Genomic DNA, 72089 nt, shown 5'->3' with positions numbered 1-72089 from the left:
ATGATGTGATTTGTCAAGGTGACACCAGAGTAATGGTAATGCTAATGACTGACTAAGTTTATTATTTCACACTCAGAGTCTACTTTAGTATCATACCTCAAATGCCTCAGGCAAAGAAAGGGAGACAAGGTTAAGAGTTCAATTGGCAAAAGCACCACTGAAAAGCAGGTTTGGCAAACCCCCATGCAGGTCTGGACATGAGACATCCAGGGCTCATAGGTGGTGAGGTGGGTAGTGCAGATGTCTGAGGCTGCAGTTGACCTCAATGAAGGCAGAGGTACAGTTATGATTGAGTGTTTCTGGCTGTCTGTGTGCCCAGGCTGCACCTACGCTGAGGGGCATCTATTTAGCCAACTGAGCAGCTCAGCCAGCTGAGCAGAGTCTGTCTGAAATGACCACTCAGATGTAGCCTTGACCTAATACAATGATTTAATGGATTTTTTTCTCCTTGATCAGATGGTTTCAGGCCCAGTTTAGGATGACTGATCACATTCCCTGCTGGTCCCTCATCCTCCCTTCCCTAGAGCTTGTTAGATTCCCTATTGGCAAGATCTGAATGATGTTGCCTTATGGTTTAACTTGGATAAATATTGCGGGACTTACATAAATTGTTTAACATACCAAAATAGAACCACAGGCATGGAGACATGGAACAGACTGACAGTGACCAGGGTTCTGAGCAGGGAATAGTAGTGGAAAGAAGGGGGAGGGACTAGACAAAGAACTTGTATGAATGAACCATGAATGGACATGGACAACAGTGTGGGAATTGGCCGTGAGAGCAGGGAGTGGGATGGACAGAGGAGGGCAAAGAGGGAAAACTGGGACAACTGTAATAGAATAACAATAAAAAAGGATTTAATAGAAAAAATAATAAATGGATTTCTATACCTTTTCTCTCTGTTGAGAGAATGGTAAGAGAATAATGGAGTTCATTTTACAGAAAATCAGATAAATTGATCTTTTCATTTGTTTGGATACTGGGAGCTTTAATACTTTGGAAAGATGAGCAAAACTCATAACCAACTAAATGCCTTAAGCCCCAGAGAATTCTCCTCTTTAGAAAAGTACTCCTACAAGATATCTGAACCCCACTTTTTTATGCTGTGAAGACTGTGATATTTCCTCACATTTAAAGTGGTACATTTATACAGCAATTACTACAAAGGCTCTAATATAGAAAAATAAGTCCATGTTTGTGAAAACAGGACATACATATTTAGTGCTGACTCTGATGCCTGACTCTCTGGGATCAAATTCAGCCCTGCCCCTTACCATCTCTGTGCCTGTGGGAAAGTTATTCAACCTTCCTTCACCTCAGTTTTCTCATCTATAAAACAGAATCACCTTATTCCCATCATGCTTGAAAATATTAGTTAATTCATTATATCAAGTATTAGAGGCCCTAGCACATGGGAAACACTCAACAGAAGTAAGCTTTATTATTATTGTTAAATTATAATTCTCTCATCCTGGATTATTTTAGTGGTCTTCTCTATCTTGTTTCTGTTTAGTCTTTTTTTTCCCAGCTCAGATTCATTCTACATACAGTTACTAGCATATTATTCCAGTTGAACAGCATACATCATTTCCCTATCCAAGATTTCACATTGGGAAGGTCCTAATACAAAATAGAGTAGGAAAAAACACTTTCACATATTGTATTTTTCACATATAGTAGTTACCTGACCACTATATATGCCTATGCACGTATAAATGGTCTAGATCACTGGTGGATGGGGGCAGAGAGGACAGAAAAGCTCGTGCAATGTTAGGGAACTTGTTAGCAGGTATTCAGAATGAGATTAGAGCTGAACAGGGTAACAGACTTCCACTTCATAAAATAATTAATTAACAATTTGCAGTGGACTGAGCGTGGGCCTGCGAACCACATGACTGTGGTTCGATTCCCAGTCAGGGCACATGCCTGGGTTGCAGGCCAGTTCCCAGGGGGGGACTCACAAGAGGCAACCATACACTGATATTTCTCTCCTTCTCTCCTTCCCTTCCTCTCTAAAGATAAATAAATAACATCTTAAAAGAAAACAATTTGATGGGTATTTTTCTACTCAAAACTTGTTGGTCATACTGACCTGGGCCTTAGAACCATCAAAGAATGAGAAGGCTACATGTAGTCATTTTGAGTAAGTATATATACATACCACCCCCACTCCCACAGTCAGTCCCCACCCCGTTGTCCACGTCCACAGGGCATTCATACATGCTCTCTGACTAGTCCCTTCCAGTTCTTTCCACCATTCTCCCTCTCTCCTCCGGTCACTTTTAGCTTGTTCCATGTTTCTTTGTCTGTGGTTCTATTTTGTTCATGTATTTTGTTCATTAGATTCCTCTTATAGGTGAAATCATATAATAAATAAGTAAGTAAGTAAATAAATAAAAGACGTTAAAGACAATAATTTTAATAAAAAATATTATGGAAGCATACAACAATACCAGGAAGGGTTGTTAAAAGCAGAATAACATTCTCTTCACATAACATGTATTTGTCAACCTGAATTTATATATTTAAAATGTCAAAGTAAAACCCTCAATGTAATTATAATTTGGGATGTTTATAAAATAAGAATTTCTGCCAAAAATTTAATAAGCTTGTAGGCACCACTATTTCCTTTGTCATATATATATATATATATATATATACTATATATATATATATATATTATATATATTTACAGAGACAGTGAGACAAAGAGACAGAGACAGAGACAGTGAAAGACAGAGAGGCAGAGAAAGTTATCAGTTATATTTTTAGGATAAGAAATGATGAGAAATTCTGGACATGGTTACTAACAGCCATGTCTGCAATTAGCTCATTTTTCTCATTAGGAAATGCTGCTTTTAAAAAGTAACAGATTACCAAGAATAATAGCTTATCTAATTGAAGATCATTATAAACAAATTAGAAAGTATTTGCGAGTTGTGCTAATGATGCATGTTAAATGTATGAAGTGATATCATGATGTAGAAATGTGGTGAATTATCTGTCTTCCACATTCTTAGTAATTGTTTTTTTCTATTATGTATATGTTGTTTCCATTTTTTACATGTATGTGTCATTTGGGGGTTAAGGAAGTTGCAAAATTTTCGCTGTGCTTTGGGGAAATTAATCTAGTAAGCAGGTATGAGTTGGTTGGAGAAGCAGGAAGATCTTGATGGAAGATCCTTTGATGAAGGGAAGTGAAGAGACTGTAGAGAGAGTGCTTAGCTTTATTAACATCTGATTTTAAATGTCATGTGTCAGGCGTTTATTTAGCAGAATTATATTACTATGAAAAAGATAAAATGTCAAAGGAAAAAAGATATATGCTAACAAAAGTATATTAAACCTTAAAACTGGCATTGCAATTAATAAAACTTTTGAAGATGTCTTCTATGTAGGGAATTTAAAGCACCTTATCATGTATATATTTGCAAAGTGATGCAGAGTTCTGGAGAAATAATCCAGAAGAAATTTAAAAGAAAAAAATAGCCCTGGCTGGTGTAGCTCAGGGGATTGAGTGCAGGCCTGCAAACCAAAGGATCATGGTTCGATTCCCAGTCAGGGCACATGCCTGGGTTGCAGGCCAGTTCCCAGCAGGGGACCCACGAGAAGCAACCATACATTGATATTTCTCTCCTTCTCTCCTTCCCTTTCCCTCTAAAGATAAATAAACAAAATCTTTAAAAATAAATAAAAGAAAAAATAATATGAACTCATCATGAGTTATTTTCATGCCAATGTGTCCACCTGTGTGAATTTATGGCTCTGATCCAGTGACACTCCTCCTGTCCTTTCCAGTGGTTGTCCTTTCTTGGGAGCAGATGGCCAACCTGCCCCATTCCCCTAGTGGAAAAGACTCACCTTCCTCTCAGCCTTCACACTGGCCCCAAAGTGCACCCCCATGAAGATGTATGTGGTTATATCCTCCCCAAACCAAAGACAACAGCAGCCCCAGAGGGCAACCTCGCATGGTGTGAAGGTGTCAGAAGGCATTCAGGAAACAAAGGTGGCCTTTGGGCTCTTTTTCTTCTCTGGCTTTTGAGAGCAAAGAATAGAGGAGTACTTGTACTCAACATGAGTGATTGTAGAAAGTTATAAATTTAGTTTTGCCTCATAATAGATGAGCTGACTTATATTTTTTAAAAGTTAATGGTTTGGGATGGTTGTAATAGCTCCTTGTAATAGGCAGTAAAGGGGTTTTGTGGGTTGAAGCCAAACTTACCTTGAGTGCAAAGCACATGAAGGTAATTGCTCAGAGGACTTGTCCACTGAAGAACAGTTCACAACATTTTAGCACAATAAATGATGGTGAAATGTCATTTTGGGATTAATCTCTAATCCATATGAGCTAGAAAGCTGAGAGATAGAAAACTATTTTTTAAAATTTAGCTTTGGAGTAAAACAGCAAAATCCAGGGGGTAGGGCTGCATTTTCCCTGAAAAGTGTAGCACTTTCCTGAGACTGTGATCTGATGAAAAGAAAAGCTTTTGAAAAATGCACTTTAACACCTATCTTTATGTTGCTTCTTTGTTTTTATACCTTTTTGCTATTTTTGTAAGCATGTTATTCATCATTGTTGTAAACTTTAGCATCTAAAATTACACATATACTTGACAATTCAAAGGGGATAATTGAAAGTTTCTCCTCTCCTTTTTTATTATGCAAAATATATTGAAGACACATTTACTGTTTTCGTAAACACATTACTCAGTCCTGCTTACTGTTCCTGCAGTTACTGTGTTACAAGTCTCACGCTTCAGGTTGTTGTTGTCGCAGGTACTTGGTCTCCATGGCTCAGTGGTGACTTTAAAATAGTGGGATCAAAGCTCAATGATTTAATTGCAGCCATTTTAAGGTTATGGCCCAGAAAATACTAATCAAAAAAGTCAATAAAATGAACAAAATGAACATTGAAAGGAGAACTTTTTATTGTTGCTCTTTCCGGCTCTTTGCTCAAAATGCAAGAAGTGTTGGGTAGAGTTTGTCTAAGGGGCTGGAGATACATGAATATGAACAGCATAGTCCTTGCTTGAAGAAGTCTTCACACAACCAAGTGCAGTCGTTTGACATCTGAATAAGTTACTATAGTACTATATGAAAAGTGCTCTATGACAAAGAAAGATGTGATAAGGCTATAACAAATAGGAATATTTCAAAGTAAAACTAAAGTGGCTCAAACTGCAAAACTAATTTATTTACTTATGTAACTAAAACAGATTTTTCAGATCCAAGGTGAGACTGGACCCAACAACCCAAAGTATGACAAATTTCCTGGTTCCTTTTTATCTTTATGTTCTGCCTTCCACAATATGGGTATATTATGGGCTTAATTGTGCCCCCCTCCAATTTATGTGTTGAAGTCCAACCCCTAATACCTAAAATATGACTGTATTTGGAGGTAGGGTGTTTAAAGCAGTGATTAAGTTAAATGAGATCATATGGGTGAATCATAATACAATCTCACTGGTGTTCTTAGAAGAGGAAACTAAGACACAGGCGTATATCAAGAGAAGACCATGTGAAGACACAGTGTGAAGACAGCCATCTGCAAGCCAACAAGAGAGACTGCAGAGGAAACTGATCCCACCAAAAATTGTGATCTCAGACTTCTAGCCCCCAGGTTATGATAAAGTACATTTCTGTTGCTTACAACTCTAGCAACAGACTGACACAAGGTGCCGTCTCAGGCTCCTCATCAACTCTTGGCACCACCACTGAGGCTACAAAATATGACTATCAATTTCAGACTTTAGAGCTTCTCACTGTATCATCCAAGCCCAGGAAGAGACAGCCTCTAGTGGCCCTGTACAAGCTTTGGGATTCTCATTCTGCCCTGTGTCTTTGTCTGAACAGTTGTTCTGCATGGGATCCATGGATTGACTTACACCAACCAGCACCCAAGGGTGAGTGTGGTCAATTCCATTCAAACCACATAAGATGAAGTCCTCCGAGGAAGATCAAGTTATATTTATGAGGTGCAGCTATAGAGATAACCAACAAAGCTTCAAGGAAAGTGATCAAGTAAGGTCACCTTGGAAAGCTAAACAAAAGTAATCCAAGGGGTTTTGGAGTGAGTCTTGGAGAACGAAAAGGGTTCAACTGATAGAACACCCAAGGTCAGTCTAGACAGGAGAAACCACGGATGTGAGGGCACAGAAGGGCCTGTTGTGTTTGCCAGGGTGATCAGCTTGTCCCCGTTTGCTCAAGACTTTCAGCTTTAAGTACTACAAGCCTCACATCCTGGGACCCCATTAGTCCCAGACACACAGATACAGGAAGTCCCTCATGCCAGGATCCCCTCAGTCCTATACAAACCTGGATGGTCACCCTATGTTTGGGGAGTTACAAGCAAGGTTGATGGGACAAAGTGGCTGGAGGAAGGATTGGAAAGATTGGTTGAGACTAACTGGGCCTTTCATATGCACCAGTTTGGACTAGAGAAAAAAATCTGTAGTGTTCCTCTACCATGTTGAAGAGTGAATTAGGACATTATTCCCTGCAGGCTAAAGGAACTCTGCAATAATCTGAATTCCATGAACACTTTGCAATTTGACCCATTTCAGGAAGTTTATGGAATTTGGGGAGTGTATAGCATTTGGGAGCCACAGAAAGTTTCAGGCTAGCTCTTCTGATTCAGAGGCACTGATCCCTGGGGTCAAAGGTCAGAAATGCACTTACAAGATAAAAAAAATAGATCTTTTTCTTTTCCTATTTCAGAATTTCAAAACATTTTAACTGTTGCAAGAGAATCTGATCTAGGAACCAGCTGTTGGACACTTTTGTGGCTTTGTTTCCCACTTATCACCTCCCCAGGCATTGGCAGTATCTGGCATTGTGCTACTGTCAAGCTCACTGGGTTTTGCGTTGACTAAGCTCTGGTGAATTCTTGGCCACCAAATGGCTGTGTGTCCCTGAGCAATAAATGATGCTTCTGATGACTTGCATTTCTTTGTCTGTAAATAAGATTCTTCTAGCTCTAACACACAGTATTTTTTAACTTTATAGAAAAGTAATATTTGCTATTCTGACTTCTTAGATTTTGAAAAATAATATACACACCATGAAGGGTTACTTTGCCTCCTTGAGAGTTCACATGGTATGGTGATAAGACTATATTAAGAGTATTTATAAATGTCTATGGTAAAGAGTTCATTATGGTTCATTAAATCTCTTCATGCTTTTATCCACTTACTGTATTTCCTGTAAGTGGGATTTATGCCAGGGCCACGGTTAACACCATTTCACATTCTGCTATGCTATTACCCACTGAGCTTGAATCAATTGAATGAAAGAGGCCTTTTCTAGTGTATTGATTTTCATTTATCCAAACTCAACTGTTTGTTTTGCTGTATGTTTATATATGGGAATAGAGCACAACTAAACTTCTCCATGGTGTTGCTTTTTGCCCTGAAGCATTTGTTTAATACTAGAATGTACATAAACAAACATTGGTGTAGGAATAGCAGAAAATTCCCTGTAAGTAGAATTTCATATGGGTGATACAAGAGCCTGAATCTCTTTCTCGTGACAGAAAATGCTCCCTAAAACTATAACCTCTTACCCCGCCCCACAGGAGCCAACTCCTACCCTCATAGCTGCTAAAGAACTAAGTCCAGGGGTCTTGCCTTCCTCCCCTGAAACAAGGAGAGAGATGTTGTCAAGAGGGTGATTCTTCTAAGTGTAAAGTTCTCTCATTGTCAGGAAGCTGTGTATTCTACTGATGCTCTGCAAAGAAACATTCATGTTTCTTTAGCTAGAACTCAAACTGAAATCTGAACAAAAGGATATGTGTAATAGAGAAACAAATGCTTTAATTGTACATTTTAATGCCCTTTCTCTACACTCCTGCCTTGATGTGTTTGAATGTGTGTGTGTGTGTGTGTGTGTGTGCGTGTGTGAGAGAGAGAGAGAGAGAGAGAGAGAGGGACTATTCATTTTGACCCATAGTTACCATTTGAGATAGAAAGCATTTTAATGAGTTGTATTAAATTGTTGTGTTATTCACTAGATATTATGTGACCATGTGATATAGATTAAATAAGATGTTCTAGATGTTTAGTAAATGGATCTTGACTGCCACTCAGCTAAATACTGAAATTTACTTACCTGGGAGAATAAATACTGGCTAAGGCAAAACCAAGGTCAATATTTCCTTTGAGTTGCTATAAATATTCCTATATGATGAAATAAGATTTTATGTTATAGTTAATGATTAAACTTGATTAAACTTTTTAAAACATTTTTTATTGTTGTTCAAGTACAGTTGTATCCATTTCCCCCCACTACTTCCCCCCACCCCAGCCATCCCCACCTCCCTCAAGGCTACTCCTCTTTGGCTTTGTCCATATGTCCTTTATACATGTTCTTTGACAGCATAATTCTCTTCTACCTCCGTCCTGGTTACTGTCATTTTGTTCTTAATTTCAGTGTCTCTGGTTATATTTTGCTTACTTGTTTGTTTTGTTGATTAAGTTTCACTTATAGGTGAGCTCATATGGTATTTGTCTTTCACTGCCTGGCTTATTTCACTTAGCATAATGCTCTCCAGTTCCATCCATGCTGTCACAAAGGGTAGGAGCTCCTTCTTTCTTTCTTCTGCATAGTATTCCGCCATGTAAATGTACCACAGTTTTTTGATCTCCTCATTTACTGATGGACACTTAGGTTACTTCCAACACTTGGCTATTGTAAATTGTGCTGCTATGAACACAGGGATACATAGATTCTTTTGAATTGGTGTTTCAGAATTCTTAGAGTGTAGTCCCAGCAGTGGAATTGCCAGGTAAAGAAGGAAGTTCCACTTTTAGTTTTCTGAGGAAATTCCATACTGTTTTCTACAGTGGCTGCACCAGCCTGCATTCCTACCAATAGGGTTTCCCTTGTTGGTTTCCCTTTTCTCCACAACCTTGCCAGCACTTGTTTGTTGATTTGTTTATGATGGCCATTCTCATGGGTGTGAGGTGGTATCTCATTGTGGTTTTAATTTGCATCTCTCTGATGGCTAGTGATGCTGAGCATCCTTTCATATGTCACTGGGCCCTCTGCATGTCCTCCTTAAAGAAATGTCTGTTCAGGTCCTTTGCCCATTTTTTAATTGGATGGTTTGTCTTCCTGGGGTGGAGTTGTGTAAGTTCTTTATGTATTTTGGAGATCAAACCCTTTTCCAATGTATCATTTGCAAATATATTTTCCCATACAGTTGGTTCCCTTTTCACTTTAATGCTGTTTTACTTAGCTGTGCAGAAGCTTTTTATTTTGATGATTAAACTTAATCCAAAGCCACAGCAGAACACAAAATTATGAAGCTAATTCTGAGGCATCTTTCTTTTATGCTTAATGCCACAAAGGATGATCACTGTTGGTTTAAGCAAGATCTGATGGTAGATGTTGGCATAAAGATTGGCTAAGCCTGAATCTATTGTGAAAAAGAAGATGAATGAAATTCATTATGAAAAGTTCAAGTTACTTAAATAAGCCAATGATCAGGCATTATTGACTTAAATAAAATAATTAACTTTAACAAAAGTTTAGATATGACAGTAATTAATAATTGAGGTAATTACTTTCCATATGCATCTCCATATTATATGCATTGTTAGTCAACTTTTATGAGATAATTTATAAAATAATTTTTAAAAAATATTTTTCCTTCAAAAATAAGTGCATCATAATAAGTAAAAAATATTTGAATGTCTCATGGCTAGGCACTAAGAACAATATAAAGATATATCTTCAAGAAGATTACAGTCTAGAGAGAACAGAAGATACATGCAAATACAATGCTTTGCGGTTGTTATGAACATAAGATTTGGAACATTAATGAGTTTGAATTCCAGCTCTGGTACGATGACCTCTCACAAGATTTTCTGAGCCTTAGTTTACTAGTCTATAAAAATGGGATAATGGCCCTGGCTGGTGTAGCTCAGTGGATTGAGCACGGGCCTGCGAACCACACGATCGAAGTTCGATTCCCAGTCAGGGCACATGCCTGGGTCTCAGGCCAGTTCCCAGTGGAAGACTCACAAGAGGCAACCATACATTGATATTTCTCTCCTTCTCTCCTTCCCTTCCTCTCTAAATTTAAATAAATAAAATATTTTAAAAATGGGATAATGAAATTTACCTCACAGGGTCATAGTATGAGTCAGATATCTGTAAAGTGCTGTCACGGTGCCTGACAAAGGGAGAACCCTCCAGATGTGGTAACTATTTAATGATGTGCTATTTAAGTGACAGCTGAAAACACTTGTGGAGGCCATTTGAGGAGGTTTACGTTACTGGATTTGGAATGAAACTAGTGATTTTTGCCTTGATTTTGTAGAAGAGAGCCCTTATAGCTGATCTGCATGACCAGTCAACTCTTCAAGAAAGAGGTAGGATCTGAACTGGAGGTTGAAATACGAATAGGATTTTACTAGTTGGTAGATAAAACTAGAGGTAATATAAGCATTACAACTGCCAGGAAAATAGCAGTCATCTACTTAGCCATGGCCCTCAGCAAATCCTCTTTATATAATATGTGATTCCATTTATATGACTTTCTGGAAAGGGCAACACTACAGGGAAAGAGTTTTAAACCAGTGGTTGCCTGGGGCTAGGAGTGGAGGGAGGAAATTGGCTATAAAAGGGCACAGAAAAGCTTTTGGGTTGATGTGAATTATATGATTATCTGAGTTTATCCAAATTTATAGTACTCTATACTTAGAAAGGCTCAATTTTACCGTATGTGAGTTTTATCTAAATACTGGTAAACCACATACACACACATACACATAGTTAAACAAAAGTGGACCACCTGAAGTTCCTCCTGGAAAAAAGTTGTTTGCCTCTAGTTCTATGAGATATTAGAATGTATTTGAAAGCAAAGGAATTAAAGCAGAGACTTAATTACAGGAGGACAGATCACTAGTAGAAAAGATATGAACACAAAGTCAACCTCACTGTACATGTTAATGAAATATATGGTAAGAAGAGGTCTCACCAAAATAATGGGACCAGAAAGAGTCTTCAGGAAATTTATTTCAGAATACTAACTGGTGAACACTTTTTCAATTTAGATTTTTACCTCATATACAATAGAATAAGTTTCACATAGATTTTTACATAATCAGTCTCAAATCTTAAGAAATAAAATCATGTTCTAAAACTCTAAAAAATTAAAAATGTTATAAATAAATGACAAAAATAGATTCACTGTCTAGAACATACATTCTCATATAAATAAAACTAAAGAAAATAAAAACAATGAGTGAGTAGAAGTTATTTTCAGCAAATACAGCCAAAAGAGTTATGTTTGCTTTCCTATAATACACTATAATTAATAAAAAATATTAAAACTGCAATAGATAATTGGTCAAAATGCTTCACCATATCACCCATAAAGAGTAAGTACAACTATCAAATCAAACTTAGGTATTGTAGTATAGTTGTGCATGTAAAAATGCATGTTAATTTGACAATAGCACACATTGTTACATGTGCAGTAACACTGGTGAGCTCTTCCCTTTCCACCAATGCTAGAAATTTGCACATCTCATTCAGAAAGACACTTCTGAAATACAAAATGTCTCCTCTTCTGGTCATTTTTTTAAAGATTTTATTTATTTATCTTTAGAGAGGAAGGGAAGGAGAGACGGAGAGAAACATCAATGTATGGTTGCCTCTTGTGAGTCCCCCGCTGGGAACTGGCCTGCAACCCAGGCATGTGCCCTGACTGGGAATCGAACTGTGATCGTGTGGTTTGCAGGTCCACACTCAATCCACTGAGCTACACCAGCCAGGGCCTCTTCTGGTCATTTTTTTACCTTATTAGTATTTCAAATAAAGAAAAACAATATTTACATAAATCTATTCATCGCAGCATTATTTATAACAATGTGAAAGTGAAATCAATTGAATGTTAACTCATGCTAGACAGAATAGTATGCAGTCATTACAATTTTAATTATGCAGACTGTAAAACAGCATGGGAAGCAATTGCTATGGTTTCAAATGAAACGAACATAATACAACATTGCATGAATATTATCTTTTCATCCAGGTTTTTAAAGAGTCATATAGTAGAGAAAAAAGACAGAAAACACTGCATAAGGATAACAGCAAATGCTTATACAGTTCACACTGTGCCAGGTAGTATTTTGAAGTCTTTATTTGTATCAGCTCATTGAGTTCTCACAACTTCATGACCTCCATCTTGTCAGGTAGGAATTCATGCTACAGAGAGGTTAAGTAATTTGAGCGAAGTCACATAGCGATTGCGTGCAATTGCCAGTATTTGAACATCGGCAATTTCTTCACTATTATCCTGTAACTGCATCATTGTGCTGCATTTCCTAAAACATACAAGTGGATGCAGTTAAGTTAAACTGTCGTTGTACCATTGACTTTTATTTGTAATCTTTCTGTCATAGTCTTAATTAAACATGCATTTCAAAAACGTTTGTATGGGAAGCATTGAAGGGGTTCAGGGGAAGGGATGAAAAGTGTGAAGGAAAATGAAAGAATCATAACCACCAGTCTGGGCCAAAGGAAACCGCCCCCAGGCTACAATACCGAAGCTCCGCCTGTCCTTCTGACCTGACCAGCCAGAAAGCCACTGTGTGTGCTGCATGCGTATATGGGGGGAAGGGCAGCAGGGAAGACTGCCCTGCATTTTGATTGGGTTTCCCTCTGAGGAGTAAATCTCGGGGGATCACACAGTGGGTTGAGATGCAGATGAGTCAAATGTTTGGTCCTCTCTGATTCACCTGTATTAACACAATAGGTAGCAGGAATTCTAAATTACGCATCCCAGTACATGATTACTATTTTGTACCACACGGCAAAATGGAAAGGCCACTAGATGTGGTCCTTTTTTCTCAATGAACTCAATAAAAAAACACATTGCCCCAGGCCCATTTGGAACAGTTACACATACAGCTTTAAGCTAAGTTACACATTAAAGTCCATGAAAACAGTATTGACTAAAATTGTGTAATTTATTGCCACTTATTGAAAAAGATGAGACAATTTGTAGTCAATGCTCTAGGCTGCAATTGGGGGAAAATCAGAATTATAAAAATTGCCCATATACTTTAAAATACCACTAGAAAAGAAAAACCATTGACTTTTATTTTGTCATCTAAATATAAAACATGCCTCTTTCTTTTGGGCAGAAAAACCGGCAATTCCTGTAATAAAACATACCCTGGAGGATATGTAAGAATAAGCTTAAGAAAACGTGAATAAAAGAAATCATAAAGGATTACTTGGAGCTATAGTTGTTGATCATGAGGATTAGGTTTGACAGGAAAATATATCCTTTGGGAAATCCTATTAATTCTTAAAAGTAAGTTTTACTATACCCTGTGCAATTTTTGCCCTGTGTCTGATGCTGAAAACCGATTTTTATTGTATTTGGGAACAGAGGTCTCTGATGCCCTGAAATCTACCCTATAGGAAATGTGACTACAAGATTCTAAACATTCAGACAAAAAAAAAAAACACATCAAAAATCTAAAAGCTCAGAAACATTAAATGAATAAAGCATCTGAATTTTTAGATATTTTACTTTGGACTCATCCACATATAGAATTTCAAAGAAAGACTTGCTGAAATCAAGAAGAAACTAGTGTGGCTAAATACTAGGATGGGCTAGTATGGCTAAATATTTCAAGTGCTAAGTATTTTATATAACATGTTTTGAAAAGATTATTTTCTTTGTAAATAATGTAATTACCTTCTCTCCCACCCCATTGTCTTTCGATCTTCAGTACAGATAGCCTCTTATTCTGGAACAGGTGAAAATGGTCTCCAAGTAAAAAGTCTCTGGTTTCTGATGGACACTGATTCACTCTGAAAATAGGCTATTTCTTATCTCGTATTAAGTGTATTGATCTCGTTTGAAGATTTTTTTTTGTAATCATTAGTCTCCACTATATTTTGTGTCCTAGAATCCTGTTATTACAGGTACAAAATCAAAATGCCCAACTCATAAAGAACCTCTAATTCCACATCGATTTGCTTTTATAAATGTAATTTCAGCTTTGCATTTTTTTTCTGATCATTCCTTAGAATTAGAAAACATCAAGATTTCCAAAAGGAAAGACAGACTGATTCTGGAAGTGTGTTTCTGGTGGTCTTCAGTCAGTGGGCTTCCATACCCCCCCAAGATGATGTGCCATCATTCTGCAACTGGAGAAGAAACTTTAACAACCTATCCTATGAATGAAAAATATTGTTTCATTTAAGTTTTGCATTTCAGAAAGCTTAATCTCTAAAACTTAGTGTTTCAAAATCTTTCTAAACCATATCCAATTTCAGTGTTAGAACAGTAATAGAATAAAGATGTCCAGCTACAGAAATTGAAAGTGTAGGGAGGGTCCCACATTCATATGCACAGGAGCCAGGCAGGTAATATGAAAGGTGAATCCAGCCAGACATTGGATGAGTAGGGGGAAGCTCTAGTGCGTGTGAAGAACTGGAGAACCCATGCCCTTCCTAATGGCTGAAGGAAACCCATCCACTGGCCAAATGTGGCTCCTGAGGGGCACCTGTCAGAGAGCTGCAGTGCAGATCATCACATTGAATGTGCCCGGTACCCGTCCTGGGATGTCTTTGGACCATTACTTTTAAAATTAAACCTTAACAACAATGACCTACCATTTCATACCACTAGAATAGCTATAATGAAAAAGATGGACAGTAAGTGTTCATGAGGATGCAGAAAAAGTGGAACCCTCATACTGGTGGGAGGATAAAATGATGCTTTGGAAAACAGTTTGGCAGTTCCTTGAGGAGTTAAACAAAGCTACCATGTGGCCCAGAAATTTCACTACTAAGTAAATATCCAAGGGAACAGAAAACGTACATCCATATAAAATCATATACAATAATCTTCATGGTAACATTATTCACAGATGAAATGTAGAAACAACCCAAATCCCATCAACTGATAAACTGACAAATGAGATGTAAGATATCAGACAATGAAATATTAGTCATAAAACAGGAACAAAGCACTGATATGTGGTACAGCATGGATGAACCTTGAAAACTTTGCGGTAAGTGAAAGAAAACAGACACAGAAAGCCACATATTGTGTGATTCCATTTATATGAAATGTCCACAATAGGCAAACCATAAACACAGAAAGTAGCTCAGTGGTTGCCAGGTGCGGGTCATAGGAAATGACTTGTAATGGGTACAGAGTTTGGGGGGTAGTGAAGAAAATATTTTGGAATTACTGGTGATGGTTACACAACTCTATGACTATACTAAACTATACTACACTTCTGAATTGTATACTTTAAAAGAGTGAAATTTATAGTATTTAAATTAAATCTCAATAAACATAACTAAGCCGTGACCGGAGTTTATTTACTCCCTGGTTTTGTTTTCTCTTAAAAGCTTCATGTTGCCAAATATAGAACACCCCCGTCTTTGAATTTCTTGTTCTTAAATGTTTTATGTACATGGTCTCACTTCTGTATCTCCTTTTGGCAACTTCAAAAATGCTGAATGGAATGAAGTGTCTCCATTCTCTGGGAGATCCTTCAGTAGGAGGTAATTAGGAAAAAAAGAAAAATTTGAGAGCTGGAAATAGAAACAGGGAGTAAGACAAAAGTTGTAGCCGAAGTTGAAACTTTTATGGTGAAGTCTTAGAGGAAATAGAGGAAGCTTTGGGCAAGTAAACCCAGGCAAGACCCACACTCTGCATCTGTAGGAAGGCAGATGCTTAGCCGAATGAGCCAGAGACCCAGGGACTGTGTCTTGAAGCTGCTACTTGGGACCTAAGAGGATATACAGGCCACCAGGTCAGAGCTGGGAAACCTCAGAACTATCTTGGGTTGAAGGTCTAGTCAAAGAACAAGCATGTCTCTTGGTTGACTGACCACCTATAAGAATTCAAAATGACTTTACAGGCATTTTAATGAGACTTTATGTGAGAATCCAAGATGTTTCAAGGCAGTCAAGGGCTGGTAAATCAAAATTGGTTGTATGGTACTCACTGGCATTAATTTACGATGTGTAGCATGCCGCTGATATGATCTTGAAATCATAGAGACTTGAGTTGATTGTCCTCAATATGTGTAATGTCTTTAATCTCCATACCTCAGGCCTATTTTCTTCTATAATTCCTTAAATTCTTCAACTGAAGATTCTATTACAGAGGACTTTTCAGCTGTGGTTGGGAGGTATCTGCTTTTGGTTGACAGGGGAAGTTCTAAATAGCTGGGTACAGCAAGGTTGTACGAGAGCAGATTCAGGAGTTTAAATTTTTATTTAAGCTGCCACTATGCACTATGGAGACTACCAAGAACAGAACAAAACAAAACAAACTAGACCTCTTTATGAATAAATGGCTATTTCTAAAAGTCCCAACATAAATTATCACACATTATCATAAATACATAAAATGGATTATTATTCAGCAATTCATAAAGTTGTATTTACAAAAGTTTTTAAAGCATGGGGAAATCCATACACATTAATATTATATTAAGCCAGAAAAACAGATTGCCAAATTGTATATATTACACTGTGCTAACGCCAGAAAAAGTTGAAGACAAAGTCTAGAATGTAATGTGAAAGTTTTAACAGTGTCTAACTCTAGAGAGTGGGATTATAAATGATTAGTACAGGGTGGGGCAAAGGTAGATTTATAGTTGTTCACTTGGAAAATAATACAATAATTAATAGATAATAATATAAGAATAAACCCCATGTTTCACATACAACAATAAACCTACTTTTGCCATACCTTGTATGTTCCCTTTTATATTTTTCTGATTTTTTCCAATTTTCTCATGTATTACTTTTTTAACTCAGAAGAAGACCACATGTTTGATAAAATATAGTTCAGAAAATCTAAATGCTGAATTTCTCAGGTTCACAGACATAGTTGTAGCTCAATGACAAGAAGACTCAGACAGCAAGATTGTCCCTTCGGGTGCAGGATGGCCTCTGCGGCAGCCTCCCTGTCATAAATGTGGCAGTACTCCAAGAAGGAGCTTCCTTTTCTCCTACCTAGGGTCAGATTGAATCTGTATGTGGTTAGACAAGCTGCTTAGCTTTTAACTAGTTAAGTCATTTATTTTTCATGAGAATACGCAACCGGATGGTGAGTTTATATTTGGTTCAATGATATTTGACACTAGATACCTAGGCATGTGAGCGGTAACTTAAAAGAGGATTTCCCTGAATGTCAGTTCAACTCTCCACCCGCGTTTTACAGATGAGGAAACCAGAGTCCAAGGAGGGTGATCCGCTGGCGGCAGGATGAAGTGTGATTAGTGAGGGAAGGAAGACTAGACTCCAGTCATCCTGACTGGGCAGTGACAAGATCTATGAAGCAAAAAAAATGACACTTAAAAATGATCAACATAATTTAAAAGTTAGTTTCCCTATTCATCAAAGATTGCTTGAAATAACTTGCCATTGTCTAGTCATTAAAACAAATGCCTGCAAAAAAAGGGAGGTATTTTTGGTCAGAGGAAAAGCTAGGGAAGATAAGACTCAGCAACCATGTGTGCAGGACATAAAAAGTATCCCAAGCCTCTATAATTCAGATTCAAACTGCACCTGATAGATTGGGTTTTGTGGTCCAAGCTCTTGCATTCTGTAAGATTGGATCATGATGACCCAGGCAAATGAAGTTCACCTTGATCTCGAAAATGACCAGCAGCATCAGCATAACCTGGGATCTTATTAGAAATGCAAATTCCCAGGCTCCACCCCAGACCTACTGGGTCAGAAATTCTGAAGATGGGGGCCCAGCAAAATGTATTTTAAGAAACCCTGCAGATGATCCTTATGCACCCTAAGTGTGAGGGTCACCTCCATACAAATTAGTTCCTTTTAAAAACTGTTTTGGGGTTATATAGGCCAGAGCTCTTAAAAGAGCACTGGAACAGAGTGAACCTAGTAATCTAGTTTTTGCATATTCAGTAATTAAGTTTAACAGATAATATAAAAATGCCCAGTTAAATATGAATTTCAGATAAAGAAGAAATTCTTTTTAGTATAAGTATGTCCCATACAAAGCTTTGTATATATGTGCATGTGTATATGAGAAATAAATATAAATTTGTCATTAATCTGAAATTCAACTGAGAGTTCTGTCTCTACTTGCTATATCTGACAACCTTGTCATCTACCTATCCATCTACAAGTGCACTCTGGGAGGTAGGAATGAGTAGCTGCCGTTTTGGCGGTACTGGATAGCCTCTCTTACTGTGATTCTGCAGCAAGTCAAGCTGGGAAGAAAGCACCCAGTAATTCACGCCTGTGCCTTTTATAAGCACTTGGCTGCATGCTGTGATTTGAGAAAACAGTAATTACTAGACTTAACATTACTTGTTTATTTTGTATCACAGAAAAAGATAATGCCTTTTTCTTCCTTTTAACCTAATAGCCTATTAGGAAAGCACAAGGTGTCCTCCCCATTAGTCCCTCCAGGGAATGTGAGAAAATCAGGCCCTAGTGAAACAAGATAAGATGAAGGTTGGGGAGGATGATTTGTAAAAAAGCATAATGGCAACCAGCAGGCCTTGAGTGAGTGGAGGCTAAGTTTGTGATCAAGTTGTGTGTGTACAGGTATGTGTGTGTGTACAGGTAAGTGCATGCTTGGATGGGAGGTGGAGGGATCCATAAAAGACAGGAAACTAACACTTACTGGGTTCCTGCTGGTGTCAGGCATTATGCATGAGTCTTCACATAAATTACATTTCATCTAGATGCTGTTACAGAAACATTCTTTGAGAAAGGGAAGTTGGAGACAGGAGAGCTCAGCACCGATGTTGCCGTTACCCCTCCTAATGGTACTTATGCTTCTTCACAAAGCCATCCTCTCTGTCTTGCCCACTTACTTACTTAAAGAATGCAATTTACCTGTATATACTGTGTGTGCCTTCCCCTCAAGAAAAAGACATGAAAAGACATTTTCTCTCTTTTAAGAAGAGAGAAAATTTGTTCCAAGCCATTAGAAGTTTAGAATTAAATTCTGAGGTGAGTGGGAATCCTCCAACAATGAGCTACTGAAGCCTTAAATGATTCTGCGATGAGCAGTAGGAGTCAAGAGAAACCCAGCTGAATGTGGCTCAGGACTTAACCATCCTGTGAGCACCCTGACCTGCGGCTGCTAATTGCAAAGCAGGTCAGGGTGCTTTGCAAATTATTTTCTTATTAGCTAGTTTACACAGATACCTATTGCTTACACAGGAATGGAAATAGTGTACATTTGAAATGTTTTTTTCCTGGTATATGCATGCTTTTGTTGTTAAGGTTTAAGGATAGAAACATGAACAGCCAAAAGCATGTCCCCTCCCCTACCTCTGAAATGCCAGAGAATTCTGATGGGAGAGTGATTCATGTACGCGTGGGTGAACGAGGAGACCAAATGGCCTCTGCCGCCCTCCAGCCCCCACCTCAGGGCAGGAATAAATGACAGTGGAAAAGGACTTGCAGCCACATTCCTGGCAGTGCCCAACAGTGAGTAATGCATTTGTATTGAACGACAAATGAACAAATGGCCAGGCAGTGAGATCAAGGGCAGTGGGTGAACAGAAAAGGGAGAAGGAAAGGGGGCCTTGGCAGTTGGGTCTACCTTGTGTTGATTTAAGGAGGAGCGGATCAGGACTCTGACACCATTGGTAACTTTCCATAGAACTTAGCTAATATATTGTAGTGTCTTCAAGGCAGCCTCCCAAGCAATTAGTTCAGCTGTAATCTGGGGATCGCTGACATAGCTCTCAGTTTTTCACTAGCCATTAACCAAGCAGCTGTTTGGGGGGAATTTTTTTCTAAACTAATGCAAATTTAGGAATCACTTTTATGGGCACTCAAAGTGTTTTTATTTCCCCTTCCCTATCAGATGCTGTTTTTGTAATTTCTAACTGAAAGACAAAGGATTGCCTTACATAATGATTTTATTTGCTTAACTGGATCTAAGTATAATTTACTTTGATCTGCAAAAAAAGCAGTGAGAGAAGTAAGAACAGTCAAAAGTTTCCAGAAAGCTTATAAAATATATAGTACTTTTTTAACTTCTCATAGTCTACTTCTAATAAATAAACACATTGGTATTTGGAATTCATTGGAAGTGAATTTTGTGACAAAGTTGATGTTTTTCAGATATATATACTTGCCTTCTATACCAATAATGGACTGAATGTATTGTATATGCCTGACTGCATATGGGTTTATATATGTAAATAATTCCAGGAAATATGTCCACATAAATGTTTCTATGTTATATATGTATGAATGTATATGTGTCTATACATATATACGTTTGTGTTATATGTTGTATGTTTGTAATGTTCTCACACTGTAGTTGCTCAATACACAGTAATCATTATTATTACTGAGTATAGCAAAACTCCATCGTGATATGGAAGATGAAGTGAAAAAATTAAAATGTGGGGTCACTTTGTTGTACAGCGAATTAAAAAAACAACAGTATTCTCAGCTGGCCTATAATGTCTCCCCAAAGCCCACAAAATAAGAGTGAAGCTTCTATTGCACTTACAGTGCATACTGCGAACTCAGGCAGTCCCCAAGAGGCATCACTTCCTCCTGCACTTAAACATGAGGGCTGGGGGGGGAGGGGGAGGAGCCAGAGCCTGTCACTACTCACATTAAACATTAGCAGGCATGGTCAAAGGGGTTTGGGTTGTATTCCAATTCGTTGAAAATTATGATTCATGCATATTGTATGTTAGCTGGTAAATCAGATCATTCACTGAACGAGTTGTCCCATTTCTTTAACATTTAAGATAAGTGAAATATTTATTGTAATTTTATTAAAAGTATATTCTGCCCTGGCTGGTGCAGCTCAGTGGATTGAGCTCGGGCCTGCGAACCAAAGGATCACAGCTCGATTCCCAGTCAGGGCACATGCCTGGGTTGCAGGCCCGTTCCCAGCAGGGGACTCACGAGAGGCAACCATACATTGATATTTCTCTCCCTATCTCCTTCCCTTTCCCTCTAAAGATAAATAAATAAAATCTTTTTTTAAAAGTATATTCTAATTCTTACCCTTAGGCTATATCAATGTGACATAATCAAAACTGGCTGAAAAGTGAAAATTCAGTTAAAGAGGCAATTGCTGTCGTTAGACAATGATGACCAGTTAAATTTCTCACGGTAGTCAGGATCTTCCAAACGCAGACAAAAATCTCAGTGGCATAAATGGGAGTAGCCAGTTGATGCAAGAAGTTTTTCTAACTCAGAATTGAGTGGGTATGTCATCGTGTGGTCTGAAGGGGACCTCATTTGTACTTTGTTGCTATACCCAAACAGCAGTTCTTGTTTTCTTAAATACAGACATTTATCTTTGAAAAATCAAGAGGGGCTCTTCTTAAATATTGCTCATGTTGCAGGTTCTGTGGATAAAAAACTGCATAAACAGTTGCCTAGGCTGATTAAAATCGTGTATTATGTACAAATTAAAACTATTGACCATTCGGGGGAACAATTACAAAGCTCTGCGATGCATTTGCACAGAATTCCATCAGTGTTTTCTGCCTGAGCCAAAGCAAAATGGCTCTTTTGGTTCCTACAGCTCATTAATTTCCAAGTTGGATTATTAAGGATGATCATGTTTAGTTTCTCATTGTGTTGGGTTCTCTCCCTTTCAGTTTTTAAAGAGTAAATGAATGTTTTACATCCTGGTCACGGATAGCAATTTCACAGCTCTGTCTTTAGTGCCACGTGCACATGTGTGCATGTGTGTGTGTGTGTCTGTGGGTGTGACCATAAGGAACAAATCCCAGCTTTCCTTCTCAGCCAAACAGGAACAGAGCTATCAAATTTGATTTTTCATTCCAAGGAAGTTTCAGGAAATCCTTTGTCCCCTACTACTTCTCACTTTCTGGGTAACCGGGCTTTCTCCCCATTGTCTCAAAATGGTGTGAGAATGTCTGAGAGGCATGGAGATGGTGAGAAAGTCTGAGGAGTCCCCACCTGGGTGCAGATCCCCAGCCCCGCACTCACTCCTTTGGGTGACTTTGAATAATGACTTCATCTCTGAGGGTCAGTGTCTGCATCTGTAGATAGGAATAGCACCCTTAGTACCAGGCACCTAGTAAGCACTGAATAAATACTAGTGGGGGAAGAACACTCCAGAAATCACTGAGGAGCTACATTTTGATGGAGTAAAAAAAGTGGTGCTTTTGGAACCTAAAGAGATTGTGGGATTTGGGGCCTTGTTACTACACTTCTCTGTGCCCTTCTTTCTCTTAGGTAAAATGGGAGATATAATTACCTTACAGACTTATTATAAGGAGAAAATAAAGTAACATACTTATGGGCTACTTTGCCAAGAAAGCTTGGGTTCTGGCATCCAATGGAGGGTTTGAATACCAGCTCTTCCATTTATTAGCTCTGTGGTTTTGACCAAGTTACTCCCCTTCTGTCCCCTTATTTATAAAACAGGCACCATAACACTTCCATTGTCATGTGGATTTAGAATTAATTTCTTTAAAGTGCCCAGTGCCTAGTAGGGAATTGATAAATGGCAGAATCATTGTTTTGCAAAATATTCTGTAATCTCTGTAGCACTACACGGATAGAGCTTCCAACCTCATTACTACTATGTCTTATCTCTGGAAGATGGATGGATGAGTAAATTCTTTCCCCCAAGTGCCCATTGCAGCCTGTAGAAACCTTTAAGAGTTACTATTTCCCAGCAACGCCAGGTGACAATGCTATGTAACATGAATTTTGAAACTTAAATTTCTTGTTACCTTTGAAATCTCAGAAACACAAAGAAGGCATTGTCTTAGGAAAATGGCCCTGTTGATGATTTGTTTTCTGCAATATGAGAAATCCAGACTAAACACATGAGGAATTATTTATCTCACATAGAAGACTCAGGAAAGGCAGTCCAGAGCTGGTTCAGCCACTCAAATGCACCATCACAGGCACAGGCTCCTTCTGTCTACCTGCCATTTCTTCCTTAGTAGCTTCTGTCTTTATGGCTCCTATGAAAGTACATTCCAGGAAGGAAGACGGGGGTAATGGGACAGCAACATCCACTTGTGTCTCAGAGGCCTGAGACGGATTATCTAGTTACCTCTAGCTGCAAGGGAGTCTGGAGGGAATATTTAATTGGACACATTTTTGCCCCAGATGAAAATGGGATTCTAATAGGAAGAAGGGGAGATATCATTTGGCAGCTAACATTGTCTGTCACACTGGTCCAGGCTCCTGAAAGATGTCCCAGTGAAAAGGAACTAGTGACACCTCTAGCAAAGCAGAGGTCCGTTTGGGTTGCTTCCAGAGATGACTTTGCACTAAAAATTCTAGTAATTGTAATATTCAGGCTATCTTCCTTTTTAAAATTTTATTATTGTGTGTGTCAGTGCTAAGAACAGATAACATGAAATCTACCTTCTTAATTCTTAAGTGTACAGTACAGTGTTATTACCTGTGAAGTAAACTATAAGGTACTCTTTGCTTTCCTTGCTTTACTCACCAGAAGTGGGGATGTGAGTCTGTGATTGAGAAAAGCAGTTTATATCTATGGTGATTGGTTTGGCTTGGTTTGAATATTTTTGTTTTTCTGAGGTTTGCAATGGCCTTGGATGTTCAGCTGACACACTGTCTCAGCAGGTCTGTCCCACAGTCTATAGCTGGAGGTCTGTCTTCCCAAAGTATTTAGTGGACCTTTCCCATACCAGCATAGACCCATGCTGGGGCTCTGTGCCCGGCAGAGCCCAGCAGGCAGTGCAAGAGCAGCAGCCCTGCATTTTATAGTTGGACCTGCTTTCTTCACCGTGAAGAGGGGAGCACTTGACTGAAATGTAAATCCCACTCAAATATGTTGGGTCTAACTTCACTCAGTTCATAGGTATTGCTATGACTTCTTGGTCTTGGGAAGGGAAAATAAATCAAATACGTAAAACGAAGATTGGCACCGTAAACACAGAAAATATAAGCCCACCTAAGAAAAGTGTCTATTCTTGTTTGCTAAAGGGGAGTCTCAAAGGGAGGTGGAGTCACCTTCTTGATTTGAAAGTGGCTTTCAACACGAGAGAAAATACAAAGTGTATTCTGCTGACCTTGACCCTGTGGCTTAAGTTTTTATGTTACTTAGTCTTTTAAGGTCCCTATTAAATCATGGATATCATATATAACATGTGACTTATCTTCCATAACACTGAATCTTAAACAAGCTTATCAAATTCACTCTAGCATGAAGTGGGCATGAAGTGGGCTTTCTTGCTGCTTCCAAGTACCTGGCATGGTGCAGGCAGCTGAGCACAGAGCAGGTGTCAGTGAATGTTGGCTCAAGTTAAGGGAGAGAATGGGATGTGGCAATGAAGGAGGGAGGGTCTGAGGAGGGCAGAGTTAACAAGGCAGATGGCTCTCTAGGGGCGAGCACTGGCAGCCATGAGAAAACTAGGCATCTGAGAAGAAAGGGCACAGCAAGAGGGCTGTCGTAGTCCCAAGAAAAGGGCATCCTATTGTGTGCATTTGGCAAGAATGATGCTGCCGCTTCATTCCATCAGAGTGGAGATCAGGAAACAACTGCGCAGTGCCACGGGAAAATTAAAAGCACCACGAAGAGGATAAAAGCTTGTCACCAGGTCCAGTTCTGGCACCTGCTTTGGGTTTGTTTTAAAATAAAGGAGTCTTACTAAAGTGATTAGCCTAGCTATGAGAGTGTTGCCACAGAGGCTGGACTTCCCGAGATAATAGAGCACATGTTGAATAAAAAGATAATTGTAAGCCTCCAGGTTTCTCTGGGGCCCCTTTTTAAGGATATGCTTCTTGCCAAAATTTGTAAGTGTTGAGCTAATGCAACATTTTAATTGCTCTTGCTCCTCTGTATGCAGCAATAAAATGCAAGCCATAACTCTGATCACTTTTATACTTTGGTTGAATGATATAAAGCTCCTTTCAATCTTTTATTCATGTACTACTTTTAGAATACATTCTTTTGAAACTTTGTTTAAGAATGAGGTGTTGATACTGATCTTGATGAATAGTGAAACATTTGCCCTACATTTTCCTTCTGCCTGTGTCCATTCCCTCTCTCTCTATGAACTTGCATTCCTACAAAAGTAGACCCCTGAATCAGAAACATTTATTTAAGGATATTTTTAATATAAGTCTGATATAAAGAGCCAACATCCTGTCTAACTCACTGCATTGCGCACACACGCATACACACTTACCGACACATTTCATTCAACTTCATTCAATCATTTACCCAAGTGACATTTATTACGTGCTTAGAACTTGTCAGTGTTAAGATAAACGTACAAGTGCATACATACAAAAATAGAAGCACTGGGGAAGTAATGAACCTAAGACTGAATTAATGTTCTGTTAAGGTTTCTCAAAGTTGCAGATACAGAATGGCATCCTCATGTACAGAGAGGGAATTAATTCTGTCTAAGATATATACTTCAGTCTCCAAAAGAGGAAAGTTTGGGAGTTGTGGAGTGGAGTGAAAGAATTTATTCTTTAGGTTTTTACCTGTCAGATAACCTGCAAAATGACCAGGTATTTGGAGAGATGCCAAGAAAGGAAGGAGAGTTGATTCAGTGCGTGGGTGTGGCTCTACAGTAGGAAGAAGTTTAGAATCTGATTTTTAAGTTACTTCTCAATGTAACCAAATAAGATCCAGGCTTAAACTTTACTTTCAAAGGAGTCATTCAATGATAAGAAATCCTGTTTAACTTACAGGTTTTCAAACTTACTAAAATTAGTGATGATTTGGAAGTAGACATTTTGCAAGTTCCAGCAGGCAGAAAGAGGTCAGTGTCAGGGCTGAGCCCTGGGCACTGCACATTCAAGAGAGTCAGACGGATCAAGACGAACTAGGGGTTGACTCCTTCCACATTTCAAGTTTGCGTTGCTCTTTACATGGAGAAAGGGCTTTCATAAGTGTTCTGTTAAATGCTCTTCACATTCATATTATGAGGTAACAGCGTATGAGGTATATTGAGGGTCTAATCTGTGCCTATGTCATGCCAGCTGCTTACATAGACTCTCTCACTTAATCTTCAAAAGCACCTTGCAAGTATGTGTTATTACCATGTCACAGTGGAGAGAATGAGGCCCAGAGGGGTTAGACAAGCTGCCAGGGTCATCACAGCAGAATCAAGATGCCAAACAATGATTGCCTCATTTCAAAGCTTTTGTGCTGTCTCCTAAAAGAAGAACATGAGAAAGAGGAAGACCATAAAGATGGGAGGGAAGGAGAGGGCAGAGAAGGTGGGAGGGAGGAAGAGAGAGAGAAAGAAAACAGAAGGAAGGGAGGGAGGGAGGAAGGAAGGAAACACTCTTATCAATTACGTTGTTTTACATGTAAACTGAGGACTGGAGAGGTTGGTTGACTTTGCCAAGCTTTCCACTAGCAAGTGGCAACCCCCAGAACAAAGCCCACATCCCAGAAGTATTCTTTCCACTACACCACTGTTGACTCTCCAACGTCAGGAAATAATGAAACCGTGATAAATCTGAGAATTCATTATGCACTCATTGTACATCTGTTTATTTTCTCTAAACAAACACTGGATGGGTAGAAAACTGATTCAAAATATTTAATCCATCCCCAATAGAAATCATTTTTCTCGATCCAGCTAATGCAAAAGTGAACAAACTATGTATTATATATTCAAATTACACAGAGCAATAAATAATTCTCAAAGGAACTAAGCAATGAGTTTCAAAAATTCAATTGACATCCCAAATTAGATCTACATAAGGAGATCAGCCAATTAACTCTGCCAACAACTCTTTCTATTCTGTTATTCTCACTTGCATTCTAAAATTTTGTTTATATAATTATTTCAGAATCATAGGGGTAGTAAACTCATTTCTATTTTTTAGGGAATAATTGTCTTTTCAAAGGGCAGCAGCAGTTCAATCCATGAATATTAAAAAAGATGCAAAAGAAGAATAACCGATAACTCCTTGTACTATGAGAGAAAATTGCTTCAGGTTGCAAAAGAAAGAATAGATGATGAAGATAACTAAAATAATCTAATCATTTTACTCAGATAAATGTCAGAGGAAAAGGAAATAGAATGGTCTCTGGTTTCTCCTTTTTAAAGCAATAACCACAGACCTGCATAGAAGAATAGCAGTATGATGGAAATTTAAGAATGTTCGCCCTTCAACATTGGGCAAAGGGACAATGTTGTAGTCCTTTGTACACATCTTCACAAGCCCGTTTCCTCAAGCCTAAGTCACATTTTGCCTAGAGAAATAATCAGTTACAGAAGAATACTTCAGTACCAATATGCTCATAGCAAGTCCTATTTGTAATAACAATAATTGAAAATCTCTATGACAGGAGTGTAACTAAATAAATTATGGTGCAAATTTATGTCATATATCTTTGATCCTTAATGCATCAGTTGCAAGGTGCAACCTTATTTTACAGGTTTCCTTGGGGACAAGAGACACTGTACTGCATGTTCACCAAATAACCAACACTGCAATTTACCTGTATACTTTCACACTCTTACAACTGATTTTAGAGTCTTTATAATCTACCATATTTTGCTGTGTATAATGCATGCTTTTTTGCCCAAATCTTTTGGGGAAAAATAAGGGTGTGCATTATACATAGGTAGTACTAGTTCTGTATCTATGTAAACATTTTTAATTCTTTTATTTATGCTTATGTGTTAAAAGTGTTACTCTAGAAAGTAATAATAATATCTGTATGCAAAATAATACCCTGGAATATAATAATCAGTTTTGTTTCTAAATACAAAATTGAATTAAAAAATTAAAACTAAAGATTTTTCTCCTGAAAGTTTGAGCCAAAAATGTGGGTATGCATTGTACATGGCAAAATACATTACTCTTTCAGGAAAAAGTTGCATCTGAGTCCTGTGGTTCTGGGCAGGTCCTGCGGTTCAGTGGGGACCCGTGGCTCATCTAACTTAGGCCCTAATCTCATTGCCACCCCATTAATAGCTCTGTGACTGATCATATAATTCCTGGGCATCTGAAAATGTGTCCAAGTTTTGTCTGCATTTTCTATATGGTTTGAACTTATAGTTCCTCTTTTGGGAGAGTTCCTCTCCCAAATTACTCACACCATATATGAAATAGCTTTTCTTCAAAACAATTTGGGACTTTTTTTTTGTGAGAGAGAGAGAGAGAGGTGTGGGAGAGAGAGAGGGAGACATCATATGAGAGAGAAACATTGACTGGTTGCCTCCGGCATGCCTCTGACCAGGGTCCAAACATGCCAACCTCGTAATGCTGGTTACTTCTGGGTAGAGGGGGGACAGATAAGAAGTAAAATTTAGGTGTGTCTTTAGTTAGTTGCATGTGGGACGCAGGGGATGTGGAAGGATGACTTCCAAATGGCATTTGTTGTATTGTTTATGTATGGATGGACCGAAGGGGTGACTAGAGTGTTGGGAAAGGGAGTGGGGTGAAGGACCACAAAGGACATTTCTTATTCTCCTCCCCAATTTCTAACCAATTGGGTTATAGGGAGGTGCACATATAGTATCAAATCAGCTCCTATTGACAAGGTCTTGATAGGTGCATGCACCTTAAATGGGTGGCCAGGAGGACTTTTCTAACATTTACCTCTGATTGGATTGACCTTCCCAGGCACAGGGGTACTTGGACAACTGCAGGCTCCCCACATGGGCAGACCAGTCTCGGCAAGCTTACATGTGGAAAGGCAGAAAACACAAGGATATAGACTGACTCTCAGAAAAGAAACTATTTTTCTGCTGATTTGTTGCTCTCTGTTTTATATTCCACATATGAGTAAAATCATATGGTTCTTGTTCTTTTCCATCTGACATATTTCACATAGGAAAGGGAAGAAAAAAGAAAAGAAGAGGAAACCTTAAAAGGGACTAAGTGGCCCACTTGTTCTCTAAACTCACCAGTCAGATATTACGCCTCCTCCCCTGGGGAGACACCAGAATTGTGCCCCCATGCTTTTCTGTCCTGAAGAGGGCCCTGTTCCATTGCTCCATGGCAACTTGGAGAACTGTTGGAGATAGAGTGTTCCTCCCTGATGTGAATCAAAATTTGGGAGCAAGTGAATAGTATTCCTTATAGACAGGTAGCTCTCCTAGGCTTAGTGCTATTTGGAGGGGCCTCCCTGCATTAGGAGGCACGGTGACATGTCTTCATCCACAGCTCATAGAGTTTTATTTGCTTGTTTCCTCCTCCTTGGCCAAGTTCCAGGTAGAAGAGGCAGTATGAAACCATGGCCTCTCCCCGGTTTGCATCTATGGAGTAGTTTTTGTTTTCCCTTCATCAGACTTCCTATGCATGGTGAATAGTAACCAAGTCTTGGTGATGTATTTATGTAGATTTCACACCATGCAAGGATATTTTGCTTTGACTTTTACAGATGCTATTTTTCCAGTGCATGTACATATTCCTCTGGCAATATCATGTGATTTCAGGCAACGCTCTCCTCACATCAGGAATCTGACTGTGGAAGCCACGCGGGGACGTCCCGGGCTTCCTGGACTCAGTCCTTCTGGCTCCCTCAGCCCAGCCCTTTCACATGACAGTCAGAGTGTTTAGCAAAATGAGTGGCTGCTGAGAGCATGACTCTCAGGGAAAAATAATAAGAATTTTATTTCATGGATTTCCTTTTGACCAAATAACACCAATTATACCATTTCAGCATTCAGTTACGGAATATGACATTCTCAGCTTCGTGCCACCAGCAATCATGCAGAACTTAGAGAAGCCCCCAAGTCACATTAAAGTCATTCACCTAACATTCACCGAGTAATCACTAGGTGCCAGGCAGCGCAGATAAAAAGAGAAAGAGCATAGCAGTTCCACTTTGGAAAAAGTCATGGTCTAGATAGGGAGGGAATTGTAAAAGCAAAAAATAGGATATGGAGTGGGGTACGGGGAGGGAAAGATAAGTGGGTGGCAAAAGTGAAGGGCCTTCTGTGCTGAATCAGAAGTTTAGACTTGACCCTTCTGCCACTAGCCACTCATTACAGGCTGTTCAGATTTGTGTTTTGTAACTCGTAACTTTGGAGTCACAGAGGCCAGTGGACAGAGGAGACAGAAAGGAGCAGCACAGCAATAATTTGCAGGGGGGGGCGGGGGGAAATACCACAGGCCCAGATTTAGGCAATGAAACGATGAAGTTGCCACTTTCATTGTTCTTAAACCATGTTTAAAGACATGAGGTTCTATAGTAAAGGTTAGAACTGTCATGGAGTAGTAACATAAGAAGGCTAAACCATTTTGCCAAAATTTTTCTCCAATACCATATTTCTCTCATCTGAAGCCAGGACCAATTGCTACTTGCCATGGAACAAAAAATGTCTGTAATTTGAACAGATTGTGGTGGTTGCTGAAAATATCAATGAAATTTTAAAGCATATTTGCATTTAAGATGACTTAAAACAGGAATTATAATAAACCTACATACATTCAATAGCAAACTGATTCTAATAAGTCTGCTAAGCCAGCTCAACACCCTAGCACTTTATATGCTTATCTTTAATCTAACAATGACTATATTACATTTGTAATGTGATTTTTGTATTTTATAATGTAGATTTATACTATAATTTATACTTACAGATCCCACCCTGAGTGTTCGTTCAATTGCTGGACCCCCCAAAACTGCCTACAACAGGGACTTGATTCTAGTACAAATTCAATAGTCATACGCTGGACAATATTTTTCATTGAGCACCAAGCAGGTGCCAAATACTGGGAGTCCGTCAGCACTGGAGAGACCTCCAAGAACAATGTATAACAATCCTTGTCTTCCCTGAGGTGACAGTCCATTGGAGGCACAGGAAATTTCCACGCCATGTGAGGAAGCTCAGCATGGGGTATGATAAGATGCTGTCCAGAGGATAGCATCTAACCCACATGGAAGGGGACAGGGAAGGCTTCTCAAGGAAGTAAACCTAACCACAACTAGGAGGGAGAGAGGTGAAGGGGGAACAAAGAGTGTGCCACGCAGAGGGGAGAGCATCTGCAAAACCCAGGAGTTCCGAGGAGAGCAGGGTGCACTTGCTCACAGGAAAGAGGTACCTGAGGGCTGGGGTACAGAGAGCCCAGTGGCGATGTAGAGGGCGAGGGTGGCAGGATAAGCCAGGCTCAGATCATGAAGTTCCTGATATAACTTCAGCGCACAGTCTGGCATGAACCAAATGCTCTAAATGATCGCACATGTGAATCNATACACTGGACAATATTTTTCATTGAGCACCAACCAGGTGCCAAATACTGGGAGTCCGTCAGCACTGGAGAGACCTCCAAGAACAACGTATAACAATCCTTGTCTTCCCTGAGGTGACAGTCCATTGGGGGCACATGGAATTTCCACGCCATGTGAGGAAGCTCAGCCTGGGGTATGATAAGATGCTGTCCAGAGGATAGCATCTAACCCACATGGAAGGGGACAGGGAAGGCTTCTCAAGGAAGAAACCTAACCACAACTAGGAGGGAGAGAGGTGAAGGGGGAACAAAGAGTGTGCCACGCAGAGGGGAGAGCATCTGCAAAACCCAGGAGTTCCGAGGAGAGCAGGGTGCACTTGCTCACAGGAAAGAGGTACCTGAGGGCTGGGGTACAGAGAGCCCAGTGGCGATGTAGAGGGCGAGGGTGGCAGGATAAGCCAGGCTCAGATCATGAAGTTCCTGATATAACTTCAGCGCACAGTCTGGCATGAACCAAATGCTCTAAATGATCGCACATGTGAATCACTGTGGGTCAGCTTGCTCTAACAGCCTCTCTCCCTAAATCAGTCCATGAATTCAGTGTGATCCAATGGAAATCACAACATGGCTATTCCGAACAAATCAACATCAACAACAAAACAGACAGAAAAATGACTGGAAGCAGAGCAAGAAGGAAGGAAGCAAAGAGGGAGGGACGGTGGGGAGAGGACAGGAGAAATGACTGGAAGAAAAAGTGTGAAGAGGTAGGAAACATGAAAAGATATTAACCTCACTAATCAGGGAGGTGCAAATTAAAACCACAATGAGATAGCATTTCATTCCCATTAGGCAACAATTCAAAATTCTGACAAGACCAAATGTTAGTGGAATGTGGAGGCATCTAGACATTGCTACCACTTTGGAGAACAATTTGGCAATAAAAAGAAATGTTCAAATGAGTATCCCACAGCTCAGTCCAGGGCAAATAAGCCACTACCTAACAGCCCTAGGGCCCTCTCACCCTTGCCCCCGGCGAGGCAGGTGTGTGGCGGTCATTGAGTGTTGTCTGTAATGGAAAAACATGGAACATAGAAATTGTGACTTAGTCCTACAGTGGGCTGAGTCATAAATGGGTGAAGCAATTGCATATATCAAAGTAGATCATTCTCAAAAACGCTATTGCACAAAAAGTTAATTGCAGAATCATACAAAACATAATTTATTTAAATGTAAAATATGCCCAGATACATATTATCTACAGGCATTTACATATTTAATTACTTTTTACACTACGTGAAATGGATAAACTGCCAGTTCTCGGCGGCAGTCACTCTCACGTGGGGAGGGGAGGAAGAAGGGCATTCGGCCGGAGGGAGAGCACAGAAGGCATCTCTTTCCAGCTGGGGGATGAGCTGCGCACAGATGTTTGCTATATCATTCCTAATAGCTTTCTGTATGCCTGAAATACTGCATTATTTTTTTAACTCGATAAGCTTAATTCTGATATTTTTCTGTTAGAATTGCAGATTTCTTAAACAATTTGGTAAAAAAAAAAAGCCCAACTTTTCACACAAGAAGGATTTTCACATTTCTTACTTCATTTTACCTTCCTAGTGGCATTATTCTACTCGGAGGACAAAGGGAGACTTAGATGAAGTGACTTCCCCCAGCCAACTAATCGAGTGACAGAAGCAGGACTGGAACCAGCTGTTCCACCCTCCCCATGGTTTCCACCAGCCCAGCTGCCACTCAGTGTCAGGGAAGGAACGGTGCCATGGAGACAGTCTGAAATGGCTTGATTGAAGGGAGACAGGGGCTCCAAATTGCTCTAAACCGTGCTCTCCAGACAGAGCAGAGCGGAGCGTGTTTCTATAGCAGATGCGATGGGCAGTGGGGGGAGACTGTGCTGCCCACTCCAGCAACTACAGAAATGCACCCACAAGGTGGGGGGGGGGGCCTGATTCCCCCCACCCCGTCTCACATTCCAAAGCCCTAATCCTAACACTTCTTGCCACTAGCTTTGCAGTGTTCCAAATTCCCACTCAGAGCATGATTAAGGATTAGTCCCTAGATGTAAAATATTGCACCTATTTGACAACAGCATCCCATACAAACAAATGAGGTGAGCTTCACTGTACTCAGGTGCAAGACGTGAAAGGAACCCGGCAGCAGGCAGAAAGACACCATCACCGTGTCAAAGTGAAACGAACTTACGGATATCTGGGAAGCAGCCCCCCTTTTCTAGCTCAGGGACCACCTTTCACAGACAAACCAGCAGCCCCAACAGGCAGGCCCAAAGCATAAGGCATTAGAAAACCACATGGAAAACTGCAAATGTGTTCAGAAGGGCCTTTCCATTTTTGTTTAGCAAAGCAAAAGGCAAAAAAATATGGATATTGATTGATGAGACGCTGAAACACTTGTTTGCTGACGCATTTTCGTAGCTATTAGGCTTTTGGACTTAGTCACTATGATGCATTCAGCTGGTTCAAATAAACTCCTGAAAGGAATTACATATTTGTTCATAAAGTAATTTATAATGAATTATTAACAAGACTTCAATGTGTGCACGGTTTATTAGCGAATTGAGGTCGTCCCTCACTGAGCGGAGTCCGCATGGCCATTCCTGACAGTTCTGCTCTTTTGAATGAATGAAACAGCTAACGCGTCAGTGTCAAGAAAGAAGCGCTGGGAAGCTGTGGCTCACTTTTCTCATTGATTTCTCTGAGTTTCTGCCATTGCTAATCTTCTATTACGAAGAAGATAAGGGTAGAATATCTTTCATTAAACACCATTTTTATTGAAGAGTATTTGTTGATGGCTTCTAAATACAACTGGAATTTCAACCTGCTTCATGACTTCAAATACAACTAAGATATTGTACCTCCCCCTGTACTGCAGGGCTGGGTATCCAACAGCCCACTCGGTCTCTTCGTCAGGATGTGGAAGTACACATCGGGGTTGTACTTCATCGGATTGGTGCCTCCGTCTTACCGTGTCCAAACAGCTCCTCTCCCTGCTACCCCAAAACTGTTTCACCAGTAGTCTTCCCCATTGGTTATGGCAGCTCTGTCCTTCTCATGCCTCAGGCCAAAAGCATCATAGCTTATGCTCCATGACTATTCACTTTCCCTTATAACATATCTACATGTCTTTATATCCAATATTTCAAGAAATCTCATTGTCTATCTTCAAGAAATATTGATAATTTGACCATGTCTCAGCACCTCCTACACTGTGACCCTCTTTTAATCCCCTACCATCTCTTCCCTGGATTACTTTCTTTAGTAGTATCCAAACTCCTGTCCCTCCTTCTCCCCTTTAATTTATTCTCCACACAGCAGTCTACGCGTTTCTTTAAGCAACTGTGGCAGATCATAGAACTCCTCTGCTCAAAACTTCTTACTGATGTGTCATCTCATACAGCACACCAGTTAGGTCGGGGTCCCCAGTACCCGCCACACCTCATCTATTCCTAGTCTCCCACTCACTGGCCTTCTTGAGGAAATCATGAAGGAATGAGTCACGGTTCTGTTTCTAGGTCTCGAGGTCAGCACAGTCCTGCGGAAAAGCACAGGCTCTGGTTTAAAGTCCGGCTTAGCCACTTGATAGTTTACTTAGCCAAATTACTGAAAATTTTCTGTAAAATGGAGATCATGCATACCGTGGTTATGAAATAAAATAAGTTATATAAACTGCCTGCCATATATTTTGTGATCAATACACAGGACTTATTTTATCAGTTATTTTTTTATGGAGATACCCAGTGCTTGTTTATCATAGTATAGTTTTGCAGTTTATGTGGAAAGAGACTATCTGAAAAACTTTTTTTTCCTTTTTTTTAAATTTAATTACTGTTCAAGCATGGTTTTCCATCCCCCACTCTGATCCCAGCCCACCCCCCGGTGCTCCCCACCTCCCTCCCATTTCCACCCCCCTTAGTTGTTCTCCATGTGTCTTTTACACTAGTTTCTGTGAATCCTTTCCCTTTTCCCCTGAAATTCCCTCCTCTCTCCCCTCTGGTGACTGTCAGCCTGTTCTCTAGTTCAGTGTCTTTGGTCATATTTGGCTTGCTTGTTTGTTTTGTTGTTTAGGTTACTGTTAAAGGTGAGATCAATATGGTATTTGTCTTTCACCGCCTGGCTTATTTCACTCAACATAATGCTTTCCAGTTCCATCCATGCTGTCCCAAAGGGTAGTAGCTCCTTCTTTCTTTCTGCTGCATAGAATTCCACTGTGTAAATGTACAATAGTTTTTTGATCCATTCTTTTACTGATGGGCATCTTCAAAAATTTATATGGAACCATAAACAACCCCAAATAGCAGCCACAATTTTGAGAAAGAAGAACAAAGTAGGAGGGATCACAATACCAGACCTCAAACTGTATTACAAGGCCACTGTAATCAAAACAGCCTGGTACTGGCATAAAAACAGGCACATAGACCAATGGAACAGAACAGAGAGCCCAGAACTAAACCCAAACTCTCTACAATCAATTAATATTTGACAGAGGGGGCAGTGACATAAAGTGGAGTAAAAATAGCCTCTTCAACAAATGGTGCTGGGAGAACTGGACAACTACGTGCAAAAAAAATGAAACTTGAGCACCGACTTACACCATACACCAAAATAAATTCAAGGTGGATGAAAAACTTTAAATAATAGCAGTGAGCACTATTGAACATGTCCTCTTTCATAAAGCCTCTTGGTATCTGTGTTATAGTACACTTTGCTAGTTCATTTTTTCATGTACTTGGCAAACATTTATTGAACACCTAGTTCGTACCAGGCATTTTTCTTCATAGAGTTACAATAGTGAAAAAACAGGCACAAATTCCTCTTCTCACAAAGCTCAAGGCTGTTAAATGGAAAGCAACAGAAAATAATTTTGACAAGTGAGGTAAATATGTGGTGTTCGGAAGTAAATGCCAAGTTAAAAACATAAAGCAGGCAAGGGGTGGATGTGAAAAGTTGGGAGAGAATCTTAACTAGGAGAGCCAGGGATGCCCACCTCTTCTACCTCGCAGGCGGTTCCTGGATCCCATTAGTGGTACCCCTCCCCCTTCCAGAATCTTAAACGTCGGCAGCTCCCGAGGCTCTTCTTCCGTTCTCTGACCTCCGTGTGGATGATGTTAGGACACACCTTGACAGCTTCATTTGTTTCCTCCCGGTGATCAGCTCCCAGATCTTCACCTGGTCAGGGCAGACTCCCACTGCCTTTACCCCTGGATGTCCCCATACAGATATCCAACCAGAGACCATGCATCTGCAGTGAATTCATTCCCCTGCCCTTCCCTCAAGCCTCCTTCTGACGCTGCCCTCGGTGCTTGACCCTCCACTGAGCTTCAGCTCCTCCCCGAGCTTCACCAGCCTTGAGAAATCGGACATGTGGCCTGTCCAACTTCCCTCCATAAAGTCTCTCCAATCCTCTCTTCCTGAGCATCCTGTCATGTCCGTGAACCCAACATTGCTTCTCACATGAAACTGCCATCAAAACTTTGTTCTGTCTCCTCCTGCCCCCAACTTATGTTTTGCTCTATGGACAGATGAATTTCTTAAAAATGGAGTTTTGACCATGTCTCTCCTTTGTTCCAAGATGTCCTCCTTTTACTTTTAATAGGGTTATATCATTCATATAATATAATCATTCTGGCAATCGGACCCCAGTCTTCCTTCCCACCTGCATCTCACCAGTCCACTTTCCGCCCCACTGAACAGACTCGTCGTTTCGGTCTTCTCTCACCCGGCTCTCCCCATGCCCCACTCGTTCCCGCCTAGGCCTCTGCTCTGGAAGGCCACCATCAGAGACGCCCTGATGATCCCTTCAGTCTGTCCAAGCCCTGCTCATCACGTGAGCCGATGGTGCTCGAAATGACATGGGGCACTGCTGGGGTTGCACAAGAGAGCCCATCTGGGGAACTGGAAAGCATTATGCTGAGTGAAATAAGCCAGGTGTTGAAGGACAAATACCATATGATCTCACCTTTAACAGGAAGCTAAACAACAAAACAAACAAGCGAGCAAAATATAACCAGAGACACTGAAACAGAGAACAGGCTGACAGTGACCAGAGGGGAGAGGGGAGGGAATTTCAGGGGAAATAGGGGAGGGATTTAGAGAAACATATATAAGGGATACATGGACAACAACTGAGAAGGGTGAAAATGGGAGGGAGGGGGGAGCACGGGGGTGGGATGGGATGGGAGTAATAGACAGAAAACTGTACTTGAAAAATAATTAAATTTTAAAAATTGGTGGGGGGGAAAGATAGCCCATCAGGGGCAGGGTTAGGATAGAAAATTCCACTCCTGTTTTTTTGTGTGTTGAGCTTTAGTAATATGTAATATGCAGACTGATGCCCATAGCCTCACTTAGGTGTACAGATAGGTGTTCTGAGGGTAAGAAGCTATTCCCCAAACAAAGAGTGTTGGGGTGCTCTCACTCGTTCACGTTCCAGCATATTGTCGGAAATTTTAGTCTAGATGTGTCCAATTAAGTGGTTTTATAGATTATGTTATCAGAAAAAAGAATTTTAAAAAGGATTTTTATCGTTGTTCAATTACAGTTGCCCTGTTTGTTTTCCCCCATTACTCTCCCCTGCCTTGCCCACCCACCCCCCACATTCAACCATCTCTCCCCTTGTCTTTGTTCATGGGTCCCTCATACATGTTTCAGAGAAAGGGGATTTTATTATACTTGGTACTGAGATGAGCAATGAGCACAAAGTCTCTCTATCACGTGAAAGTTCGGTAAAAGTGTCAACACATTTAAAGCTGAGTTGGCATTTTTTTTTCTTTCAAAAAAGGTGTGTTTTGAAATCTCTGTTTTTTTCTGTGAGGAAAAATAGTTCCCAGGGTCCCACTCCCCTACAGATACTTAAAAATGAAAATCAATAAGTAAATACACACTTTCAAAAAAGGTGGTATTTGGATCATATACATTTGCTACAGAGAGAGCATTTGAAGAATGGACATTTAGAAATGTTTTCATTGTCATAAGAATGTTATTGCTGATTTGACATGTGTAACCTATCAAAATGCCTCCTCTGACACTTTAAAAACTTCTAATTTTATTATCTAAACTGCTTTAAAATTTTCTAAGGAAAGTTTCAATACTTTTTAACCCATTTGTGTATGTTTGTATATATGTGTGTGTGTATATGTATATACATGTGTGTGTCTCACACCAAAACCTTCTAAACAGTTTCCCAAACAGCTGACATTCAGTGAAAGTACATGTTCACTGAAGGTGGCCAATTTTTAAAAGTCATATAGAAAACTTTAACATAACTGGTAGAACGTATTGAAAAAGGTCTTAAATACAGCTGTTAGTGCACTTTCGCATTTGGAACTACACATCTTTGAGCAAATGTTCAATGGGGCATTGTTAGTAATTACCAAAAAAGTAAATGATCTAAATGTAAATCACTACAAAAATGGACAAATGAACTGTGGTCTAGTCATGCAATGTAATTTCATGCAACTATGACAATGAGGGAACTAGAGCTATGTGCAATAATTGGGCCATTTTCCAAAACAATTTTTGAGCATAAACAAGGAGCAAGTTGCAGAAGGATATATATATATATGTTGCAGAAGGATATATATATATTTATATATCCTATATATATATAGGATATATAAATGTTGCTACCATCTTTTTGTGTTATTTATATCAAATGACAAATTTATTGTTTTACATATGTCTATTATCTTATAAAAGTAAAAACACATGCATGGAAGCGAGACCCACCAAATTAAGGTCCTAGTTGCTTCTGGAGGAGGAAGGGGACCCAGGGAAGGTACTGAAGGGATCAGTGGTTGTTTTCATCTTTGATCACTCCTGCGGGGCAGTGGATACCTAGGTTTTCCTTTCATTATTCTCTGTGCTTTTATGTACACCTGAAATATTTCATAATGAAAAATGTTTTTGGCTATTAAAGATGGTCTTCTTTAACATCACTTTGAGGAAATTACAACGGTGACAAATTTGTAGATGTATATCCATGGCAAAAAAAAAAAAGACATTCTGAGATGCTCTGTTAATTTTAGAAAGCCGGGATGAAACTGCTGTGAACTTCTGAAAGTGCAGGTTATCAGATTTTTGTAACCATTGGAGAAACTCCCTCTGATTGTTAAGTATAAAATACCAGGTAGCTGAGCAACCCAGAGGGATATAACCTTTCAGAATCTAAAAGCAGGTAGAAGTGTAGACAGATTGAAATCAGAGCCTATCAGTATTTTTTGCTTTGGACTTTGGCATCTTCCTATATTCCTCCAACAATTTCTAGTACATGATGTCTTCCATACCCATAAGAAAATCAAACAAAAATGCATTAGTAATGATAAAAATCCATTCTCATTAAGTTGTATCAAGGTCAATTTCAGATTAGATTTTTCAAGAGACCCAAGTAAAACTTTGGTAGAAATCTACATATCTAAGCCAAGATTATGAAAGCTTTCTGTTTGTGTCACTTGGGGAAATATTTCTTTTCAATTTACTTAATAGGTGACTTCCATTTAAGAAATTGAACTCTATAATAATAGTATCATTCACCTGGGTTTTAGAACTCAAAAAGCAATATTTAACAAAATAAAATATTACCAATTTAGCAGAGGTAGGCCAAGTTTAAAGACTTGTGATTAAATCTCCAACCTAAGAGGAGGTGAAAAAAGTAAAGAAACTGTGGATTCAAAGTCTGTTGAAAAAGCCGTGTTAGCTACTTTTAAATATTAAAGAGGAGAAACAAAGAAAGTGTTCCGTTATGGTGTGAAGAGAAGATTTATGGTTAAATGTATCCAATTAAAAGCATACCTTGGACAAGTCATTATAATTTTACTTAGCTTCACTTTTTTCACTTGTAAAATAACAATGATAAGATTATTTCAAGGATCAAGGAAAAATAAAACATACATAACTTCATTATTACATATATCATTACTTGACTTTTTATCATGCCAATTTGCCCTGACCACCCAGAGGATCCCAGCACGAGAAGTTGAAGAGATCCCAACAGGAATTCATTGTCATTTTCTGAATTGCAGAAACACTCATCTCCAAATTATTTAGAAAAATAATCACTAAAGTCTTGTTTTCATAAATAAATACTAAAAAATGTTTGAGTGGTTTTCATTAGGAAATAATAGCATATTTCTGTTTATAGGTCTTTTTTCCTTTCTCTTTTTTAAAGTCAGATTATGAAGACTTTTGTGACCCACTTTTAAAAATAGCTGAGTTTATATGATACAAATATATGGTCATAAAGAATGAAAGCTACAAGCTTTGAGGTTGTAAAAACACTATCTTGGGCAGTAAGTTTCAGGAGTTGCTCTCCGCAGAGTCAGAGAGCAGGCTCTCGAGGTATTAACCCCCACATAAGAAATACAAACATACACACGAAGGTAAACACCACTGGCGTCCAGGGCCACCATGCACAGTTACGCATTTGGGACACAGCACAATGCCGGGTGGTGTAGCTTCCCATAGGTTATGTTGGGGCAAGTGTGGAGCTACTTGCTTAAGTTGGGTATCGAGTGCTGTGCTATTTCCAGATACAAATATGAGGATGACTCATCTCCCCCTTCAGAAACACTCCCAGCTCAGTGGGGAAGACAGTACAACAACAGGCACATGAACAGATAATAACGAAAGCAGGTGGGAGGCTAAGAGGATGATAGGCACCGAAGAAGAAAACCTACCCCAGCCTGAACTGAGCCTGAAAGCATGAGTAGCAGTTAGTGGACAGAAGGTAGGACAGGAGTTTTCCAGGCCTGCAGGCAGTCACAGCTGAGGTGCAGAGACAACCAAGGGTCTAACGTGTCCATGGAGCTATAAGCAGTTTGTCGTTATAGGACTCCACAGGGTGAAGCACTGGACAGTACAGCTCGGACTGCTCAGATCCAGATCTGGCTCGTGTGCTGTGGTCCAGCCTTACAGCCACAGATAAGCCCGTGAGCTTTGCGCTGGCCCAGATCGGTGAAGTCTGTCTTCCCTGTGTGCCCTGTCTGGCCTAGGTTAGATTAAATGAACCTAACGTTTGATGTTCTACTTACAACCATTTGTGTCCTCTAGTGTGCCTTCCACGAGACTCCCTAATCCTCAGTATGGCTTCTGTCTCTTGGTTTACTGGCACTTTCTTTTTTCTAGCACCACTGACAGTTTTCAAACAACTTTCCATCCCAATGAATTAGGCCTAGAACTTCCATATGATGTTTCCAAACATGCCATCAGCATACAGCTCATTTTCTTCGATGTAAAATAATATATATTTGTGTTTATCTAATTATGGAAGTGATTACATAATTTACCTAACCAATTTGATATTGTTAGACATTTTGTTTTTTCAGTATTTACTACCATAAATAATGTGAGATGAGAGACCTTATACGAATCTCTGTGATTTAGACTTATGTCATTTAACATCTGTGTTTTTCTCCTGAGAGTATATTTATAGAAGTGTAATGGTTGAGCAAAATACAAGTGTATATTAAAAATTTGTTAGCATATTGTCAAATTGCTCTCCATAAAAGTTGTCCCAATTTACCCTCCCACTCTCAGATGGGAGAAGTGTCTTATTTCTCTACCTCCCTAGTTATTTTTCAATAGACTCTGCTGGGCTAAATCCACAGAGTGGCCCCACGTCTTCCTCGGGCGTGGACAGTCAGCGTACACACTATCCTATGAGAAGATCCAAGGACAGATATTCGTATCCTGATTAGAAGAAACATACTCACATTTGAGAAGTTTAGCAAATTGTGGCAATTCTAGAGTAGTGATCAGAGGAAAAGTTCTCTGGGTGCCGTTTATTCCAGATCAGCGTTTGCTCCATGGAAAGAGCAGGTGTGGCTTTTCTGGCCCTTTTCTTTTAAAATAAGGAAATTTAACATAAAAATCTAGATGTATGGCTTTCTACAAAAAAAATAATAAAGGAGACATCTGGAAGCACTGGCCCACCAGGTGCAATCAACTAGAGCTAGGAAATGCTGCCCCCTTCAGATGGGGCAGGTACCTCCAGGTGACCACATACATATTCCACCTGCCTGGCTTCACTCATTTACGGTACCTGCCTGGCCTTTATCAACATTTAAATTTGAAACCCCACCCCAAGCACTGCTTCTTTACTGCAATAATAGTAAAATTCTGTTGGAACAGAATTCTAGCACAGACATATATATAGTGAAGATCAATCCGTGAATTTAAAATATATCAACAACATAGGGTTGGCTTCTGAATTGGGATAGCCTACCCAGTTCTACAGATTTTACCATAATATGCTTACATAAGTATATATATACATATTTATATAAAATATTCATAGCTACAAATATAATTGCTAATCTGTTATTAGAAATATATGCAACAATAGACTTCAAACAAGAAATATTAGAATTTTGTTCATACCTACTTTCCAATTTAATTCAAACTGCAGTAAGCTTACTTGGAAAAATAATAGCCAATTAAAATTTTAAAACATCTATCTAGCCCATGATCTGAAGACAGAATTATATTAATTTCATTAAGCTCAAAAGTATAATTAGACATATATCTATGCATGGTGTCAGGATTCTGTAGGCAGTTAGTTATGCAAGACCACGTGGGAATTAAAGCCTGTGAAATAGATATTCTGGAGTCTTTTCAATTGCAACATAAATATAAACATGCAGAGTAAAGATGGCAAAACCCTCAGGAGAAAGCTGAACAAGTGATAGATATACAAGCACACACTTCTGTCAAGAAATGGGCCTGAGGTTTTATTTTAGTAAATCTTAGTTAAACATATCAAGAGGATTTATACTAAGGTTTGCAAGTAATATAGATTTCTTTTAAAGCACCAGGCATGAGTCTTAAGATGTCCTATATAAAGAGATTTACATGACAAGTAAGAAAGAGAATGTTTTAAAGGTTTGTTTTGTTTCAACAACTTTTAAGGTAAAAATAAATGCTTTCTTCACCAAGGCGTCTGTTGCCCTATGAAATGCACAGAGTAGCAATAGCTTAGATAAACAAAGAACTTAGAAGTGTGCCTAATGTGGTTAACTTAAAATATCACAGAGTCTGCTATACCATTTTCCAGATATTAATATCACTTTAGGTTTTTATTTATGTCTTAATTATTTGTCAAGGAGAATTTCAAACATATACAAAATATAGTACCCATCACCCAGCCTCACAAACCTTCAACAGCCAATTCTGCCCTATCCCCTAACCACCTTGTCCTTCATATAAACTTGAAGCAAATCCCAGATGCCACAACATTTCATCCATAAATGTTTCAGTGTGTATCTATAAAAGATAAAGACTCTTTTGTTGTTGTTGTTAAATGTTACCATTATTACACCTGAAAAGAGAAATATATCCCCAGTATTCTCAAATATCCTATTAGTGTTCAAACGTTTAGTTGCCTCACAAATGTCATAATTTTTATAGATTATTTTTTAAAATCAGGTTTCAAGTAAGTGCTTATATTGTAGTTGCTTCATCTTTTATGCTGCTTTTTACTGGTAGATTCCTCTTCCATCTCTTTTTTTTCTTGAAATTTAGTTCATAAAACGTAGGTTCTTGAAAATAAAAAGCTAAAAGGAATCAAATTCAAACTTCTTTTTTATCTTTCAAAAAATTAGTCTAGTTAAAAAAGGGGAAAAGTGAATCAATAAATAGTTATGTGTGTATAAGTGTCTAGGTATGGGTTTGTGATTCAGCATCTGATTTTAGGAACACTTCACAACTATGTGATCATTCATTTACTCTTGCACACATTCATTTATTTACTTTTCCATCCACCCCTCCAACCCTCTATCCATCCCACAGCCCTCTGTCAAGACCTACACGCCAATACTCCTCTAGCCAATGGGGCCTACCAAGTAAAGTAAGACACTACTCCTTCTCATAAGTGGCTTGCTCATCTAAGAACCAGAACTAGGAACAAATACAGTGCGATAGATCCTAACTGTTCTTGCAACTTAGTTGCAAAGGAAAGAGAGAATTGCCTCTTCATGCTTGATTTCTGAATCTCCCAATAATCTGGGTCAACACAGGTATTCTGTGCCTGAGGGATTATTTCCAGCTCAGCATTTTCTGATGCAGGAGTATCAGCATCCTCTTGTTATACATCTTCTGTTCCTTAAAAGGCACTGGTTCCAGTCTTAGTATGCACCTGCACACCTCGTCTCCCTCATCAGTTAACTCGGTATTTGTCAAGCATCCATTGAAATCCAGTTCACTATGCACCCTGTAGAAATAGCTGCTGCATGAGGTGGGCACGGCCTGGTATAAACCTGGGCAGTGCCGATGTGACCCACCCTTGCCCTCAGCAGATATCCTCCCCATTCTTAGAGCAAATTGGTTTCAAAGTGTTGACTTCACTAAAAGATGAAAAGCCTCCTCTCCCTCTTTGGTTTATCTAAGAACTTCATATAATCCTTTTTAATAGCCTACACCAAATTTTGACACATCCTTATCAGGTTGGGAAAGCCTTGAACCCAAGTTCCCCCATCAAACATGATAAGGCTTTATCTTGCCCAGATTTCTGTGTCTATGGTAAGTCTCTGCTTAAACATCCAAATCTAACGTGGTGGACTCAGAGACCTTCAGCATACTTCTTCAGGAGTCCTGTGAGTTGCTGCCTCCCTTAAGCACCTTACCTTATTGCTGTCAAAACTGTCCTTTACAGGAGATGGTAGGCATCTGGAGTAAGCCACTGAAATGTGCAACTTATGAAACTGTAGAAGTAAAAGAAGGCTAAGCCCAAGAGAGGGACTGCATGTCAGGCAACCCAGTGGGGGCAGATGTGGGCAGCCAGGGGAAGAGCAGAGATCGGGGAAGCTCAGTGGGGTGGTGAGTGGGCCGTCCGGCACAGAGCAAGGCTTCCTCTCACACTCCACATCTTATTAATTATAAAACCTGTGGGGCCCTCATTCAGAGTATTTCTAGAATCTGCCTCCACCTTGCAGCCCCACTGTACATTCCACCCCCAGCCACCATCATCTCTCACTTAGCTCCAGCTGTAGCCTCCTGATTGCTCTCCCAGCTTCCACACCAGGCACAGTCCCACCTCCAGACCTCTGCATGTGTGGTTCCTTCTTCCTGGAAGTCCTTCTTCTGGTTGTCCTTGTTGCTCACTCTCCACCTCCTTCAGGTGCCTGTTCTATCATCACTTTCTTAGTGAAACCGTTCCTGACCCCTCCCCTTTTCTTAAAATACATACTCACATCCAGTTCTCCATATGCGATTTCCCTAGCTAATTTTTCTTCACTTTCTTATACACTGTATTTTTCCTTGTTTATTTGCTTATTGTCTGTCTAGAAGATAAGCTTTATAAGAGTGAGGATTTTGTCTTCCCTCCCCCCTTTTTACTGCTGTACTCCTAGTGGCTATAATAGTACCTGGCACATAGAGGGTGCTTAGTAAACATTGGATGGATGGATGGATGGATGGATCAATGACTTCCTCCCCCAAAGAATTAGGCGTCCTCCGTGTGACACCAACTTAGGCCGGGCTCTTGTCCTTGAGGTGCAGAAACACACAATAATACTCTCATGATGATAGCCAAGGTATGTCTAATAGAGTTATGAATTGAATCAGGAATGTTAGCTGTGTGGGAAGATGCTCACTAAAGAAGACAAAGGTCAGATAAAATTCTTAATGTGCTCAGGAGGCTTAGACCTGGGGTAACAAGGAAAAGATGCTGGAGAGGAAGGAGGCATGGTTATATATGCTATTTGCAATTTTCTTTGGTTTAAAATAAACACAGTGCCTTCTCTAGATGGAAGCAGTCCTGGGAGCTCAGGGAGGCATCACTCGCCCGCAGCCCAAGTTTCCTCTTGGGCATAGCCAGGGTGCATCAGGACATGTGAGCAGCCTGAGGGGGCTAACAGTCAATGTCCCTTTAATGGCTATTTTTCACATATTTGTGCAGCATTCATTTAATGAGCATGTGGGAAAAATATTTTCTAGTAATAAAAATTGCAAACCTTTTTGTTCAAATTCAATGTTAGGTGTTTATTTCCTTCCTTGATACACCACCATATTTTAACACATTTAGAATTGCTTCACATCAGTTTTCCCACCACTCGTAACCAGATAGTGTTAGTCATCAGACTCACTGAATATAAACTTCACATGCATGGGTATGCTCAGAATATATTTCACTTTTTTTTGTGCTTTGTGTTGGCAAAATATTTCCCACTTTTCTCTCCTTGACTTACCTATTTTTTGAAGTGAGGCAACTTCTTGAGAGATGTATTAAAGGATGTAAAGTTGAGTGAATGAAATAAATCATTGTTCCAAGGGGGCACACCAGTGTGTAGTATGTTACAGCTGACCACAACTTCTGAGTAGGGGACTGCCAACCAGCAGGTTGTAAGATGGTATTTGGATGCAGGTCTGTGATTCCAGCATCCACAGCAGACATATTTGTATGGAGCGGAAATGTCTGATTTTACTATTGAAGAGAACAGTTTCCCAACTGGTGTTGGAGCAGTTGACATCTTGCCAGTGTCGTCATGAGGAAGCTGAGTTAGCTGGCTCTGTGCCCAGTCACTACCTGGGGCTTCTGAACTGTCTCTTTCCCCACTGTCTTTGTTGTGTGCACAGCCATGTGGTATAGACTGGTGGTCAGGAGAACCTGACGCTATCCCTGTCTGTGGTTTTTTCAGGTAAAGGGGGAAGGAAAAGGAGGTCTCTTTACCAGTATTAAGCTCTGCCTTGATCACCTATGTCACCCTGCTAGCTCCTCAGTTAATACACACCCCCACCTCCACCCTCACCCACCACACGGATAGACACATGCAGAGGCATATTTTTCTCAGGGCTAGGTTTCCAGATTTGCATAGAAAATGTGCTTAGAACCAACCCTTTTTGTCAGATGCCCTTATCCTTAGCATAAATTTCCTTTCACAATTTTCTGGATCTTCTCTTGACAATTGATCTCTATCAGACCCACTCTCTTGCAAGAGAAACAGTGAACCTCAAAACAAGAGGGATCAAATCTTAATCCCTCTCCTCCAAAGAGATCCCTTGGCCCCCATGCAAACTTCCCCTGCCCAGCTCTCATTGGTATTTGATTTTCATAACCAGGAAGGATGGGAAAGTGGAGCCTTTGCCAGGCCAACAAGTGTCCAGTTGCTCTTTTTTCCCAGACTAGGAGGGCCTCTCAGAGGCACCCCCTTGCCCCCAACAGAGACCTCTGATCAAACAAACTCTCTTAGCATTGAACATTTATGGACTGACCAATGGAAACTCCCACTGAATTAAACCGTTCACTACTACATGCTCTTTGGTATAATTATTATGTAAAGCTCTTAGTTTTGTTTCTGACTTAAATTGTCAACTGTCTATCAGTAAAGAATTTTTGACAGCAAGAACTTGAGTTCAGGTATGGCCAGTTGTCACCCATCTGAAATGGGGCAGAAAATCGATTATACTAATGTGCATTTGGAGTAGGCAGATTTTTTATTAAATTGTTTGTGAATTAAGTGGATTTTAATTGGGGAGGATGAGTGATGTCCAGTGTGATCAATCTTATTAAAAGGATAAATCTTTCATGCATAAAGTTTTAATATTTCAACTATGAGATTAGAACTGTTGTGTTGCAAATCTCATTTAAATTGTTTGCCAAAGGCTTGAATTATAAACAATTTATGACAATATAAAGTCATCAAGGGCAAAAAGCAGTGACAGATAACTTTTAGTGAATAATAACTTTTCAGATAACTTTTCAGAATAATTGTTCACCTAATAAATTGGTTTCCCATCAAATATGACACATCTGTTAAAGAAAATGTTTAGTGATGTGCTAATTGCCTTCAATAGTTCATTACTTTTAAAAAGTGATAAAATTAGTTATATCTAGAGAATGGACTCCAAATCCTTTGTTGCAATGAATAATGCAAAGGTTTGTTTAAATTCATGCAGTCCTATTTATAAAAGAACACCTGGGTAGCTTTATTCTGGGCTTAGAACAAAACATAAAATGGTTGGAAACTTGATATTTAAATCTACTCATTTGCATTCTTAGGCAGACGAGCAGGGGTAAAATAGCCTTGCTGAGGATACAGAAATCCAGATCAGTGGTGCTCTAACCACCAGTAGCCTTCGAGGAGTATGGGAGTGGTGGGGCGGGGAGAATCGGGGGATACCAGGATGGATGCTGGGAGTGATCCCACCCCCTCATAGAAGCAGCACCAGGTGCTGATCTCCCCGTTTGTGACGGCAGAGACAGAAGAGCTGCTGGCAGCAGGGCCTCTGCTTTTACTCTGTTCTTTCTTTGTTGCCTTCCTTTCTCCCACTCCTGGCTTAAACGTGTCCCTTCCTGCACCCTGCGCTCCAGAGTGCGCATGTGCAAACACACACACACACACACACACACACACACACACACACACACACACATGCACGCACACACCAGCTTATTTCTGTTGAAATCTCCTCCTTAAAGTTCTCTTCCCACATTTTGGGGGAAAGTGGGTTTGGGGGAACATGCCAGCCTCACACTACCCCATACCCTGAGCCAAATCAAGGACAGGGGAGCTAGGAGCTGCCTGGAGCACTGGCCTGCGGTGGGAATGAGATGGGTCACCACAGGATCTGATGTATTTCCGCACACGACTCCTTAACCCCCAAGTGCAATTTGGTTTGGATCCTGGGGAGGAATAGAAGATCCTCAAATGAAAAGTGGAAACCAAAATAAAAGTCTCTACCAGAACACTCCAGCCTCTGTTTAATAATTTTCTCTATATACACAACAATTTCTATATTCAGGGTAGATCACCAACTCGACTGCCTACCTGACTGCCTCTGAGGTCAGCTGTCAGAGTGCATTAAAATTCAGAAACTGAGGAGCACTGTTCACCAGTAATGTCTTGGCAACCACATCCATGTGCATTTCAGCCACCATTTCTGTGGGTGCCAGACGCTACCTGGGTGTGTATGAAGGAAAAGTGATGGGCGTAAAGGGAGAGCCAAATGAATGAGAATGGCAGTTACTTCAGGGCATGGCAACCCTTCGTTACATACATACTATTTTTTATGTATTTTTTAAAGATTTTATTTATTTATCTTTAGAGAGGAAGGGAAGGAGAGAAGGAGAGAAACATCAATGTATGGTTGCCTCTCGTGAGTCCCCCGCTGGGAACTGGCCTGCAACCCAGGCATGTGCCCTGACTGGGAATGGAACCATCATCATGTGGTTCGCAGGCCCACACTCAAGCCACTGAGCTACACCAGCCAGGGCAACATACTATTTTTAATAGAAAGTCATTTCCTCCTGTCCTTGACGAAATAAATTACGAGTGAATAGTAAGTTGAAGGAAGACCAAATCATTCATCAGGGTGGAGACACGTGGTGTAAATTAAAATCTAGGCTGGAGGTAAAGATGTGATAGCTCAGTGATTGAAAAAACACCTAACTTTGTTAGCCGACACCTGCTCTCTTGGTCTTCCATGCTGATGGCCACTCCTAAGTCATCTGGGTTCAGCACCTTTGCCTCTCTCTCCACTCTCTGTCCACAACACTTGGACTGGCGGCCTCCAGCCAGGCCTGAGGCAGAGCTGTGGATTCCATCAGCCTTCTCCCACCCCACCCTCATTAAAGCCCTTCCCCCAGGCCCCTGAAGATGGCCCACCTATTCCCTACTACAACACTCTCTTCTACCTCTGGCCTTTCTGCTTCCTGAGAATATCACCTCCTCTCCCCATTCAGGCTGCCACCATGGAAGTAGTGAGTGAGTGAGGGGTTGACAGAAACCCATTTCCTGTCCACAACAAATACATGCAGCCAGCACAGAGGACAAAACCTCACACTGCCCCTCCACAGGTACACCCTGGCAGGGGAGCCCACTGCCTTTGTCCCTATTCCATGTGGGCACTGCCCTGCCCAGCCCAGAATACTACTAGATTCTGCTCACAAAACACCAGGAGGTTGAAATTCATGTGCAAAGGGTCATGAGTACCCTTCTGTGTCACGCAGTGTGCTGTGAGTTGTAACAGGTGACAGCAGCCGCATTTCTAACTCTAAAAATGCCTGGAAGTAAAATTGTCTTCTGTCATTTCCCCTCCCTTATTCAGAACCTCACCAAAATCGAACCTGCAGACTGGTTTGTGGTACACAGTGCTTGGATGTATCCCAAGAGACCCTAAAAGATTTCAAGATTATATTATAATGAAAGCTGGATAATTTTTAATTAATGAAACCTTTATGGAACAGTTTTTAACTCACACTCGTGAGAATCAGACACTACCTATAATGATAAATCATCCTTTAAAATGCAAAGTGTGCAGACATACTGGGGAGTAACTACAGTAATTACTCACTACGGCCATTAAAATGTTTCCTGGAGATGCTTCGTGAAGCCTCCACCACCCGGGACACCCTTCTGCCTTCTCCCTGACAGTGTGAGTCCATCATTTCTTTCAAGACACAACTTGAGTCTCATCTTTTAAAGAAGCCTTCTCTTTCATCCCTACCAGCACACACCTGCACAGAAATCGCTTGGTAATTGTCTAAATTCTTCTTGGGTTAACACTATCCCCTCTTTTTTTGTTTTCTTCGTGGAGCTTAGTAAAACTGCCTGCATACCAAAGACTGAACCCACTGTAGAATACGAGATATCACATTTACAACAGAAAAACTGGTGGACCTATGGGTAAATGGAAATAATTCACCAATTAATCAATCAGTGCACAATATATACATTTGGGAAGCTGATCTAGAAAGACATACACTGAAGCTTCAGTTCGCCACACAGTTATTATCTTCGCCTAAAAGTGCAGACTTAGGTTTGGAGTAATGAGATGTGAGTTTAGGCTGTAAACATCAGACAAGTTACTTTATATGTCTTGGAAATCATTTTCTTTATCTTTTTTTAAAGCACAATACTAAATCAAAAGAGAATGAACAAGCAAAGCTGTCATAAGTGATGTAAATGTTAGTAATCACCAGTATTATTTAAATGAAGGAGGGGGAAATTAGGCACAGGAAAAATCTATGCAGTGAGCTGGGTCAAACTAGAGAATCTGAAATATGCTCTTAGAAATGTAATATTTGAATCAAATGAAGATATGGTTTTTCCTTAATATTCAGCATGTTTGTATTCTCTAGCTTATTATTTTATAATAGCAAAACTATAAATGGCTTTGGGGATTGTTGCATATCTCCCTTTGCTGTGGAGTAGCATAATTAAGCGGAAGTAGAGAAAATATTTTGTCAAAGATTTTTTTCTGTAAGCAAGATGCTGCTTATGCCTAAGTATCTTTTAGCTGTTGACTATTTTATAATCATCAGCATAAATATAAAATGGTAAACAGTGTTTATTGTTTGCACACAAGTGAGTCTGAATTGGGGGCTTTTACTGCCAGTCATTCCCCATGCAATCTCAAGAACTTAATAGGCAACCAGACAGTGATTTATCTGACCCATTATTGAGAAAGAACCAAGAAAAAGCTAAACATTGTTTGGCTCACTCATGTGCACATTGCAAATGCAAAACAGTGAACTATCTGAGCTTTGTCATGATTTTCTCTACGTTGTAAGCATATTTAATACCTGAAATTTGTTTTTATTGCTGCCCTTAATTTTCCTTTGTTCAATCATAGGAAGAAATACAGAAGCAAAGTAAATGTAATGGGGTTTCTTAAAGGAAAGGTGTCTAATTTTCAAGCCAATGGCTACAATAGAAAAATAATTCTCTAGGCTTTCTTAGGGTGAGATATATTGTTCCGATGCCGTGACCAAATTTCAGCCAGTGTAGATAATTCAGTCTATTGTGCCTACAGAAATGCCTCCTGTGGTCTGAACTGGCCACTGGGCTCTTTATCACATCACTGAAACTATTGGATAAATGGCCTGCTAGGTAGATACTACATGTTTACATTTTGAAGATGAAGAAAGATTGCACAGTGAGTCCCGAGTCCCAAAACAAACGCCGCATCATAAAATGTATTTTTTATTATTTATTTAATGACCAACAATTATACAGTCATTTGGAAAAAGCAATGCAAAGTGTTATACCATGTAAAAAAACAAGCCACAAATTACTAGTTAGTTTAGTAGCTAATTGGTAATAACTTTCATGGTTCTCTTATGGATTCAAAGTCTAGTGAGCAAGATACGCACATTCAAACATGGTACAAATGAATGTATGAACTACATACTGAGAGCAGCAATGCAAAGAGAAACAGCAGGGTTCAGCGAGAGCACACAGTGAAGGGGGCTGACTGGAGCTGGGGACCAGAGGAAGTTTGAGTTGAGACTGAAGAGTGAGAGGGAGTGGGGCCAGGGCTGGGGACTGAAGAAGGAAACAGGATAGCAGGTATCAAATCTCCCTGGTGAGAGTCCTGGAAGGAAGCAGAGGGAGGCTGGGGCGCTGGAGTGTTGGAGGTGAGTGTGGAGTGCAGGGCGGGGCAGGCGCAGACATCCCCAGACTTTTAGGGTTGGCAGCGTTCCTAGAGGGCTGCACCCCTGAGCTTTAAGGGGAAAGAGTACCATGATAAATAACAAAATTAATTCTGTAGAATTCAGATTTGTCATTGCATATTCACCATGTTTTGTCATCTTTATTTTTAATCATTAAAGATGATTACATAGTTAAATATTGGACAGTTACCTAAATATTTAATTAATACTTACATCATCATATTGAATAGTCAAAAATCCAGCACTATGTTAGATACTTTAATACATCATTTTGTTTTCATAGCCACCAACAAGGACATTTTTCCAATTCAGGCACTGAGGAAACAGACTTCGTGACCTGCCCAAGGTCCACAAGTAACATACAGCAGAGGGGCAATTCACACCGTGGCTGGCCGGACTCCAGAGCCTTCTTACTGATCTGTCTGCTCCCATTTGCCCACTGCCCTGAATGCTGAAGCAGCGTGTGGTCACAGTTCCAAGGAAACAGTATCCCTTTAGATCAGTGGTGGGCTGTTAACACTGCAGTGTCGATCTTGTGGTTTTCAGGAGCCATAGTCTGAGCCAATTACAATGTACCCCAAAGAAAGGAGGTAGGTCATAGTGTTTAGGATCTTATGTAAGTCAAGAATTGGACAGAGATATATGAATATCAAATCACCACAAAGTACACTTTAATCTTACAGTTTTGTTTGTCAATTATATGTCAATAAAACTGGGGGCAGGAGGAGGAAAAATTGGTGAGAGAAAATAGATGGGAACAACTGATAACAAAATCCTAAAATTAGCAACAGTACTAAACATAGATTTGAAAAATTCAGAATTAACTTCATGCCTAGAAGCCAACCTTGGTCCCCTCTATAATTGAAATCGATTTAGTCCTCTTCATTCTTTGGAGACCACAGCCAATTAAAGGCCCATTTGGTAAAAGGAAACTGGACAACAGTCTAAAATACTGCATTGTGTTTTTTTTTTCCAAAATAATGTCCATTATGCTTGCATCACTAAAAAATGTTGTCCTTTTAATAGTTTGCCTTTTCCAGAGGCCTCTGGGTTATTATTAGATTCAGTCAAGGCAAAATGCTCTGCTCCAACATCTGAACTTTCTTCAAAATGAAAGAGCCATATTTAGTCATACCAGCAGAGGAACTATGTAACGTATTTGTAGCATCGATATTGAAGCAAAGTGGGTGGAAGCTAGGGTGGAGGAATGAATTTGTTCAAATGTATTGATTACTATGATATATACAATAAAATCTGAAATTAGACTCAATATAAATTAATTTCTTGCTCTCAAAATTTCAACAGGGGCAGGAGGTGGGCTATGCTCTATGCCTCCTTTGGAGACTCAGGCCCATGGAAATCCTGCCATCTTCAATGAGATCTTCCCCGTCTTCAACTGAAGAGCTCATCTTTAATGAGCTCTTCAATGAGATCTTGGGTGTCATCATCCACTCAGCAGATGGGGGAAGAAAGTGAAGGATTGGGGGGGAGGTTCTGTGGGCCCAGCCTGGGAGTGGTGTAGGTGACTTTTCACTGTGTTCCGTTAACCAAAACACAGCCACACAGCCACACAGCCATGCCTACGCTGCGGCGGAGAACGGGCCACATGGCCCAGCTTGTGTGCCGTGGAGGAGAAAGAAAGAGTGTGGGAGACAAGCAGTCAGTCTCTGTCCCAAGAAGGACTTAGGAGAATTGCTTTTCTAAAATTCGGTCAGATGGTCTGGGATCTGAAGAAAACATAATCCTCATCCTAACATTGAAGTCTTTTTATATCTAAGGCAGCTTCTCTATTTATCCGTCCCCCAAATTTGACAAACATTCCTTATTTCTCTCAATTCTTTTTTTTCACAACAAGAAACTTAGCAACACATCCTTTCACTTACAGACAGAAGGAAGTACAACTGCTCTCCATTCTTTAGTTCCCAGATTCCTCCACTATAAAATGAGTGCATTTAATTTAACATTCATTGAGTACCATTTTTTGAGCCATGATTCAGAGCTAAAGCAGGCACCATATGTGAGGAAGACAATGACAACAGTATTATGAGAGAGGCAAACAAAATTGAATAACATACTATCTGTAAACACCCATGATGGCACATAGCATACAATATGACAGCCAATAACTCTTGGTAATTTCCCTACTTCTCTCAGATTCTCAATTTATTCGCCAGCTCATTATTCTTCCGATCTATCTGTGGAGGAGGGCCCATTACTTTGAGAAATACCTTTCAGGCCACTGTTCTAACCCTGGAAGCCAAGCCAGCTTAACTCCTACCTGGGGGCTCAGCCTTGCTGCAATTCTGGCCCAAACTGACCCCAAGGAGGAAGTCATGAGGGCTTTGTCCTCAGGTCCCTCTTGCTCATGCTTCTGCTCTAATCCGGCTCTCTGCTCTCCAGCCAATAGGCTCCGTTCTTATACCTGGCTTCCTCCTGCTTGGTTCCCATCTCGCATTATTAGCACTAGTACTCACCCAAAATACCTATGGCCCTCTTTGAGACCTCAGGATAATATGGTAAATAAATAGATCACTCAGACCACTTTGGAGTGTAAAAATCTTAGGAATATGAATTAACCTCATCACACTGTCATTATAAAAGTAGCCAATTGCAATGTCTAGAAGAAGGGTGAGCAAACATTTTCTATAAAGGGCCACATAATAAACATTGTAGGTTTTGCAGGTCATACACAGTGTCTACCTCATGATTTTTGTATGTTTTATTATTTTCTTTTTTTCAACCACTTAAAATGTAAAAACCATTCTTAACTCAGAAGCCATATAAAAACCAGTGGCAGGCTGGATTTAGCCAGTGGGTTGTCGTTTGCTGACCCCTGGTATAGAGCTACCTGTCCAATATGGTAGCTTCTAGCCACATGTGATTGTTTAAATTTAGAATTAAATGGTTTCAAATTGTATAAAATTTTAGGTGTACTGTCTTGACAGTCGTATTTCAAATGCTCAAAATCCATATTGAGTACCATGTTGGGTAACAAAGATATAGAACACTTGCATCATCAGAAAAAATTCAACTGGACAGCACTGGTCTAGAGCCTGGCTCAAACTAGTAAGCTTTCCCCAGTGTTTCATTTACACTAACTTCCTCTCCACAGCTATTCCATCTTCCTCCCAGTGAACTCACCCCGCGTCACCATAACAATCTACATGATTGCCTAAAAAGCAGTGGTGCAGTCATCAGGAGTAATGATGCAGGAAACTCGCAAACTTCACTTTAAGCTCGTTATTTGTTTTGTAATAACTGGGACTCTTGACAACCAGTCCTTGAAACCTCCCTTCCAGATCTGAGACTCATACTTCTGGGTGCTAACCATGCTCTTCCCAACCTCTGGCATCAATTCATAAAGGAGGCACCAAGATCACCTACAGCAAATAGAGGAAAACTGTGAAATCTTGGCTCCAACCATCTACCTGCACCACAATCACAAAAGAGAATGTGAACCTTCTGAGAAGGAGGGAAAGTAGGATGTAGAGTAGATTCTGTGCCTCCCAAAGGTGCCACCCAAGGCACAAATGGGGAAGCGAAGGTGGACAGACCCAGCAGGGCAGTTTAAGGGGAGCTGATGCCAGTTCCTACCAGCTCTTTCCTGAGAGGAAATTGTTAAATTTTCAGGAATTCTGTAAACCTCTTGTTAAACATAGCCATTATTTTTAAAATAAATTATATAAATATAAAACTTAGTAAATTATATTAAAAAACAAAAGTAGTAAATGCATAAACTTATCTCTTGTTAATTTAACTACATTTTACTATCATCTATGCTCTTGAAGTAATTTATGCCTATTGTGTATATATATATGTGTGTGTGTGTATTTATATGTCTGTATACACACACACACACACACACACACATATATATATATATATATATATATATATATATATATATATATATTAGAAATGTTATATAACAGTTTGTTGCTGCACTTCTCTTCCCAACTCCAAGTCCATTACTGTCATGCTGGTGTTCTGAAATGGCCATGGTGAGAGTATTTATACCACAGGAGAAAGCAAATACTACAATCAGGGTTTTGGTGTTTTGTTTTGTGTTCTAATCCAGAGAGTCAGTTGTTAAACATTTACCAGAACACCACACTCTTGTGCAAGAAAAAAAAAGATGAAATCTAAGATTATGCAAGATATTAGGGAGCTGTAAGACACCATCAGGGAAGGTCAGGGAAAAGGAAATCAGACCAAGGTGGTATGGAATTTCTGCTGACTATGAACCTCTGATCCTGAAGCTGAGTTCTGATTGGAATTCCCCCAGTTCTGAAAGAGCATCACCCAATAATAATTCCCCCTACAACCTTAATGAGCCTGCCTCAGTGCAGTTCAACCAGGATTCCTTGTGGTTTTGACTTGCCCTGATTCCCTGCCCCATCATGACTTACACGTCACAGGTTATGGATCCTGTTCTAGTCACAGTGAATAATGGTTGTGTCCCTCCAGTCTTTCTTCCTATGGATTAACCTCATCCTTTCAGATTTTCTTTCTGTTCATAAATTCCTGCTGTTCCTAGATTAATGGACACCTCATCGTGCTGCGCCCTCTAGCCCCTGCCTAACTTGCCTCTAGCCTGGTCATCTGACCTCCCTTTTCGTGGACAGTGCAGCTGAGGTCCTCTCTCTGTCCCTCCCCCTCCCGTGGACGCAGCTACCAAATCATAAACATGGCTTCTGTGGAAGGCAGCGGATGGATGGCTTCCAAATAAAACTCTGAATGGCATCTTCTCATAAGATTAACTTTTATGGCTAAATTTAAGTTTGCAAAAAGTATTTTTATGAAAATTGAATGGCTTTTTCAAGGAGCTTAGAAGAAATTAACTGTTTAAGTTTTAAATGACCTAGTCTAAGTATAGTTATAAACAGCGAAAATGAATATATGTCTTGTATTAAAGGCAATTCACTGAAGATTAAACTGTATTGATGCCTACTACAGAAGCCAACAGGCACAAACTCATTTAATTCCTGACACAAATTATTAAACATCATTCCTTTTGTGTGACCTGGTCTGCACACTGTCGTGGATCAAGGGAGATCGGCCGTGTTGCTGAAGTGAGGAATTAGATGTTCTCATTCTGAAGGAAACCACAGAAGCACAGCACATCACTTACATGTAATTACAATGACTACACCAAGAAGCCCTTGGACTTAAAAAAGGAAAACCATGTACTATAAGAAGGCACTGTTTTAAACAAGACCACCCAACCATTAACCAAGATCATTGAGAAAAGGGAGGGAAATTTTAGGATACAACCATAAGTAACTCGGGCATAACAAGCAATTCAGAAACAACTGCAATAGCAGCTGGTTAATGAGAAAAGTAATATTGGACTAAAAGTCGTATTATTTTTCCCCCACTGGTGATTTAAAGAATTGACTTTTTAAAAAAGATTTTATTTATTTATTTTTGGAGACAGGAGAAGAGAAGGAGGAAAAGAGGGAGAGAAACATCAATGTGTGGTTGCCTCTTGTGTGCCCCCTACTGGGGACTTGGCCCACCACCCAGGCATGTGCCCTGACTGGGAATCAAACCAGCAACTCTTTAGTTTGCACACTGGCGCTCAATCCACTGAGCCACACCAGCAAGGCCAGAATTGACTTTTATCTGCCTCGTTATTTCCCTGCTTACAAATGGTTTATAATAATTGGTAAATAAAAAGATATTTTTGTGCCTTCCTTCAAATTCTTTGTGTAGAACTGGGACTTGGGAACCTTTTGAGGGACTTTTTTGTTACTAAACACTTAACACCTCCTCCAGTGTGACAATAACAATAATTTACTGTTCATAATTCCTTGCATTAGCCAAGAAGCTAAAAAAGTATTTCAGAGCTTCAACCCTGACATAATGACAGCACATCCATAAGACGGCAAAAGGAGCATTGTAGTAGCCTTAGGTGTTTAAGTTCTAGAAAGTGTCGGTTTTGTACGTGTGTCTGTACCTACCAGGCAATGCTGCTGTTTTGAATTATTGGTTTGGGGCGTAATATAAAAACAGCTGGTATGTATTACTGTCAACAATTTTATTCATTAGTCAGATTATTAAGTGTAAAATCAACATTATTTTTATTCTTGGTAGGTCCCCATTACCTAACTTAGAATATATTCAACGAACAGCTATTTAATGCTTCATAGGATAGCATTTGCCCTTATTTTAATAGTCCCTTGCATATATGCTGCCTGTGCTTCCATTGGAGGATGCAATATTAAACAGGTAGCCTTATGGACAAGACCTCCATCTGTCATCAGTCTGGTGTATTCACTAACACCCTTTCCCCCGCTTCCATGGATGCTTGTACAAGGGTATGGACACTCCCTCCAAACAGTAGACATCCTTTAAGAATGCCCGATACTAAGAACAGCCTTGAGTTTAAACTTCAAGATAAAACTCCCTGCCCTATAATGCAATATTGACCCACAAAGATGGTATATAAGAAAATGCAGTGCCCATGGGGAGTTAAAATTTATACAAGTCTGCTTTCACTCTAAAGGAAACTTTTTTTCTACCGTCCCTTGGTAGTCCATAACCCTAATCAATTTTCAAAGATCAGCAATTAACTTAGGGTAATTGGTTTTTAATTTTAACATTCCTTATTTCAAATGGAATTTAAAATGCAAACAAATATATACACCAGGCAAAATAATATTCGAACAAAAATAAAGTTACCAAATAAGAGGGGAAAACAAATGTAAGAGAAAATAATACATATGTCGGAATTAATTTTGTACACCAGTGTTTACTAACTTGGAATGGACTGGAAGGTGTAGCTGAGGGAGGAGGAGGAAGGGAAGGGTAGCAAGCTACTGATGCTTGTGAAACACACGGTAGGTAGGTTGGGTGCACATTTTCCTGGCCCTCCCTCCCTCATGAACCTTCTCTGTGATGGCAGATTCTTGGAGCTAGAATGCAGTCCTTAGGTCTCTACACACTGTCTACACTATGTCCTGGGACCATGTGAAAATGATTTAGCAATGGCACAACAGAATTTCACATTTCATTCTGGCTTTTTCTGTTTTATTTTGCACATGTTTTCTCCTCTGTATGCTCCCCACCCCCTTTTACTTAATCATTACGGTATGATCTAGACAATGAAAGGAGAAAAACACCCACCACTATTACAGTGTACACACTACACCAGAGAGGAAACAAACAAACAAACGTTTGCTACAAATTCTATAGGGAGCGCCGTGGAGGCTCTGAAGGGTTGCTTCCTTTCTGGGAGACACCGTGTTCCAGGTTACTCTAAGGAGATGAGTGTTTCTTTAAAATTAAGAAAGACGTGTGCATTTCTACTCATGCCCCTTTAAGTTAAAAAACCTAATTAAAATAAATACATGAATGTATATACACATACAAACCTTTTTCTCCTTCCTTTCTCTTCTCTCCTGTCCCCATCAGGATTTCTGAAGTATAGACAGCTCTGCAGGTGGAGGCAGTGGAGGAATCAAGCAAAAAAAGAAAAGAAAGAAAGAACTCACGGACGCAGCAGACACCAGTATAGTGATTGTTGGGAGGGTAGGGGTCAGGGAGTGGAGGGGGGTTGAGGGGGGCTAAACAGTAATGGAAAAAATGCAGGTAAAAAATGCTTTTCTTTTTTTTAAAAAGAAATCAAAGACCATTTCAAAGAAGGAATTCTTAACAGCAGCATATTCACTGCCCTTTCTAAGTCACCTCTAGCTTTTACATTTCTTGAATTTTAATGGAGTCTGTGTTATAAAACAAGGTATTTTTCAGAAGAGCACAGAATAATATCTTTTTCTTCAAGAACTGTCAGTGCCTTGGCCATTTCTCCTTTCCATCATTTTAGGAATGCATAAGACATCTTCCCACCCACAGGAATTTCCCTATCTACTACCTGAAATAAGGTAATTAAGGGTTAGGCTCCCCCAGGAGCACAATGAAGAATTTTTAACTCCCCCAAAACTGATTTCACACCCAGTTAGCAAATGTAGTCCCTCTTCCGTTTTGCTCCCTCCCCCCCCCCGCCCCCCGAGTCTATCTTGAGTTCATTTCAATGAAACCCTGGCACACTCTTAAAACTGTATCTAGAGGAAGCGGTCAGCGTCCCATTTTCAGAAACTTTTACAGGAGAAAATTTAAGATTATATTCACCAAGGAAAGCTTTAAATGTAAGGGGAACAGTTGTTTTTTCAATGAAATTATGGGGAAGGAAGACCAGGAATGTAAAATGGTCTTCGCCGCACTACCTGATACAAATGGCTTGAACAACCGTTTTCTCTGTTTGTTTGTTTCACCTATCTAGTGAGTGGCCAGGAGATGCAGGAGCATCTTTTAGAGTTGATGGAAGCAGAATAAAGAAACTCATTAGGCTGTCTTAGCCACGATCTGGCATTTGGCTGAATAGATTCTCAAAGCTCAAACTAGAAAAACCACCTTATCTTAGTTCTGAGAAAAGCTTCCCAAGGTCCTGCAGGTGACTCCAGCTGCGGCTACATCTGCACACTGGTTTCACTGTTTTAGTTCAGACCGTCTGGTTACTTGATGACAAAACCAAACCAACCAACCAACCAAACAAACAAAAAACACTTACAATCCTTTCTAAACTTTCCTGGGCAGACAAACATACCTCCAACTATTGAGCTTTTTTATAATGTTCTTCGATTAAAAAATAATAATGATGATAACTTTAAGGAGGGAATTAAAACATGAGGCGAAAAACCCACCCTGTCAAAGTATTTCTTTATATATGAAATACCTCAAAAAATTACAGATATGAAAATAACCATACAAGGCTGTTTATATCAGATTAAATAGCTGTGAACCAAAGTTCAGACCATACATCAAATTATAACCATTTCAAGAGAAGATATGGTGTTGGTTCAAAAACCACTGAAACCTCATTATAGATCTTATCAAGACAACCATAATAGTGTTTCATTTCATAAAAACTGCTATGAATTGTAGCTTTTGGAAGATTCTTTTCGTCCTTGCTTTTCTTTTTCTTCCTCTCCTTCTCTGCATCACCCTCCCTCCCCCTCTCCCTAAACCCCTACGCTTTCCCTCCCTCTCCCCTCTCTCTGACCAGAGCATTTGTGAGAGTCCACCCATTTTCCTTCACAGAAGAAAAGAGGTGCACCTTTTGTACAGTGTACAGGCATGATACTAAAAAAAAAAAAAAAAGCAGCCCAATCCCTGGTGCTGGCCTAAAACTGCACTTCCTGTCCCCGGCCCTGTGAGTGTTCACTATAGGCACTGCCCTTGTGTAAAGTGCCCTTTTGCGCAGGAGTAGCTAAAAGGAGGCCAGTGCATTTAACCATCACGTGTATAATCAGCAAAAGTTGGAGCTCCAAACTGGTGATATGATAAAAATATTTTGAACATATATATAGTATACTTAACCCCATATGGGTCCTTTGTCCCAAGGGGAAGCCGATTTTCTACATGGCCTAGCTTATCTTCAGAAAACACAGACAGCACTTAGGTAATTTCTTAGCAAGACTACCATGGCACCATTTGACCTCAGCTATACTGCCTGTCTCAGAAGCGGGATGGGGCTCTTTTAGTTTCTGGCAGCATGAGCCATAGATGGCTAGAAGAGTAGTTTTGCATTAACCTTTTATTTTACTTACATATCAAGTGCATGTGTAGATGACTCAGAGAAAAGAAAAGACAACTACGGTCTGGGTAAACATTTACATTTTAATTTTGTCTTAATTTCTTGAGGCCCATTATGTGTTTATCAAGGCGTGTAGCAGCTTTAAGTTAACAATGCAACAATGCATCGTTAAATGTACACCAGATGTTCCTTTTCTGGCACCTATTACTGTGAGCCCTCAACTTGCCTGTCAAGGAGAGGAAAAAATGTGCATTCTCCTTTAATAACGAACACTAACCCATCAAAACAAGAAGCAATAACAGAAAGGCACTGACACATTGCTTTGATAAAATACTGCCTGGAAACTCATTAGTGTAACACACTGCAGATGAACCAGCATACCCACTCCTCAGCCGTATTCTTGAGGAGCTGAGTAATAAACACACTCAACAGAAGGTTAAACCTAAGAATTGAACTGCTGATGCAGTGTGAAATGATGGGCACATTGGTTGCCCTTGTGAATCACAAACACAGAGGACTTGGAAGTTAGATGAAACTGACAGCAAAGAATATCAGCAAGCCCATTCAGAAATGGGTAATATGTGTTGGGAGATCGTAAACTAAAACGCTACAAGGAAAGTTGGAGCAGATGGCTACAGGGGCATAAACGTCCTGAAATTGTTTCTTGGGGGGTTTTTTAAGTAGATTTTTATGGAGGATATGCAGTTGGATCTTGGAATGCATTAAAAGTGGGGGAGTTATATAACTATTTCTTCACTTTTCTTGTCTGATTACCTCCTAGAAAGAAGTTGCTTACATGGGCTTTTGTGAATCCACTGTAGCAAATCCTATGAAAAGATGACATATTTCCCCTGTTGGTGATAGATTTATGGATATTTCTCCAGATCAAAAAGCAACCTGGAAAACTGTTGGTAGTGGGGAGGTGAAGAGGGGAAGTGGATGGGTATAAAGGTATGAGTGAAACTTGTGCTGGTCCTTAATTTGACCAAACTAATTGAGACAAGTTGGCTTTCCTGCTTTGCAGGCAATTTTAATTGATTTTGGATCATGAATGTCTTTGAAATAAAGTAGAATCAAACCTCTTTGAATGTTAAAATGTTCCATGCAGCTTGGCTTCTATAAGGGGAAATAGTCCCTTTTACCAAAACTGATAAAGTCAGAGTTTATTCAGGGAGGGAAAAAATCAGAAACAAGGAAGTTAAAAGAAGCTGTAAAATTGTTGCTTTGAAATACGTAGAGCACACATTTTCCAGTCCAAAGCTTTGCCTAGCTGTAATTTACAGATGACGTTCAGAGCTTTTTGACACTGCAGCATGGAGGACCCTTTGGTACTAGGGCTGGGGTATTTGGGGTTTCATTTCTCTTCTCCTTTCATTTTCCTTTTCTCCTATTTTCTCTCTTTTTAAAAAGATTTACTTATTTATTTTTAGGAAGAGGAGAAGGGAGGGAGAAAGAGAGAGAGAGAAACATCAATCAGTTGCCCCTTTTACTCTTTCACGCCCCCAACTGGGGAGCAAGCCTGTAACCCAGGCATGTGCCCCGACTGGGAATCGAACCAGCAACCTCTCACTGTGTGAGACAATGCCCAACGCACTAAGCTCCACCAGCCAGGGCCCTCCTATTTTCTAAGTGAAAACAAAGTACACAAGTCTTCTATTACTGTGTTAGTGAATTGAAGCTCTAAGCTCAGCAATGAAATGCAAAAATCCTGTGTTGGGCAATATCCAAAGATCCTTTATCTAGCTTTTCAAAGTGCTACTATTTAGTTTGCTCCAAGTGATACTGGGGCCTCTACTGAAAGGAATCCAGGAGCTTAGGTGGTGATAGCAGGAATCCTGCCACCTGCAAGTCCATCCAGCGTGAGGCATGATGGACTTCTTTTTTTTTAAGTCTATTTTATTGATTATGCTATTACAGTTGTCCCAATGTTCCCCCTTGGCCCCTATCTTCCTGGTACCCCCTTCCCTCCAGCAATCCCCCCTTATTTCATGTCCATGAGTTGTGCATGTAAGTTCTTTGGATTCTCCATTTCCTATGTTATTCTTAACCTCCCCCTGTCTATTTTGTACCGACCTATTATGCTTCTTAATCCCTGCACCTTTCTCCCATTCTCCTCCCTCCCAATTCCAACTGATAACCCTCCAAATGATCTCCATATCTATGACTCTGTTTCTGTTCAGGTGGTTTGCTTAGTTTAGTTTTCTTGTTTGTTTTTGTTTTAAGATTCAGTTGTTGATAGTTGTGAGTTTGTTGCCTTTTTAATGTTCATGGTTTTGTTCTTCTTTTTCTTAAATAAGCCCCTTTAACATTTCCTATAATAATGGCTTGGTGATGATGAACTCCTTTAGCTTTACCTTGTCTGGAAAGCACTTTATCTGCCTTTCCATTTCAAATGATAAGCTTTGCTAGATATAGTAATCTAGGTTGTAGGTCCTTGCTTTTCATCACTTTGAATACTTCTTGCCAGTCCCTTCTTGCCCGAAAAGTTTCTTTTGAGAAATCAGTTGAGGTCAAGGGTCCTCCTTGGTAGGTAACACCTGCTTTTCTCTTGCTGTTTTTAAGATTCTCTCTTAATCTTTAACCTTTGGCATTTTAATTATGATGTGTCTTGGTGTGGTCCTCTTTGGGTCCAATTTGTTTGGGACTCTGTGCTTCCTGGACTTGTACATCTATTTCCTTTGTCAAGTTAGGGAAGTTTTCTTTCATTATTCTTTTCAAATAAGTGTTTAATTTCTTGATCTTGCTCTTCTCCCTCTGCATCCCTGCGATTCAGATGTTGGCACATTTGGAGATGTTCCAGAGTCTCCTTATACTAGCCTCATTTTTTTTTGAATTCTTGTTTCTTCTTTCTGTACTGGTTGAATGTTTATTTCTTCCTTATGTTTCAATCTATTGATTTGAAGCCTAGCTTCCTTCCCTTCACTGTTGGTTCCCTGTAGATTTTTCTGTATTTCACTTACTGTAAACTTCACTTCTTTCTTTATGTTGTTACTGTACTCAGTGAGTTCTTTGAATATCCTGATGACCAGTGTTTTGAATTCTGCATCTGATAAGTTGGCTAACTCGTTTTGTTTAGTTCTTTTTCTACGGTTTTGTTCTGTTTTTTCATTTGGGCTATATTTCTTTGTCTCGTCAATTTGGCACCCTCCCTATGTTTGTTTCTGTGTAATAGGTAGAGCTGCTTTGACTCCCTGTAAAAAGCACCTGTAACTTGTGTGGGGCAGGGCATGAGGTAATCAGCAGGTTGGGACACCAACCTGCTTCACCACTTTGTAGCTCTGTGTGGGAGGAGCACTTAGAGAGGGGACTGTGCTGTTGCCTGGCTCCTGGAGATTTGCCTGGCACTCATTCCATTCCCTGTCACTTCACCCACTCCCTGTATGCAACTGGCTCCCTTGCAGCTGTTGCCCTGGTGTTGAATCCTAGAATGAGTGTTTTAAGACAATGTGTGTTCTTTATGTGGTTTCCTGAAAATCTGGCAGTTTCTTCTGCCACCCAAGCCCCCATTGGTTTTTACAGCTAGGCATTATAAGGATTTATCTTTCTGGTGCTGGAACCCTGAGCTGTGTGGTCTGGCCTGGGGCTGGGATCCTTTGCTCCCAAGACATCTCTCCCAATTTTTAGCTACCACACGTGAATGTGGGACAGCCCATGACCATTCTGCCACCGCTGCTGCCTCTCCGTGCCTCCCACATCTCTTTGCCTCTCTGTCCCATCTCTGATTTCTGCCCCTCCTACCTATCTAGATGAATGTGTCTTCTTTAAATTCTTGGTTTTCAGACTTTCATGCAGTTCAATTTTCTGACCATTCTGGGTGTTGTTTTGAGATATAGTTATACTTCCTTTTTGTGATAGTGCAAGGAGTTAAAGCATGTATACCTATGCCTCCATCTTGACGGGAAGTTTGGAATTCTTAATAAAAGTTACAGTCCCACAAAAGAACTTCTGAACCTGCCATTTGAGAGCTATTCCATTGAGCTATGATTCCTGTAATTAAGAAAATAAAGTTCTACTTCCCACTAAGTGATCCATTGATTCTTTCAGTACTGAGACAAAAATATTCCTTTCTTTACAAATCTTATAGTTTCTTTCTTTTTTCATCATCCTGCCTCCACTATAATTTAGAATAGCGGTGGTAATGGTGGGCATACGTGTCTTGATCCAATTCCTAGGGGAAGCGCAGGAGAGGAAGAGGTCGAGATTTATTTTTTACCATTACATGTGATGCTCCCTGAATGTTGCTGTAGGTACCTCCTATTAGAGTAAAGAAGTCTCCTTTACTCCTAGTTTTCTAAGTTTTTTATCATGAGTGGATGTTGAATTTAACAAATGTTTTTCCTCTATCTATTGAAATAATCCTGACTTTCTCGATTATTCTGTTAAACTGTATTTCCATGCTTCCATTGGAATAATTTTTTTCTTTTTCGCCTAAACAAATCCAATTAGTGTTTCCATTAGTGCTTATTTGCTCATAACAGATCTATCTAGTTTTGGTTTTTACTTGTTTTATTATACTTTTATATGAAAGAAAAAATATTTGCCTTCATTTTTTCAGGCTATTTTTGTTCATGTAGAATTCTAGACAGGCCACTGTTTTCTTCCAGTTTTTGAAAATATTCCAGTGATCTGGCTTCTATTGTTTTCACTGAAAACTTTGTTGTGATTGGTATTGTTGTTCTTTTCAAGTGATATCACTTATTTCTCTAGCAATTAAGATTTTTTCTTATCTGTTGTTAAACCCATTTATGAGTTTCTAATTTTATTTTTATGGCTTTTAGTATTAGACTTTGTATTTGATCTTTTTAAACGTTTTCTGGTTCTCTGCTAAAATTCCCCATCTTGTCATTCAATTTCTTTGTCTTTTCTGACATCTGAAAGATAAGCAAATCCTCTGGATATACTTTTCTATTGTGTTTTTCTATTCCTTTTTTAATTTTCAATTTTAATTTTTTTCAAATGCCTGGTTATTTCTGGTGAATTGCAGAGTGTTGTACATGAAAAAATTTTGTGCTGATGTAAGGCCCTGGATGGTGGTATTGTCCTTCAAAGAGGATTTACTTTTTTCTAGGAGGTGTTTGAACAGGAGTCACTTACCTTTCAGTCAAGTATTAAGCCTATTTTAAGTTCAGCTCCAGCCTTTGTGAGGGTTGGTCAATTTCTGTCTTACCCTTAATCATGAAATATAGCCCTTCAGAAGTGCAATTGAATGCCTGGAGTGTTTAGTAAAGCTCCTTAAAGCTGGTGAACCCAGAACTCCAATTTTTGTGCCCACCCCAGTCTCATGAGACTGCCAAAATTCTGCTTACCTTCTCAGCCACCCAGTTGTCACATTAAAATTGCCATTTACTTTGTCAAATATTACACTCAACTCTCTAGGTTTTCTTTCTCTCTGGGATCTTAGCGCTTCAAATTCTCTCCAAGTAAATTTTTCAATCTTTATTTTTCTTTCAGCTTTCTATTTTATCACAGTAATAGGGCTCAACTAATGAAAATTAGTCTTCAATATATTTTAATGAAGAATTGTTTTTTATTTTTTATTTTTAAAAGATTTTGTTTATCCATTTTTAAAGAGAGGGGAAGAGAAGGAGAGAAATATCAATGTGCAGTTGCCTCAGCTGCCTCTCCCGCACCCCGTACTGGGGACCTGGCCTGCAACCCAGGCATGTGCCCTGACTGGGAATTGAACTGGCGACCCTTTGGTTCACAGCCCACACTCAATCACTGAGCTACACCAGCCAGGGCAGAAATGTTTTTCAAACCTTAAGATTTTATCTAGCTTAACTGCACCATAAACTAAAAATCATATTTTGATCAGTCTTACATAGCTAAATGTTAATCTTTCTCTAAATTTTTACCAAGTTTGTTTAAATACAACCAGTGAAATGTTGGGGCAATGTCTTTTACTTTATTTTTTTATAACTTTAGCAAATATTGGTTTAGTTTAACATGTGACAAACAATTTTCTAGGAATTGTGGATTTGGCAGTGCACAGGGAAAAAAGGTGTCTAAATCATTTAGATTTTCTAAGTGTCTTAAATGGAAAGTTCCATATGGCTTTAGCAGTGAAATAGCAATTAGAATGGAGAACATGTACTGGAATACATCTTTTCTTTATCATGTCAGTCAGTTTTGGTTTGGGACCTGCTACCAAAGACCTAACCATTGAGGCACGTGGTGGGTAATGTTAGGGGCCAAAGTACAGAGGCAGATCCCTACTAAATGAAAAGCTATCATTTGATGAGGAAAAAAAGAAAAAAATTCAAGAAATGGAGAGGATTCAGTTGACCATATTATTAGGCAGCAAAATTTTGGCAAAATCCGTTAAGCCCAGCTCTGTACTTAGAGTGAACTGAGAATAATCAGGATTCTAGAGGCTGACTTAGTTGACTAGTACAAGAACAACTGGAGCTCAAGGAAATGGCACTCTGACAGACACTGACATGTGACAAGCCTGGCACGTGGCCCAAGTCAAAAGTTAAGCCCAAACTTTGTATTTAAAGAAGAGAAATTTGAACTAGAGAAGAAAAGGATTCGTATTTAATATCACCCCATCACATAATATTTCTACTTATCATAAATAATTATTAAGTGTTGGGAGTTCACTTCATCTTCTTTTATCCTATAAATTATTATTTTATACTCAATGAGATCTTCTTTCTTCTTTTTATTGTTGTTTGAGTACCGTTGTCTCCATTTTCACCCTACTATGCCCTCTCGCCCCTTTTAACGAATTTTCACAAATTTCTCAAGTTAAAGAACCACTTTAAGTTATTGAATGTATCAGAGATTGTCAACATGAAGTCTACAAATCCCTTCAGTAGGTATGGGTGAGCAATTTTATTTTTTATTTTATTTTTATTTTTTTTAAAGATTTTATTTATTTATTTATCTTTAGAGGGGAAGGAGAGAGGGAGAGAAACATCAATGTATGGTTGCCTTTCGTACGTCCCCTGCTGGGAGTTGGCCTGCAGGGAACTGGCCTGCAACCCAGGCATGTGCCCTGACTGGGAATTGAACCGTGATCCTCTGGTTCACAGGCCTGTGCTCAATCCACTGAGCTATGCCAGCCAGGGCCTGGGTGAGCAATTTTACACCACAGTGTGTATGGATTTGTGACTAAGCATTTTTCTGGGGAGAAGGTTATTCGTTTCTTGAAAGAGTCCTGAACTTGAAAGTGTTTGAGGACTACTGCTATTCCATCAGCACCAGAGTGCAGGGGCCCAGAGTGAATGAGATGGGGAAAATAATTCCCTTACAGAATCCTGCCTTGCCAAAGTTTTTCTTTAAAAGGATATGCCAAATTTTACAATGGAATATGGTACCACATGAAATCTTACTCGAACTATTATTTTAATCAAATCATCTCAAATAGCCTATTGTAGCATTTTTGTTTTGCTTTTATAAACTTGGGATCTTTTCCTGCCTTATATTATCAGCTTTATTTTACTGGAGAAAAAATCAAGATTAGGAGACTGTTATTATGAAGGAAAACAGACTTATTCCAGTAGAATCAATATCTATAAAATTGTTCTTCCACTAATTTTTAAAATAATAATGAACTATAGAATAGTTTGATTTTAAAACCTATAGGTTACTCAGTGGAAGCATTTAAAGTTCATATATTTTTAAAATGTGACATTTGTTAAATTTTACCACCATTGAGATTTTATCATTATGCTGCTATTTAAATGTTGATTGTAGTTTTCTAATTCTTTTCCATAAAAAGAAAAATTTAACAAACTTAAATAAAATTGACTAAAAAAATAATCATGAGGACAAGTTGTCGTGCATTATGCTGGTACATAAAACTACATTAGGGATGCCAAGATTCAGATTGGAGGTATCACCAATAATAGTGTATAATAGTATCACCAGTTGATACTATTATAATCTGGCATTAAATTATTTACAAAATAATGGACATGAACTACAGTGTGGTGATTGCTGGCAGAAGGGGAAGAAATGGTCATGGAAAAAATTATAATAAAGCTTAAATAAAAATTAGCTATAGGCTAGGCATTTTGAGATACTTACAAAAAGAGAAACATAAAATTACCTCATTTATATTTGCTTCTGGTATAGTAATTTCACACATGTACAGATATTCCTTTAGGCTACCACATTGCATTTTAATTAGAATCCTTCATTTTGGACAATGCTCTTGGAACCACCCAGCTGACCTTGAGTTTCTTAATCATCACTCCCCGGTAATGAATGCATCAACCAAAGGGAGTAGTTTTCGTTTCCAAGCCCGAGTCTAAATGTGGCATTACTTCCATGCTTAATTGCATTCCATTCAGTTTTTAAAAGACTATTCTGCAAAATAGCTGGGGCTGAATAGAGGCAATTTCTAGAATCATTCTTTACATATAGCCAACATGTTCCTGAAAACAAATGGCAGGGCATAGGATGATTTGATTAGTGTATTTAAAAGTGCTTAATCCCTTCTTCGTGCTTTTCAGTTATTTTTAAAAGAAAAATTACTTGCCTGCATATAAGCAGATACAGGTCTAGAAATATTTGAGGTGAAATTATAAAGTAGCATTGCAATTATACCTGTAATCCAACCCCAGCCCCGTATGTAACCTTCCCATTGATGGGAAGAACTTCCTCTACTACCTGACAAGCTGGCTCGCTCTCTGCACTTATTTCGATTTTGTTGGGCTTTCAGCCATGCCTGTAATGTTGCTGAGGAGTAAAATATCTTTCATAACCAGAATCATAAATCTTTCTTATAACCATGAGACTGTATCTTCACGGCCATGGATCATTTTAGTGACTGTCAGAAAGTACCATCATACCACATTACAAATTAGAAAACTCAAAGAGTGCGTGGCTGACAATACCTATTAGGGGTGAGCCAGGAGAATAATTTTTCCTTATCATAAACTAACATTTCTAATTACAAATATTTTTAGACACATAGAATTTTTGGACATGTGTTTATCTGAAATGGAACGTTACTTATTTTGATTAGTAAAATATTTAGCTTTTTGATGTTTTATTTATTATAAACTCTCCTCTTGCTATTAAGCATATATATTGTAGCAGTAGTTCTAAAGCACTTTGCTTCCTTAGAATTCCCAGTATCTACTGTGTCGTCATTGTGCTGTTCTGATAAAAACTGGATGTCATAAAACCATAGAAGAGAGTTAGCCCCAGCATTTTAATGTTGCATCTCTCTCCCTGACGTATCTGTGCATGGGAGAGCGAGCCTTCACATAACCACAGGCTTCAAGTGAGGGCAGTGGAAAGAGAGAGGGATGCAGGTGAGCTTTTAAGCCTTTCTTTGTCTTTTTGTCCTCAAATAAGTTGTCCACCTTCCTGCTTTGCCCTGTATTGCAGGAATACTGATGCTGGGAGGTCATGTTAAGGAGGCTGCTATGCCAGGTTACTTTAGCCAATGGAAGATATTGGAAGGAGAGAGGATGCAAGAGGAAGTGGGAAGCCAGGGTCTGTCTCCTCCTCTCACCATGCTTTGGCGGGTTCCCCAGCGGCAGCCACTTTGGCTCCATGGCTCCACTTCTTCTCCGCAGATCCACTGTGGTTCTAGCTTCATCTGGGTGCCTCTCACTCCAGGCTTTGATGCATCACTTCTTTCCCCTGTCTCTCTAGCCCTAGGAGAGGCAGCTACTCGTCCCCCAACTGCCTCACCTTTTCCTGCTTGCTCTTCTACTTCCTGTAACACCTTCATCACAAGGCCATCTTCGTTTATTTCCCAAGTTGCTGTCACAAATACCAGGCCCACCTCCATGTATATGCTCCCTCCTCCAGTGTCTTTATTGAATCAAAAGACATTTGCAATCCTAGGAAAGGGAGAGAGAAGGGAAGGGACATAAATTGATATGTATACATTAAAGTGTTAAGGGAAAAGAGACTAAAACCTATACTTACCAAGCATCATACATGCATATTTCTACACATATACATGCAAAGATTGATGGAAAAGGCCCT

The sequence above is a fragment of the Sturnira hondurensis genome, unplaced genomic scaffold (genome assembly GCF_014824575.4).
Source record: "Sturnira hondurensis isolate 20B ecotype Veracruz unplaced genomic scaffold, ASM1482457v3 Scaffold0005279, whole genome shotgun sequence".
NCBI lineage: Eukaryota > Metazoa > Chordata > Mammalia > Chiroptera > Phyllostomidae > Sturnira > Sturnira hondurensis.
This window is presented reverse-complemented; position numbering follows the sequence as displayed.